Source organism: Rhinatrema bivittatum, chromosome 2 (genome assembly GCF_901001135.1).
Source record: "Rhinatrema bivittatum chromosome 2, aRhiBiv1.1, whole genome shotgun sequence".
Taxonomy (NCBI): domain Eukaryota; kingdom Metazoa; phylum Chordata; class Amphibia; order Gymnophiona; family Rhinatrematidae; genus Rhinatrema; species Rhinatrema bivittatum.
Window position 1 is genome coordinate 684,520,340 of NC_042616.1, and position 72,089 is coordinate 684,592,428.

Below are 72,089 nucleotides of genomic sequence, written 5' to 3' on the forward strand. Positions count from 1 at the left end.
GTGTGTGTGTATGTGTGTGTGTGTGTGTGTGTGTGTGTGTAAATGGGAGCTTGTCTCTGTGTGTGTGTGTGTGTACGTGTGTGAAAGAGAGCCGGAGAATGGGAGCCTGCTTAGGTTATGTGTGTGTGTGTGAAAGAGAATGGGAGCTGCCTGGTTTTTGTGTATGTGTGTGTATATGTGTGTGTGTGTGTGTGTGTGTGTGTGTGTGTGTGAAAGAAAGAGAGAGAGATAGAGAGTCAGAGAGAGAGAGAGAGAGCTGCAGGTGGATTCCAACCTGCCAGCAACTGAAATGAAGATGAGGGCCTGACACTGCTGGTAGATTCCAACCAAAGAAGAGCTGGAGATGCCTGTGGGTTTGTCTGAGCTTTTATGTGTGTGTGTGCAAATATAAGAAAGAGAGGAGAAATTTATGCACCCTCTCCCACTAATCCATGACAATCTCAGGGTGACTGGAAATCAAAGTTCCCAGGTATGGAGAACATGAATTTTTAAAATACTTTTTAGTTTTATTTTTCAGGTGTTATTTGATGTATCTGCTGTTTCGAAATATTTTATTGGTGTTTGGGACATTTTTTTTAAAAAATTGTTTATGAGTGTTTAATTATTTGATCTTTTATTCATCAGCTTTTAAAAAAATATTATTAGTATGTTTTTAGTATTATGATTATGTATTTATTTCTTGATTTTATTGTTTGATGTTTGAGGAATGGTGATGGTTCTGTTTTTTCATTGTTGCACTGCACAGAGTGCTGGCTTCTTGCACTTTCCAGTTCAGTTTTTGTCTGTGCGTTTGTATTTCTACTTTATGGTTGCTCTATTCTGTATTTGTTGAGGGTCTATTTATGTTCTGCATGAGTGACTGAGGTGAGGCACTTTGATAATAGGAAGTGTATTAGTGTTTTAGGGCTTTCAGAGGGTCAAGCCCACACCCAACACACATCACAATAGGCCTAAGACCATATGGGTTCCAAGTGTCTTTTTTGCAGGGGTTTCTGGTTGGCATCACAGCAGTGCATGCCAATATAATGTAAGTGATATTTTTACCTCAGAATATTGTACTTTGATTTTGTTCATGCAAAATTTAAACACATAACTCTGTGTGTGTATGGAATGGGATGGGGAGGCATTGTGCAAAGCTATAAGTGTTACTTCCTCGGTCGCAGATGGCTGCGACCTCTCATGCTCACCTCCTTTTTCCCTGCACCGTCAATCCTAGGAAGAATGGTGGCCTCCGCCAACCAACGCCGACCTCCCCGGCGTCCCCGGGACGGCTGGGCGCTGCCGACTGCCATCTTGTCTCCGGAATCACCTTAAGGCGCGCACGCAAGGGCCTCCTTTGTACACATCATGGCAGGAACCTCGGGGGCGTCCCCTCGCGATGACGTCAACTAGCTGCTGTACTTAAGCTGACCGGCCCTCTGCTACTACGAGTTAGCAAGGAGTTCCCTAGTTGCTGAATCCACTCCATTCTTGAACTTCCAGTTCCATATTCCTCTCGTGGCATGTGGACGCTCTGGGTACCCGCTCCTCGGGAGGCCTTTCCGCATTCCTCGCTATCCGCTCCTCAGAGGGACTACTACCTGATCCGCTTCTCGGGTCACTCTCCTGGAACTACCACTTGTGAGTACTTTCTACAGACTTCAACGATACTAGCTTTACTGAAGCTTCTCTGCGGTGTACCCTGTGCCTCGGGCCACTACCGCTCCTATTCAGTACAACTTGCTCCAGTATATCCTGTGCTGCAGGTATTGCCCTACCAGCTCCAAAATCCACTTCCGGGTTCCTGCACCTCAGACTATACCATCATCTTTATCTCCCATACAGTCATCCTCGGCGTACCCTGTGCTGCGGGCCACTACCGGATCTTCACACCACTGGTATCACCCTGGGTATACCCCACTGCTCAGAACTGTACTTATTTGCACCTCCCGCTCCGCGGGCTCTGCTTTTCCTTCCCTCATAATAAAGTCTCTATCATACAGCCATGTCCTACGCCACTGAGACCGCGCCTACCGACGGTGAGGCCCACAGGGCTCCTGCCTGTGGGCGGAGACATCTCTCATCTTGGCCCAGGGTTCACATCCTTACAAAAACATAACAATAAGGTTCGCCTGGAGCACCTAATACCCTTGCACCAGCCGTAGGTTCGGGGGGAAATATTATCAGTTTTTAAAGTTTGTATCACTAAAGGGAGCTGGGCCTGGGGCAGAGAATGAATGAAAAGTGTTGGGGGGGGGGGGGCAGCAAAAAAGCTTGCACAGGCCCTGAGGTCCAGAAGAAAGCATCAAGCATAAGAGCCATACAGGCCGATTCAGTAAAGTCCATGGATGGTGGTGCGGTAGAAACGGGCAAAAGGAGGCGCTAGGGACACTAGCGCGTCCCTAGCGCCTCCTTTTAGCCCAGAGCAGCGGCTGTCAGTGGGTTTGACAGCCGACGCTCAATTTTGACGGTGTCGATTCTCGAGCCCAATGACAGCCATGGGCTCGGAAACCGGACGCCGGCAAAATTGAGCACCCGGTTTTCGACCCGACAGCCGCTGGCCCATTAAAAAACTTTTGTTCTTTTCTTTTTACTTTTTTTACACTTCAGGACCTCCGACTTAATATCGCCATGATATTAAGTCGGAGGGTGCACAGAAAAGCAGTTTTTACTGCTTTTCTGTGCACTTTTCCGGTGCCGGCAGAAACTAGTGCTTACCTTTGGGTAGGCGCTAATTTCTTAAAGTAACATGTGCGGCTTGGCTGCACATTTTACTTACTGATTCGCGCGGGAATACCTAATAGGGCCATCAACATGCCTTTGCATGTTGAGGGCGCTATTAGGTGCCGCAGGTTGGATGCGCGTTTTCCGCCCCTTACCGAATAAGGGGTAAGGGAAAATGCGCGTCCAATGGCAGGCTAACAGTGCGCTCCGTCGGAGCACACTGTACTGTTTCGGCCTGTTAGAAATGTACTAAAATAAATAAACTGTATGTAAATATAAACAAACGTACTTCGCAGAGGCAAACCCTCAGACCATGTAGGCTAAGATAAGGAAATAAAACAGATTAATAAGCCAAACTTCAAAATAACAGCCTCCTTTCAAAGCAAGGTTAACAGTAAACCAACGTTGTGCAACAGGAAGCAGGTGCAGAACTGGCTCCAAAACTCAGCAGAGGTTTTTTGCCTTCCGCATCCACACGCCCAGCCTGCGGCATGCAGGAGTTATGACTACATTTTACACTACAGCCATAACAGCGAAGGTAAATCCTGGCCGTAAGTGGGCACTTTGCATGGATTCTTTATTACTGTGGCTGTTTGCCTTATTTTTAAATTCAAGAATTGTCAGGTTGGTTGGGCAGTAATCATGTCTAGTTGGAATTAAAAAAAAAAAAAGATTGAGCCCTAAGGAGTTTCTGGAAAACAACCTTTGTGTTATAAAAGAAAAGCAATTTGTACAATGAATTCTGCTGGAAGAATCTTTTTTTTTTTTTTACAGTAATACATTTCAAATATCAAACACCTGGCCCAACTGGCACTGATGAGTACATCCAGATTTTATAGGTACTTAACTTATAGTACCATTAGAAAAAGTGATTTTTAATTTCAGAACATGAACTTTCTGTAAAGTGAATCCAATCTCATCTGCTTAATATATGATTTTGTCTCGCATACGTGTGCACTTTTTAGAAGGATTGCAAGGGAGGACTGAAATACCAGAGAGCTGGAAACAAGTCCTCCCAAGTATCAGCAGCTGCTTTGTCAACCATCTGCAAAGAAAGTTGGTCTGAAGGATTAAGCAATCACATGAGATTAGATTGAGTATTTATGCTAATATTGTGGCCAGAAGGGAATTTTGAAACCGCAATAATTTTTAATTTTCTACAAGTGAACTGAACTCAGATTTAGGGCAGAGTTACTGGTTTTCTGTTACAATTTCAAAAAGAGCAAGTTTTCTTACTACTGAAGGCTAATAAATCCTACTTTGACAACAATGCTATGTGCTTCTGTTTCTTATAGAGTACAATAAGGATCCAGATGTGTTCCATAAATGTGTTTGCATGATTTTGTTTATATTACTTGTTATAATAACATTGCTTGTTTATTTTATTTTATGCTATTTTTACTTTCTGCTCCAGTCTTTCCTTCCCATCCTTAGAAGAACCTTTAGTTGTCTGGGCATGCTACACATGCTAATTCTAAATCATATAGATGTGAAGCAGAGTTCATTATGTGGCCTATGCCATAGGTGGAGTTTACATAAATAAATTCAAATTGAAGGCTGCACGTCAGTGTGATAAAGCGGTGAGGAGAGCCAACAGTATGCTCAGGTACATGAAAAGAGGTATCCCCAGCAGATGAAAAGAAGTAATACAAGATGATGATGAGATCTGTCTTTGAGTATAGTATTCAGTTCTAGAGGCATACAATTATAAGAATATTGAGGATACAGAGGCAGCTTAGGGCTTCCAAAATGATCAAGGCCTGAAACACAAACCCTACAGAGGAAGCTTAAGAACCTCAAAATGCACTATCTGTAGGAAACAAGGGAAAGAGAGGATATGATATTTGAATATTTCTATCCTGCAGACTTCAATAAAGTTCAAGAATGTAGCATTTTCCATTGAAAAGGAAGCTCAAGAGCCAGAAGTTATGATATGAATTTGGACAGCGTGAGGCTCAGAGGAAAATGAAGAAATACTTCTTTACTTAGAGGGTGGTAGATGCCTAGAATAGCTTACTAGTAGAGGGGGTAGTTACTAAAAGCCTTCCTAACACTGCATGAGCATTTCCTCCTGGTTCATCCCCCTTCTCTTCTGTGACTGCAGCCTCTGCTTCTCTGTTCCCCAACTCCACCTCCACCAACACCACAACTCCAGAGCATTCCCATTGGTGGAGGTGGAGGTGGGGAACAGAGAAGCAGAGGCTGCAGTCACAGAAGAGAGGGGGATGAACCAGGAGGAGATGCTCATGCAGTGTTAGGAAGGCTTCTGTCTGAGGCGGCTGGGAAGAGTTCTAAGAAGGGTACAGCTGGCTGTGGAATTGTGAGCCTCTTGGAGAGTGGGAGTGCCAAGAAGGATGGGAATAGGAAAGCGAGGGGATTGCTGCAGCCTAGGGAAGGACTGGCAGCAAGCAAAAACTTTGTATGACATTGCAATACTGGAGTGGGGGCACTCTCTGTTTGAGCACATGAGCAGCAGCACATCAGTGGAATATGCATGTCTGAGAGAGAGAGTGGGTGTGTGTTAAACAGAAACCTCCCCACACACACACATACACATTGTGATTGTGAATGTGTATGTATGTGGGTGTCTTTCTCACTGACACAAAGTGTGTGTGTGGGTGTTAGTCTGACACACATTCACAGTCTCTCTCTCTCTCTCTGTGACATAAAGTCACACCCACACATTAAGAGCCAGAATGTGCGTGTGTATCTCTTTGGGTGAAATAGACACTCACACACACACACACACACACACTCTCTCTCTCACTCTCAGATACTGTTGCATTTGGCTGGCCACGGGTCCATCCCATGACTGGCCGCTCTCACCTGCAGCCCCGAACTGGAAGGGGCATCTCTGGGTGCCAACCAATAAAATGCAGCCGACTGCCACGCAGGCCTGATGTGGCCTGCGAGGGACGCTTCCTAGGCATGCACACGCACATCTGAGCCGGCCTTAAAGGGCCTGCGGTAGGAAAAGTCCTGCGGTGCCTCCAGATGACATTGCAGGCCTGCCACTATTTAAGGCCTGCTCTGACCCCGTCAGATGCCTCAGTAATAGGTCAAACTCCTTGAGGAGCTCATTGCGAGGCTGTTCCTGGTTCCTGCTTTGTTCCTGCACCTTGTCTTTGATTCCTGGTTCCTGTCCCTGTTCCTTTGTCTTTGGTGGCCCTGTATCCAGATCTGGTGACTCCTTGTCCGTCTTCTCCCTCTGTTGTCCCGCCTTGCCTTCCTTCCTTCGGACTGACTCTTCGGCTTTTGAACCTTGGCTTGGACCCGGCTTCATCTTCATTTTGGATTCTCGGCTGACCTCGGACTCCTTTGATCTTGCTAGAGCGTTGCCCATCCTGACCTCAGTTTGTCTTTGTTTCTGCTGTCTGCTGCCTGCCTCGACCTCTGCCCGAACTGACTTGTCTTCTTCTTACTGGCCTTCTATGTCCACGATGAATCCTTCACCACCCAGAGGCCTGCGCCTGTCCAGCCGGCCCCAGCACCTAAGGGCTCAACCTGCAGGGAACTTGGGATGGTATTAGTGAAGCTCCTGTTGGGCCTCTGCTCCAGCCAGCTCTGCCTACCAATGGTGAGGACCTGCAGGGCTCCTCCCTGCGGGTAGCACTAACCTCACCTCGGTCCAAGAGTCCACACTTGCAACAGATACAGACAAAGTGGGTGTTTATATCTGAGAAACTGTGTATTTGTATATGTGTCTCTTTCACTGGCTACCAGTCTGGTTGTGTGATTAGTTGGCAATTAGCTCACAAGTTGATTGATTGGCAAGAGACTTTAAACCAGAGCATGAATCTAATATATATATACATATATATATATATGTATGTATATGAGATGTATATAACCAAATTTGTGGGGGACCCAACCGACTGCATGGGTGGAACGGTGACTGCAATTCTCTTTGCTCAACCCCGGTCTAGGGTGTGCTGTACTACTTAGTTGTTTAGGAGAAATGTGAAATTTAAGTTGGAGATTTATTTGATTCAGTTTTGTCAGGCTCTAGGTCACATGATGTACCTCTCAAAGATCAGGTTGGCTTGCTTTTGGGAGCTGTTGAAATATGCACTGCAGGGAACATGCACGAGAGAGTCAGTCAGATACCCCATGGGCTGGTTTTGAAAACATTCCCTGGGCTGATATTTTCCTGCAATCTACCGTTGGGTGGTTATATATGGGGAGGGGACAGGAAGGTGCATATTGGACAGACTGGGAGCTGGTATGCTCAATTGTCTAGGATGGCAGAGAACCAGTGAAGATGACAACAAAAACTGACTTGGATAAGAAATGATAGCCTACAAGCAGTCAAGGTTCCTTAGCTCACAGCTGGGTTATATCCTTAGTAATGTGGACAGAAATAACTGGATAGACTAGATAAGTCAATTGGTATTTTTTTGCTGATTTCTGCTATGTTAATGTTACTATTTTCCAAAAATGTTTTTAAAAATTCTGAAACAATTGGAACCTTTATTGCTCTCTATATTACAAATCTCGATGGTAAGAGGCTTTAAATTACAATCTGAAATATTTACGTACACGGCTGTTGCTGACGATATCATGCTTTTTCTAATGAGTCCACATCGTTCCTTACAGTCCCTCATGCAGCTTTTCTTAGCCTTTGGCCGTTTTTCCGGCCTCCGGCTCAACCTTGCTAAGTCAGAGGCCTTGGCGTTCCCAGACACTCTTCGTGAGCGTTGGTCAGGCTCCTTCCCATTACAGTGGGCGCAAGGATCACTTCATTACTTGGGAGTATTAATACCGTATTCTCCAAGTAATATATATGCGATTAATGTACATCCACTACTCCAGACTACTATAGATAAGCTTCAAACATGGAGGAATTTACCTCTTTCCTTAGGGGGCCGGCTTAACTTATTTAAGATGATCTTATTTCCTAAATGGCTATACCTCCTGCAAAATGTGCCATTATATCTTCGTTGTGTTGATTTAAGGCTCCTGGATACAAAATTACGGAAATTCCTTTGGAAGGGCGGTAAGCCCAGAATTCCCCTAGTCAGTCTCCGTGAGCGATGGGGGGAAGGAGGATTGGGGGCCCCAGATTTGAGATTATATAATATAGCGGGAAACCTCCGTCTCATTAGAGATTGGCTATTAGGACAATCTACTTATATCCACATTTCGGCCGAACAAGCCTTAGTAGCCCCTCTATCGCTATCCTATGTCATTCAGGCTCCCTCCACGGACCTTCCTTCATTCTTGGTCCACTCCCCATCTATTAAACCGTTGCACCTCACCTGGAGAGCATTAACTAAGATATTGCAGATACCTTGACTGTGTGCTTATTTGTTACCTATCTCTGGAAATAGTGCTATTAGTCCGGGCTCCCAATCGGCTGGATTCAAGCAATGGCGAGATAAAGGCATTACCCATTTGGGTCATGTACTCAATCATGAGGGTCAGTTGATTCCTTTTGCTGAACTATGTTCCTTATACCAATTGGGACTAATCCAGGTCTTTTGTTATAATCAGGTTAAGCACTACTTCCAATCCTTGCCCTTGGAGGCAAGGTCTTCGCAGATCTTGGAGGCAAGGTCTTCGCAGATCTTGGAGGCAAGATCTTCGCAGATCGGGGAACAGCCCCGATTGGCCTTTAAATTCTTCACGGCTCCCGGACAGAGCCTCTTTCCTGATTGACGCTGCAGGAGGAAACGGAGCCTTTGGAGTAGTGCAGGGCCTGCGCAATCGGCGCCGGAGACCCGCCGAGATAAGGCCTGTTTATTTTCACTTACCCACAACTGCCTCCAACGTCGACCACGAGGCAGTCCCTGCATCCTGCCGCTGACGCTTCCGAGCCGGGCTTCCTCCTCCCTTCGTTGGCAGCCAATCCAGCGCTCCCATCTTCAGCAGCCAACCCAGCGATCAGGCGCCCACGCCAACCAGCCAATCGGGGGACAGCCCCGATTGGCCTTTAAATTCTTCACGGCTCCCGGACAGAGCCCCTTTCCTGATTGACGCTGCAGGAGGAAACGGAGCCTTCGGAGTAGTGCAGGGCCTGCGCAATCGGCGCCGGAGACCCACCGGGGTAAGGCCTGTTTATTTTCACTTACCCACGACCGCCTCCAACGCCGACCACGAGGCAGCCCCTGCCTCCCGCCGCTGACGCTTCTGAGCCGGGCTTCCTCCTCTCTTCATTGGCAGCCAATCCAGCGCTCCCATCTTCAGCAGCCAACCCAGCGATCAGACGCCCACGCCAACCAGCCAATCGGGGGACTGACCCGATTGGCCTTTAAATTCTTCGCGGCTCCTAGGCATTGCGTGCCAAGTGTCGCGTGCTGAAGGAGCACGACAAAGGAGCAGGCCCCTTTGTGCGCCCCTTAGTGCAGCACTGTAGTGCTGCCCTCAATTCCTTCCCTCCCTTGACCTAGTCTCGACAGCCACCAGGCATCCCTTACAAATCACAATTCCTTCCGCTACTTCCCCTCACCTACGGCCTCAGCGAATACCTAGACCTTGGAACCAGGAGAATGTACCCACTCGCTATTCCTATTATCAGGACCAATTTCAGAATCCATTTGAAAGTCAAGTCCCCACCTGTTACTCATCCTCAAAGGCTAATCCCTATAATGATCGCTCCTATCACCCAATTTCTGGGTCTCTCTCTCTTCACGCTAACCCTTTTCAATGCACAATCGCTCTCCAAAAAACCCACATTCTTCACGACTACCTGATTGATGCTCACCCTGACATCTGTGCAATCACGGAAACGTGGCTTAAACCCACCGACACAGTGCTACTGAATCAACTTCCCACTCAATCCTACGACTTCTTCTCAGCCCCGAGACCTAAAAAAAGAGGCAGAGGCCTCCTTTTAGCTGCTAAAAAAGGATTAGGGCTAACCCTACAAACTATAATCTCAACAACAAAGCTCGAATTCTCCATTTTCAAATCTGTACATCTTCAAATCAGCCTTATATACTCCCCTCCAGGAACCCTAGAATCAGACCCCCTCGCCGTTGATCGAACTCATAACCAAACATATTAACACCAACAAACCAACCATAATCTTGGGAGACTTTAATTTACATGTTGACGCCTCTCCTCTATCCCATAATTGTGAAACCTTCCTCTCCTCACTTAGTCACATGGGCTTCTCACAAATCATAAACAGCCCTACGCATAAAGCAGGCCACACTTTGGACCTCATTTTCATCAATGACAGCATCACCATTATCTCCAATCCCACCTGCTCCCCAGTCCCTTGGTCAGACCACAGAATCATAACAACAGCATTAGAAATCATTGAGCAACCGCCTATTACCTACCCTAAAACCACCATCCAATATAGAAAACTCTGCCCGCCAGAACTACTCAGCGAGCATCTCTCGAAGGAATTATCGCACCTGGACCTTTCAGATGCAAGCACAGCTACCTCTTCCTGGTTCAATATCACCAGCAAGATTGCGGACCAAATTTGCCCATCCACCACCAAAGTTCTTCAACCCGCCCTAGAAAACAGGAAACCTTGGTTCACACCAGAGCTGAAAGCGCTCAAACAAGAACTAAGAAAAAAAGAACAAAGATGGAGAAAAAACCCCTCCACCACGACACAAGCTACCTACAAATCCCTCCTCAACACCTACAGAAACACCATCCTCAGAGCAAAGAAAGACTTCTATTCTAAAAAAAAATCCACAACTTCATCTTTGATTCCAAGGCTCTTTTTCCCTATGTCTCAACACTCACCAAACCATCCCCCCCTATCATCCCAGACAACCAAGCTCTCAACAAAGCAAGCGAACTGGCTAATTACTTCAAGAAAAAAATCACCACCTTGACCGATCCTCTCTCCACACTCAGTCTCCCGCCTTTTTCGGCGCTTGTGACCCTGCCTCATCCAACCACAAGTCTGGAAGCATTCGAGCCCACTTCCTCTCTCGAGGTAGAAAATTTCCTCAAGAACCTCAAACCGTCCTCCCACCCCTCGGACCCCTTACCTACGAACCTCCTCATCTCCGTCACGAACACTATTTCCAAACCTATCGCAGATATCATAAATATCTCCCTAACACAGGGCCTAGTACCAAACCAGCTAAAGCTTTCAATTCTTAAACCTCTATTAAAAAAACCAAACCTGCCACCCACGGACCCAGTCAATTTCCATCCCATAGCCAATTTACCATTGATTGCCAAACTGATGGAGAAAATAGTGAACAAACAGCTCTCGGAATACCTGGAAGAAAACAACATACTTGCCCCGACGCAATACGGATTCCGTAAAACTCTGAACACTGAATCCCTCCTCCTATCACTCACTGACACCATCCTCCTGAACCTTGAAAATAGTCAATCCTACCTACTTGTTCTATTAGATCTATCCGCAGCTTTTGATACGGTTAAACACACAATTCTCTTGGAACGTCTAGCAAACATAGGCATCAAGGGTCCTGCCCTCAGCTGGTTTAGGTCCTTCTTAGACAACAGGTTCTTCAAAGTGAGAATAAACAATAAAGACTCTCCACCTGTCCTCTCTGACCAAGGAGTCCCCCAAGGTTCCTCCCTCTCTCCAACTCTGTTCAATATATACCTTCTCCCGCTCTGTCAGCTACTCACCAATCTTAAGCTAACTCACTACGTATACGCGGATGATGTTCAAATTCTCATCCCAATCACAGAGTCCCTTCATAAAACCCTGTCTCATTGGAATGTGTGTCTACAATCAATCAAGGACCTACTCTCCAGTCTTAACCTAGTTCTCAACTCCAATAAAACAGAGATACTCATCATATCGCAGGACGACACCACTATCCGGCTCAACCCTCCAAGCTCCTCTCAACCTGCAACCACTAACTTCAACCCTTCATCTGCCGTCAAGGACCTAGGAACCTGGCTAGACAACCAACTTAACCTAAAAAATTTATAAATAACACCACAAAGGAATGTTTTCATAAATTGCAAGTCCTCAGAAACCTTAAACCTCTACTTCATTTCAACGATTTCCGCCTTGTGCTACAATCTATCATTCTATCTAAGATAGATTACTGTAACTCCCTCCTGCTTGGTATCCCAGCTAACTCCATCAAACCACTTCAGATGGTACAGAATGCTGCTGCTAGAATCCTCACCAACTCCAATAAAAGAGACCACATCACCCTGATCTTCCATTCCCTTCACTGGCTGCCTGTCAAATTCAGAATTCTTTTCAAAGTTCTCACAATTATTCACAAAGCAACGCACAACCTCGCTCCACTCTCGCTAAGCATCCAATTGAGACCTCACACATCAGCCAGACCCATCAGATCCGCATACAAAGGCACACTGTATGCCCCACCAGCGAAAACTTCAAGAAGAAAATGAGCTCTATCTATAGCAGGCCCTCACCAATGGAATGCTCTCCCTCCAGACCTTCGACTGGAACCATGCCACCCAACTTTCAAAAAATAAACTGAAAACTTGGCTCTTCACCCAAGCCTTCCCTGACACCTAATCTCTGCCCCGGACTGTTTTAACAGCCGTGCCCCTCCCCATTCTTCCCTCATCATCTGGGTGTCTGCGATGATTATCCCATCAGTCTCCATGAAGCTTCTCTACTTCACCTTCATCTGTCTTCTGTTGCCTTTCTCTTGTAGTATCCCCTCCTCCATTTCCTCATTGCGATTCCCCAGTCTGGTCTCACATTTGTTTTTTGTACTTTACATCCAACTCTAATACCTGCCCCGATGCTAATACCTACCCCCTGCTACATATATTTCCTCTCATTTTTAGATACTAACTGGACCAGTTCTTGTATTCCTCCCTAGCAGTTGCACCAATTGTACCCGTTGTACCAGCTTGTATCAATTCTTGTTTCTTCTGTTATTTGCTCTGCCTGCGAGCGGAGTTTTCTACTGTTTTGTTTTCTATTGCTCTATGTACAGACCATGAGCAAAGTTAATGTACCCATTGTACCAGTTTGTGCCAATTCCTGTTATCTTCTGTATTGGTACCACCAATGAGCTAGTTTTCTACTGTTCTTGTTTTCCATTGTTCTATGTACAGCCCATGAGCGAAGTTAATGTTTACTGAAAACCGAGGTGATCTGTATTCCATACAGGAACCCCGGTATATAAAATCTAATAAATAAATAAAATAAATCTTTTGCGACCTAGACAAGGTGCTCAGATTTGAAAAGCAGCAATCCCTATCTCTGTCTCAATTGTATAAAATGCTTAAAACCCTCACAAGGAAGGAGCCATATGCAACTCTTGTAGATCGATGGAACAGGGATGGGGTGTTTGTGATCACTGTACCTACCCTCAGGGCATGCTTTGGACTAATCTCCCAACTCACCATAAATATGTATTATCGAGAAATGCAGTTTAAGTTTTTAAGGCAGGCCTATATGTCCACACAGACTGCATTTCGCTCTGGAATTTCGTCATCAGCCCTCTGTGGCAAATACTGTAAAGTGATTGGTACTCTGTCTCATTCCTTCTGGGAATGTCCCTCCATACGACAATTTTGGGGTCGTATAGCCAGTTATTTGATGGCCCTCTTGGGAGTTACACTCCCTATAACCCCACTCTTTTTTCTTTTTGGCCAATTTCCCGTCTCTCATTGAGAAGAGGCCCTCGCCTTTTTATTCATAAAGCATGCCTAGTAGGGAAAAAGGTGATATTGATGAACTGGCGGTCATCTACGAGTCCATCCTTTTGGACCTGGCATAACCAACTCCACCCCGAAGACCTAGGCGCCCGAGCCACACCTCAACTTCGTCGATGCTTCTTACTCATTTGGGACTCTTATTTACAATCATTGTCACATCGTTCCCGAAGTTTGATTCTTAATGCCTGAAGATCCCTAGTTCTATGTGCGGTCTTCACATGGTTTTTTTTTTCTTTTTATTCTACAAAGGTTGGATTTGGACACTTGATGGTGGGCGTGGTTGCTTTACTTTTGATTTTGTATGGCATAGCTGGAAGTAGGGAGGGTGGGGTGGGGTGGGTGGGAGGGTTCCTGCGTAGGCTTTGCAACTGTTTCTGGTTATGCTCGGTTAGGGTTCAGAAACCCAAGCCTTCTGAGCCATTTTCAATGCCTTGTTTTGTTTCTTTTGCAAAAACTCAATAAAAATTGTTTCAAATAAAAATTCTGAAACAATTGATACATACACACAAAGGAACTGAATTGTATGCATGTTACCATGTGTCCAATAAATACACATATTTTTCTCTGTATTTATTGATGAAAATCACTTCATTTTGAGGGAGATTCTAGACATCTTACAAAACTCTACATAACCTGAGTTCTTTCATAAGTGGTATCAAAGATTGTGTTGCAATGATGGTGACACCATCAAACAGATGACGATTTTGGCTCATCAGGATGAGAGGGAGATAGATGAGGTTATCCTCTGCTTTAAAATACACCTCTAAAATGCACCACTTCAGAGGACAAGAACTCCTCTTAATGGCATTTATTAACTACTAGCTGGCACCTGTGGAGATTCCTTGGAGGCCTCTATGAATTGCCCACCCTGCACCTCATCCCCAGCACAGCCTTGCAGCCCCAGCCCTAACATAGCCTGTCTTCATCCCAGCAACCTCAGCACAGCCAAACCTCACCCCAGGCCAAGTCCTTTTCCCCAGCCTTAGCCTCGGCCATAGCATAGACTGCCCTCCACCAGTCTACCCTCCAGAGATAGGAATCATTCTCTGAGGGCTAGGAGCTCTTTGCACCGAGTGCACACATACAACCTCTCACCACCTGGTAGATGAACTCTGGACTACAGTCTGCATTTTAATTTTGTTCAGTAGCAATTTTAAATTTCTAAAGGAATAGGGATGTTCAAACTCATCTAAAGTATGTTTAATCTATTGGTTTATTTTATATTTGTCTGGCAGTGATCCTCCAGAGACTACATTTAATCTATTTATAACACACCTTATTGACTATTGGTTTTGAACTAATTCCCTAGTATTGTATCAGATAAATAAATCTGCTGTCGAAGGTTTATTAGACATGGTGTTTTAGTGCATACCTTTCAATTCTCTGCTGCTAGAAGGAGAAGGAAATATAGAAGCAGAAGCCTAGATGGCTCCTGGTCTCCTCTGCTGGGAGAAGCATGCACATGAGCCTTCTGGTTCTCTAGTGCTAAAAAAGAGCACTAGACTATGGGCTATGGAATCTGAAGCCTAATGGGCTCACGGGGTCCTCTGGAGTCCTCTGCAGGAGCTGCAGAGAGAAGTATGTAAATGAGCCTTCCAGTTTTAAGCTGCTGGAAAGATCAGAGTGGCTGTGGAAGCTGAAGTCTAGATGGCTCATGGTTTCCTCTGGATTCCTATGCTGGGGCTGCTGGAAGCATTATGCAGATGAGCCTTCAGATCCTCTGCTGCTACAAAGAATGCGGGGACTGGGAAAGCTGAAACCTAGATGGCTCACAGCGTCCTTTGGAGTCATTTGCTGGAGCTGCTAGGAGAAATATGCAAATGAGCCTGCCAGTTCTCTCCTGCAGACAGATACCACTTCCTCTTAAGAGCAATACATATATAGATAATGACTTACTTAAACTAAATTATGTAATTTCTTATGAACAATAATCAGTAGAAGGGATGGGAGCTCAGTGAGCATCAGTCATCTTTGCCCCTATGTGAAAAGATGCTCTTGTAGATACATAAAGCATCCCGACTCCCTCAAAAATTAATTATTTGCTGTTTGGAAATGGACATATATAGTAACATAGTAACATAGTAATGACAGCAGAAAAGGACTAAATGATCCATCCAGTCCACTGAGCAACCTTCTTATGGTAGTATCTGCCACGCCATGCAGATTACCCCATGTTTCTCTTAAGGATAGCAACTGCCGCTCTGTGCAGATATTTGGTGAGCCTTCCTGAAAATTCAGACAGTGCTGACGTGTTTTGCTTAAAAGCAGTCCTGTCCTTTTTCACTTATGTCTGCGTATCAGTACCCTAGACCGTAAAAGTCAGGGCCCATATTGGTTGTTGACTGAATCCATTTCCTCTTCCATTGCTCCCCATTGACGTCAAAGCGGAGAGTAATGTTGTAGCTGCATCAAGGCTTATTGGTTAAGGGTAGTAATCCCTTGCCTTCTGTTAAGGTTAGTAATTGCTGCTCTGTGCAGGTTACCCCCATGCTTATCAGTTCCACAGACCATAAAAGTCGGGGCCCTCATTGGATATTGTCTAAATCCAACTCCCCTTTTCCCCTGCCATTGAAGCAGAGAGCAAGGTTGCAGTTGCATCAAAAGTATCAAAGCTTATTGGTTAAGGTTAGTGAGCGCCACACCAGCAAGTTACCCCATGCGCCCTTTTCTTCATTTCCAGCCTCTAGCCCCTTTGAATTCTTTTACTGTTTTTGTTTTTATCACCTCCTCTGGAAGGGCATTCCAGGCATCCATCACCCTTCCTGTGAAGAAATATTTTCTAGTATTGATTCTGAGTTGTCCCCCCTGGAGTTTCATTTTGTGAACCCTTGTTCTACTGATTTCTTTCCAATGGAAAAGGGTTGAAGTTCGTGCAGCATTAAAACTTTTCAGGTATCTGAAGGTCTGTATCATATCTCAACTGCACCTCTTATCTTACAGGATATACATATTTAGATCCTTCAACCTCTCCTCATTTATTTTTATTTATTTAGACATTTTATACACTGTTATTCCATGTCAAGATCACAACGGTTTACAAAAGTAACATTCATAGCTATTAATCAACAAATAATGACTGGTTTCATAAGTATTTCAGTTCTGATCCTGCACCATTTTGATATCCTTCTCTGGACTGTCTCTATCCTTTTTGGGATATGGGTTCCAGAACTGAGCATAGTACTCCAGGTGAGGCTTCACCAAGGACCTGCACAAGGCATTATCTCCTCCTTTTTCTTGCTGGTTATTCCTCTCGCTATGCAGCCCAGCACTCTTTTGGCTTTAGCTATCACCTTGTCACATTGCTTTGCTGCCTTCAGTTGTCCAGTTTTCACCCACTCTTCAAGTTTTCTTAAATCACTTTTCATTCACTCTACTCCTTCAGGCGTGTCCAGAGCAGGGTCTGAAAACAGTCATGATCATTTTTACTGTATGTATAAGTGCAAATACATCACAAACAAAGGAGAGAGGAGATTCAACTCACTCAATAAATCTAACGAATCCAATATCAGTATCAAATATCAGTGAACTTGTTAATTACCCGGCAAATGACAATATCATCAAGATTAATGCTCTAGTGTTGTAATCTGCAGCCTCTCGCCACGCAATGGGCCGCAGGCTGTTATCAGCTTACAGAGCTTGATTTTGTGTAATCATTTACTGTCATTTGTCCACCCACCAAATACCTTTATTCAAAAACCAATCCTACAACCTTATTAATATTTTCCTAAAATTTAAATTTTAACTGAACGAAACGTTCTTTAGATATTAAATTCAACAAATTGAATACTTAGCCATAAATTTTTCATCGAGCAGCTCAGTGCTTTGCTGTTCAATTTAAATATCCCAACATGTTTCGACTGAAGTATCAGTCTTCTTCAGGGGAATTGTAATATCTCGAGTCAGGCCAACATATTCCATGTATCCTAAAAATTAAAAACCAAAAAATTAAAACCAATCAAAGCAGACCACACAGCCAAAGATCTAACATAAACCATAATCCATTATTTCAACGTCTAGGGATATGCTCCACTTACCCGGACCGAATTTAAAGGTCTCTCTAGGAATTTTGAAATGGCGCCTCAGCGTCCTAGTTGATCTCTACAGCCGTATTCACTCCGAATTTAAGCACATCCCACAAGTTCTATGCAAATACATACATGTATGACGAATCAGGATAAGAAATTAAATAAAATATGTGACAAAATACTTCTTGAGCCAAATATTTGTGATTAGCATTTATCATTATCAGATATTGCTGAAAATGTTAAACAAAGATTTGCACAAATGTTTTATATTAGTAATCTTAACTCTGCTGTAAAAGTTTTAGAGAGCTTGATGACTCTAGCCATATTTTGTTAATTATGGTCTTTAGAAACATTTTGTTTTGATGGCATTTAAGGAAAGGATAAAAGTTTGCGCTATACTAGGTGTATATTTGTTTTTATAGCAAAGCTATGCAACATTGTTGAATTTGTGATTTCAGGTGCGGACTCTTGCATTTAATGTATTTTGTGCTCTTGGCATCCTTCCATGGGAAAGGAACATTGTGCTAAGTACTTTCCCAAAGACACGCCAAATCTACATTTCCTTCTGCACAGTTACTGTTCATTTGCCAAACACTCAGAGGTCTCAAGGGAATTTCATTTTCCACTAAGTTTCTTCTGTTCCTTCTTTAAGAAAATGTCCTCAGCTGCACTTAAATAGTAGTAACAATAATAGATTCATTTCAAAAGCACTACTAGTAATGTTCAGATACTCTACTATTGATAGTGCTGTGCTCCATGGAGCTTACAATCTAGTCAAGACAAACATATATGACAAACAAGAGTCTATAGGGACTGTATATTAATTGTAGAGAAGCAGTTAGGATTTGAGAGCAGCCTTAAAAAGGTGGATTTTTAGACTAGATTTGAATAGAGCTAGAGAGGAAGCATGATACACTAACTCCGGGAATTTATTCCAAGAATACCAGTGAAGCAAGGTAGAAAGCGTAGAGTCAGGACTTAGCACTGGAGGAAAAGGGCACCGAAAACAGTGATTTGTCTAATACACAAGGAAGAGTTTAGGGAAAGACGATAGGTAATGAGGAGCTGCAGAGTGAATGCATTTGTAGTAAGTAAAAGAAGCTTGAACTTATGCGGAAGCAGATAGGGAGCAAATATAATGACCTGAGCAGACGGATTACATGGTTGCAATGACATAGAAGCAAGATAAGTTGTGCAGCCAAATTTTGAATAGATTGCAGTGGTTCAGATGGTTCAGGGAAGATGGTTCAGGGAAGACTCACAAAGAGTAAATTGCAGTAGTCTAAGCAGGAAGATGTTAGTAATGTTATAGAGTGAGAAATAACACAGTATTTTGGGTATATTTAGAGAAGGATAGAGAGACATCAAAGATGACCTCAAGGTTACAGGCCAAGGGAACTGGGAGAATGAGAGTGCCATCCACAGAGACACAAAAAGAGGGAAGAAGGGAAAAGATTTGTGGGGAAAACATGAAGTTCTGTCTTGTTCATGTTAAGTTTAAGGTGGTGGCAGGACATCCAGGAGCAATGTTAGACAAGCAGGTTGAAATCTGGGGCTGGATTCTAGATGAAATTTCTGGTGCAGGGAGATAGGTCTGAGAGTCATCAGCATAAAAGTGGTACTGAAAGCCATGGGAAGATATCAGAGCACCAAGGGAAGAATTGTAAACATAGAAACATAGAAACATAGAAATAACGGCAGAAGAAGACCAAACGGCCCATCCAGTCTGCCCAGCAAGCTACGCACTTTATCCATTTTTTTCCCCCTTTTTTCTCTCCCACCTGTCACTATTGGCTTCCAGTACCCTCCAGCCCTAATTCCCCTCCACCCCACCACCAATCCAGAGAGCAGCGCCGTATCTGCATCCAAGTGAACGTCCAGCTCAATTAGGGGTAGCAACCGCTGTAACAAGCAGGCCACACCCTTACCCCATACTCTTACCCACCCCCTGTTTTTATTTTTTTGTTTTTTTTGGAGATAGCAGCCCTCCATCCTTCCGCTCCATGAAGGTGGAACACCAACTACTGGCCACTGGCCACTGGCATCCCACTCCGTGAATGCCTCTGTGGCTACTGCCGGTCCATGCAGTGTTTGAATGCCTCTGTGGCTACTGCCACTCCATGCAGTGTTTTGCTGCCTCCACTTTATTCACGCCCTCTAGACTTGATGGATCCACAGTGTTTATCCCACGCCCCTTTGAAGTCGTTCACAGTTTTAGACTTCACCACTTCCTCCGGAAGGGCATTCCAGGCATCCACCACCCTTTCCGTGAAGAAATACTTCCTGACATTGGTTCTTAGTCTTCCTCCCTGGAGCCTCAGCTCGTGACCTCTGGTTCTGCTGATTTTTTTCTGACGGAAAAGGTTTGTCGTTGTCTTTGGATCATTAAAGTTTTTCAAGTATCTGAAAGTCTGAATCATATCACCCCTGCTCCTCCTTTCCTCCAGGGAGTACATATTTAGATTGTTCAATCTCTCCTCATATGTCATCCGATGAAGACCCTCCACCTTCCTGGTCTCCCTTCTCTGTACCGCTTCCATCTTCTCCTTGTCTCTTTGTAGATATGGTCTCCAGAACTGAACACAGTACTCCAGGTGAGGCCTCACCAAGGACCTGTTCAAGGGGATAATCACTTCCCTTTTCTTACTCAATATTCCTCTCTCTATGCAGCCCAGCATTCTTCTGGCTTTTGTTATCGCCTTGTCGCATTGTCTCGCAGACTTCATTTCATTAGACACTATCACCCCAAGGTCTCTCTCCTGCTCCGTGCACATCAGCCCTTCTCCCCCCATCAAATACAGTTCATTCGGATTTCCACTCCCCATATGCATGACTCTGCACTTCTTGGCATTGAATCTCAGCTGCCATATCTTCGACCACTCTTCCAGCTTCCTTAAATCCCGTCTCATTCTCTCCACTCCTTCCGGCGTGTCCACTCTGTTGCAGATCTTAGTGTCATCCGCAAAAAGACAAACCTTACCTTCTATCCTGTCCGCAATGTCGCTCACAAATATATTGAACAGGACCAGTCCCAACACCAATCCTTGTGGTACACCACTTAAAACCTCTCTTCAGAGAGAGCTCCATTTACCATCACACATTGTCTTCTGTCCGTCAACCAGTTTGCAATCCAGGTCACCACCTCGGCACTCACTCCTAAGCTTCTCATTTTATTCACCAGTCTCCTGTGCGGGACCGTATCAAAAGCTTTGCTGAAATCCAGGTAGATGACATCGAGTGCTCTTCCTTGATCCAATTCCTTGGTTACCCAGTCAAAAAAGTCAATCAGATTTGTCTGACAGGATCTTCCCCTGGTGAATCCATGCTGCCTCTGGTCCAGCAATTCTCCCGTCTGTAGATAGTTCACTATTCTCTCTTTCAACAGTGACTCCATTACTTTTCCCACCACCGAAGTGAGGCTAACCGGTCTGTAGTTACCAGCCTCCTCTCTGTTCCCACTCTTGTGAAGCGGAACCACCACAGCTCTTCTCCACTGCAAGGCCATGCTTCTGTTATTCTACTGTTTCAGCACCAATAACGAGAAAAGAGAAAAGGACCTAGGACAGAGCATTGAGGCACACTGACTGATAGTGGAATAGTGGTGCAGTTGAAACCACCAGATGACACAGTAAAAGTGCAATGGGAAAGGCAAGAACAAAACCAAGATACAGCAGAGTCTCGAAATCCAATAGAGTGCAGTGTGTCAAAGAGTAGAAGTCGATCAGTGGTGTCAAGAGCCTTTACTCGATCCTTATGTTCCTTGCAGTAGATACTGCAAGGAACATAAGGATCGAGTAAAGGCTCTTGGCCTAGGCTACAAAAAGGTCACTGGAGACTTTGGCAAGAGAGGTTTCTGCGGAATATTAGATTTCATAAGCCAGATTGGAGAGAATCCAGAATGTCTGAGGTGAAAGAAAGTTAAGACACAGAGGTTAGCAGTAAGTTCAAATGAGAGGGAGGAGGGAGATGGGAGAATAGTTAGCAAGATAGAGTCCAGTGAATGTTTTTTGAGAAGCAGTGTGATCACAGCATGTTTGAAGGAAGAAAGGACAGTTGCAATAGCAAGTGAACAACTGAGGATGTGACAGATGGTGGGGATAATTGTAGAGGAAGTAGAAATGAGGAGCTGGGTAGGAATGGAGGAAGAAGAACAAGTGATGAGTTTGGAAGAGGAGAAAAGATGGGCAGTTTCTCCTCCATGGTGCCTTGAATTGTTTGTTCCACTATTCAGTTGCTTTGCCCCCCTCTTGGTGCTGTGAGATGTTCGTGCCAAGGTTCACCCATTTTGTTTCTCAGGTGCTAGGGCATATTTATGCCACTCTTTGTGCCATTTTGCCCCTCGCTTGGGGTCTTAGGGTGCTGCTATATTGTGTATTGCATGGGATGTGTGTAACCCCTAGACTAATGTTCCCTTACAGGACCCCAAAGGCCACACTTCAGTTATGTGCTTATGTTGTATAACTGTCCTGTCCTGATGTGAAGCCTCTCTGAAGTCCAAGATTCCCTGTTGTGAGGAAGAATATCTCCTAGGCCCTGAGCATTATTCAATAGCTACTTAAGTATCATTCTCTTGCATAGTGCAGTAATAAACATGTAGGAAACAATTTATGGTTTTCAACTTAACTTTTACTTATAGAATATGGAAAGTTGATGAAATCTGATTTCAAGCTCTTTTTCTCTGCAGTCCATTTACAGCTTTAGTTCTCTTATAAATCTGTGAGTTTATACTTCTGATTAATTTATTCAGTTAATGATGTTAACTGATTCTTCTTTTTCTTATTCTTTCCAATTAATGGGTAGTTTTAAAACTTGATATTATTTATTTATTTGTAGCTTTTATATACCGACATTTGTTTAGTAACATTACATCGGTTCACGTTCAACAAAATGTCTATAGCTCCTGTCTGAGTGCAGACACTGCAAAGCCATGCTTCTGTTATTCTACTGTTTCAGCACCAATAACGAACATAAGAAGTGCCATACAGGGTCATGGCAAGGTCCATCAAGCCCAGCCGTTGCACCTGTAATGATGCCAGGCGAGAGTGTGGACCCCTTGCCTGAGGTAAGGTTGACACAACCTGAAAGGGCGAACCCCTGCAGGTCCCTACCGTCGGAAGGTGAGGCTGATCTATGTGGCCTTTATGAAGAGAGAGAAGATGTCAGTGGAAATGTCCAAACTCGGTCCAAAATCAGAAGTCCACGAATCGCCAATAGTCAGTCCAAAGTCCAAAGCTAGAAGAATTGTAGAAACCAATCTGTGGTATGAAACCAGAAGTATTGCAGAAACAAGTCTGTGGTCTGAAGCCAGAAGAATCAGTGAAGACGGAAGGCAGGATCAAGAGCAGGAACCAGGAAGGAAAACTGGAACAGCCTGGAAAACAAGAAAACAGAAACAGACTCAAAAGTATCAAGAGCAAATTGCAGCACTACCAAGTAACAAGGCAAACTTGTTGCCAAAATGCCAGAGGAACGTTTGTTCTTTGTTTTAAAAGTAAAAGCTCTGACGTCAGCAGGGAGCCAGCCATTGCTTCCTGCCTCGAGCCCTTTAATTCCTCACAGCTGATGCGGAAGCAGCTGGGGGCGGAGTCGGCAGCGTCCTGCACACCGGCGGCCCTGCACTGGCGTCAGAAGGACACGCTGCCCCACATGCCGGTGGCCCCGCACCGATGCCGAAAGCAGAGAAGGCTCCCCGGCCTCAGTGACGCCGACGCACTGCAAGTACAGCACCAGCATTCTGCTTGGACAGTGGCCAGTTTGGGTCATAAGTACCCAGCACATCTCCAATATTGATTTGTTTCTTGTATCTCACTTCCAGGAATAAGGGCTGGCTTTTCCAAATCTTACTGGTTAATATCTGCTTTTGGACTTTCCTTCAGGAACTTGTCCAATCAATCCTCTTTTGAACACCACCATAAATGATTAAGATTTTTATGCATAGTTAAGTTTTAAGATTTTGAATTGTTGTTAACATTTTTATGCTTTTACTCCTGCCTCCTAACCTGCGTCTTGAACCATGTATGACTAAATTTAAAAAGTATCTAAAAACTTGGTTATTTAAACAAGCTTATCCAGAATAGATTCAAAAGAGCATTTCCAGAATAGACTCCCCCCCCCCCTCCGACAACCCATAAGCTCCTCACAATGTGATTATACTTGCCTATGTTTAAGGTTTTTTATCGTTTTCTCTTTTGTTTTTAAACTTTATTTTCCATACTGCTCTCCAGTTATCCCCCTCCCAGTTTCTTTCTCCCTGTTAATATGTATTTTCCAAGCTTAATGTTCAAAAGTAAACCGGTATAACGTTCCTCACTAATACCGGTATATAAATCCTTAAATAAATAAACAAACAAATAAATAAATAGCCGGATGTAATATGATGGCACTTTTAACTTCCATATTGTAATTTAGTTTGTGCCTTGATGTAAACCGTTGTAATTGTTAAACACTTAACGACAGTCTGTAAAAGCTATTAAACTTAAACTTAATCCACTATATTAGTTGCCTTGACCATCTCATCTGCCAGAGATTTCATAGCTTTATAATGCACCCAGTGAAAATATACTTCCTACAATTTGTTTTAAATTTGCTGGTTGCTAGTTTCCTGGAGTGTCCCACTAGTCCTAGTGCTATTTGAAAGGGTAAATAAGCATTCCCTATTTACCCATTCCACCCCACACATGATTTTATAAGTCTTAATCATCTGAGTTGTCGCTTTTCTAAACTAAGGAGCTCTAATCTAATCAGTGTTTAAGGGAGCTTGTCTAGCCCCTTTATCATTTTTGTTGCCCTTCTCTGTACTTTTTCTATGTCCACCCCATCTCAAAAATGTCATTTTTGAGATGGGGTGACCAGAACTGCACACAGTACTCAAGGTGCAGTAGCATTATGGATCTATACTAAGGCATTATTATATTCTCAGTTTTGTTCTCTATTCCTTTCCAAATAATTCCTAATATTCTATTTGCCTTTTTGACTGCTGCCACACACTAAGCCTAAGATTTCAAGGTATTGTCGACAAGGACTCTGAAGTCCTTTTCCTGGGAGGAGACTCCTAACATGGAACCCGCATTGTGTATCTGTAGATGGGATTATTTTTCCCTACATGCACTACTTTGCACTAGACCACATTAAATTGCATCTGCCATTTAGTAGCCCAGTATTCTAGTTTCACAAGGTGCTTCTGCAGTTCCTTACAATCCACTGCTATTTTAATGTTGGAGCCAATATTTAAAAGCCATTTTGAAGAATAACTGAAAAGTTATCTGTCCAGATTGCTTAACCACTATTTTAGATTACTTCTCCAGCTAAATTCTAGCCGGATAACTCTTTATCCGGCTAGAATTTAGCTAGATAGGTTAGGGATGTTCCTGGGGCAGGCAGTAGATGTTTCGGGAAGGAGCGGAGTTAGTCTGTCATCTTATTGGATATCACAAAGAAGGGCGGAGTAAACGACACATACATGTAGAGAAAATACAACAAAAATAAATGTGTGGCAAATAGTATACACTGGTTGACAAAACAGAACTTTAATTATAAATACACACACATCAGTGCTACAAATTCAAAAAGCAAAATCATCACATATATTCAGAAAACAGGGACCCTGACACGGGGGTGATGATTTTGCTTTTTGAATTTGTAGCACCGATGTGTGTGTATTTACAATTAAAATTCTGTTTTGCCAATGTGTATTGACCAGTGTATACTATTTGTCACACGTTTATTTTTGTTGTATCTTATTGGATATACCTATCGAGCTAATTTTTAAGATAGTTGGGTAGATTCAGTGGTGCTACTGCCAGATAGGTATATCCAGCTAACTTAACTAGCCGCTCAGCAGCTGAATATCGGTCCCTTTGAATAATTTTATATCACTGCAAACTCCAACACCTCACTTGTTCCCTTTTCCAGATCATTTATGAATATGTTAAATAGCCCAGGTCCCAGTACAGACTCCTGGGGCCACTGATGGCTTTTCTCCATTAGTTCTATCCTCTGTTTCCTGTTATCTATCCAGTTACCAATCCACAATAGTATACTGCTTCTGATCCCATGGCCTTCCAATTTCCTGTGGAGTCTCTCATAAGGGACTTTGTCAAATGTTTTCTGAAACTTCAAATACACTATATTATCCAGCTTACTTTTATCTGCATGTTCATTTACCCCTTTAAAAAAAATCTAGTAAATTAAAAAGGCAAGACTTCACTTTTCGAAAAACATGTTGACTCTCCCCGTTAAATCATATTTACCTATGTGGTCAGTAATTTTGTTTTCAAGAATAGTTTTTTATCATTTTATTCAGCACAGACATCAGGCTCAATGGTCTATAGTTTCCCAGAATATCCCTGGAGCCCTTTTTAAAATTGGCATCACATTGCCCACCCTCCAGTCTTCTGATACTGTGCCTGTTTTAAATGATAGACTGTAAATCACCAGAAACAGGTCTGTAATTTCATGTTTGAATTCTGGGGTAGATGCCATCTAGACCTGGTGATTTGTTCTTTAGTTAGTCATCTTATTTATTACATCCTCTAGTTTCACAGTGTTTTCATTTAGTCACTCAGAGTCATCACCATCAAAAAATGTTTCCAATATGGTTTTGACCCTGCATCATCTTCAGTAAAAAAAAAAAAAGAGACAAATAATTCCTTTTGTTTTTCTGCTATTTTCCTCCCTAAGCACTCCTTTTATTCCTCAGTTATCTAGCTACCCAATTGACTTTCTCATAGGCTTTTTGTTTCAAATGTAGTTTTAAAAATATTATTGCTTCTTTTTACTTTTATGGCAAGCTTCTTTTCAAATTCTATGTTTTCCTGTTTAATTACTTTTTTACATCAGTTTTTATGTGCTTCCCTATTTTCCTCATTTGGGTCTGCTTTCCATTTTTTGAATGATACCCTTTTGGCTTTAATTGCCTCTTTCATCTCACAATGAAACCACACATACAGTCGTTTCACTTTTCTTTGATCTTTTTTAATGCACAGAATACATTTTGTCTGGGCCTCAAGGATAGTAATTTTAAACCATGTCCAAGCCTCTTCAAGTTTGTAATCTTGTAAATTGCTCCTTTTAGTTTTTTTTCTAACAAATTTCCTCTTTTTATCATAGTTTCCCTTTTTATAGTTAAATGCAACTGCAGTTGTTTTCCTTAGTATTTGCCCTCCAATGATTGTCAAATTCAATTGCATTCTGATCACTTTTGCCAAATGGATTCAGCACCTTTATCTCTTGCACCAGGTCCTGTGTTCCACTGAGTTATATCTAATACAGTTTCCCTTCTCATTGGTTCAATGGCCAACTGCTGCATGAAGCAGTCATTGATGGCATCTAGGAACCTTACCTGCTTTGCATGTCCTGATGTTATATTTAGCCAATGAATAGTTGGATAATTGAAGTCTCCCATTATTATTGTGTTGCCCATTTTACTCTCCACTCTAATCTCTGTTATCATTTTACAGCCTGTTTCCTTATCCTAGCCAGGAAGGCTGAATTATATCACCAATACTATACTCTTCCATTTTACCTGTTGTATCTGTGGACCCTTGGACCAAGATGGGATTGGCTCTACCTTCAGGGAGGAACATTGCAGGTTCTCACCATCAGTAGGTGGACCCAGGTGAGGCAGAGATCCATCAGGAACTTCACCTATACCAGCCCTCATTCCCCTTGGGTTGATCCTGTAGTTTCAATGGCTGGCAGGACTAGGTGGTGTCTCTGTTGGTGACTGAAGCAGAGGTCCATAGGCAGGTGGCAGTCAGGCAGGTGCAAGGTCCATGCAGGAGTCAAGGGCAGGCAACAGTCAGAGGTGTTCAAGGTCCAGGAAGTGGTCAGAGGCAGGCAACATTCAGTCAATTCCAATATTCAAGCCAAGGTCAATACCGGGTATCCATCTGAGGAAGGAGACAAGGGATGGATAGGCAGGCAGGAAGTCAAGGAGAAGAATAGCAGGAACAAGGCTAAAGACAACCTGATGAAGCCAAGTCAGACAATGAACCAAAGATAAGGGTGGACGAGGAACTGAAGGCAAGGCAGGAATGAAGACAAGATGCTGGGAAGCAACACACACTACTAGGTAGTAGTTAGACCTGTTGATGAGGCAAGTTGTGTCTGGGAGCATTGCCCTTGTATAGGGCTCAGAAGCTGATATCATCAGTAGGGGCCAACGGGACTTTCCTGCCGCAGTCCCTTTACATGGGCAGTCATGTGCACGCATGCCTACAGAGAGGAGCTGCGCATGTTTGCTGGCAGTGACCTATCACATGGGTTCAGGAATGGTACTAGTGGTGTCCTGCCACTGTCAAGGTGCAGTGTGACCGGTCTGGCATCCTGCCGCATTGTGGGGCCTGGCCAGGAGGATGAGTGCCAAGCTTTGTAGAAGGAAACCATGGACCACCAATCACAGCAGTACCCTCCCTCTTAATCCCCCTCCCTGAGGTTTTGGGTTTCCTGGTGAAAGTCTTTCAAGTCTTTCAAGACTTTTTCCAGAATATTAGTTGATGACTCCCATGAATTTTCTTCTGGGCCATAATTCTTCAAAGAACACAAGAACATAAGAACATAAGAAATTGCCATGCTGGGTCAGACCAAGGGTCCATCAAGCCCAGCATCCTGTTTCCAACAGAGGCCAAGACCAGGCCACAAGAACCTGGCAATTACCCAAACACTAAGAACCCATGCTACTGATGCAATTAATAGCAGTGGCTATTCCCTAAGTATAATTGATTAATAGCCATTAATGGACTTCCCCTCCAAGAACTTATCCAAACCTTTTTTGAATCCAGCTACACTAACTGCACTAACCACATCCTCTGGCAACAAATTTCAGAGCTTTATTGTGCATTGAGTGAAAAATAATTTTCTCCGATTAGTCTTAAATGTGCTACTTGCTAACTTCATGGAATGCCCCCTAGTCCTTCTATTATTCGAAAGTGTAAATAACCAAGTCACATCTACTCATTCAAGACCTCTCATGATCTTAAAGACCTCTATCATATCCCCCCTGAGCCATCTCTTCTCCAAGCTGAACAGCCCTAACCTCTTTCCTCATAGGGGAGCTGTTCCATCCCCTTTATCATTTTGGTTGCCCTTCTCTGTACCCTCTCCATCGCAACTATATCTTTTTTGAGATGTGGCAACCAGAATTGTACACAGTATTCAAGGTGCGGTCTCACCATGGAATGATACAGAGGCATTATGACATTTTCCGTTCTATTAACCATTCCCTTCCTAATAATTCCTAACATTCTATTTGCTTTTTTGACTGCTGCAGCACACTGAGCCGACGATTTTAAAGTATTATCCACTATGATGCCTAGATCTTTTTCCTGGATGGTAGCTCCTAATATGGAACCTAACATCGTGTAACTACAGCAAGGGTTATTTTTCCCTATATGCAACACCTTGCACTTGTCCACATTAAATTTCATCTGCCATTTGGATGCCCAATCTTCCAGTCTTGCAAGGTCCTCCTGTAATGTATCACAGTCTGCTTGTGATTTAACTACTCTGAATAATTTTGTATCATCCGCAAATTTGATAACCTCACTCATCGTATTCCTTTCCAGATCATTTATATATATATTGAAAAGCACCGGTCCAAGTACAGAACCCTGAGGCACTCCACTGTTTACCCTTTTCCACTGAGAAATTAGGTATTCAACTTTTTTCCCTCTCCATTGGGAATCCAAAACCTCTTGAATGTTGTATACAGCTCTCATCATCATTGGTCATATCCTGTAGTTTGGGAGGCACTCTAGAGGGCCATGAAAGGACTATTGGCTTGAGTAGTGACACATGAAATACACTGTGGATCTTGAACGTGGGTGGTACCTTCAATTGGTATTTGACAGAACCCCATTGACGGAGCACTGAAAAAGGCCCGACATACCATAACTCAGTGCCAAATACATAGAGGGAAGCCATAGACATAAATGCTGGGTACTGAGTTAAATGTTTGTGACAGTGGACCCCTGAGCCGAGACAAGTATGGTCCTACCTGAGAAAGGACTTCCCAGGCTCTTGTCATCGGGAGGCAGATCTCAGTACCAGTGCGGATTCAAGGTTAGCAGCAGACAGCAAGATCGATTTATCGGTCCAAAGACAAGGCAGATGGCTAGCAGCGGAATCCAGCAGCAGGCCAAGAGTTGAGACAGGCAGTAGACAGGAGAATCCAGATATTGGTCCAAAGTCGAGGCAGGCGACTAGCAGCGGAATCCAACAAACAATCCAGGGGTCGAGACCAAGAATCAATCCAGAGGGCAAGGAGCAGGACAGTTCAAAGAGGGACAGGAACCAGGAACGAGGAGCAGAACCAACGCAACCAGCAGCTTCAGGAGACCTGTTGTAAGGCAAGGCTGGAGACCAAGGACTAGGCTGAAATAGTCCCTGCTCGATGACATCAGCTGGGAACCGCGGGAACTTTTCCTGCTGCGGTCCCTTTAAAGCCCTACGTGAGGCATGCACATGCTCCTATACAGCAGTTGGGTTCAGGGGACTGATGGCATTCCCAGCGGCTGTGAGGGATCGTGCCATCATCATCTTTTTGCCGCAGCGAGAGAGGGTGGCTCAGCACAGGGGTCCTGGCAGGTGAGGGAGGCTGGCTGTGCATTCCTGCGGACGGCAAGCATAAAATAAACCTTCTCCCTTATTTTAAACTGAGGAGCTGGTCTTCTATGTGTATCTGTAATCTTTTTAGCTCTAGCAGCTACCTTTTCAATCAGTTGATTGGTCTGATCCCATAGTTTATGCAATTCCTGAGTGGAGAGTTGAGCCACTGGTGACAGAACCATCATTAGCAGAGATTGTTTCACATAGAATATTTGGAAAAGAGAGGAGCCCATGGCACTGTTAACATAAGGTTTATGGGAGAATTCAGCCCAGTGCAAAAGAGTGGCCCAGTTGTCCTGGCACTCATTGAAGTATGAGTGGAGAAAGGTCTTGAGAGTACAGTTTGCCCGCTCTGTTTGCTCATTGCCTTGTGGGTGATAGGCCGTAGTGAAATTGAGCATGATTCCAAACTTCTTGCAAAGAGAGTGCCAGTATTTTGCAGTGAATTGACCTCCTCTGTCTGATAATATGTGCTTGGGCAAGCCGTGTGGGCTTCATCAAGAAAATGAAGCCCACATCGCACCCAATAGACCAAATTCCGACCAAACTCCTTCTTACAATTCCTAACATCATCGCCAAACCTTTGGCCGACATTATAAACTGTTCACTCACAAACGGAAGAGTCCCAGACGCTTTGAAAACAGCCTCACTGAAACCTTTACTAAAAAAACCCAACCTGGACCCATCTAATCCCACAAATTTTCGCCCTATCGCTAACTTACCTTTCATAGCCAAGCTAATGGAAAAACTGGTCAATACTAGACTCACAGACTACCTCGAATCCCACGACATCCTACATCCATCGCAATTCGGTTTCAGGAAATGCAGAAATACAGAAACTCTCCTACTCTCATTAACTGACAACATCCTGTTGGGTCTCGACAAAGGTCAATCATACCTTCTAGCTCTGCTAGACATCTCGGCAGCATTCGACACAGTGAACCACACAATCCTCATCGACCGTCTCATGGAAATAGGTATCTCAGGTGCTGCACTCCTCTGGTTAAAATCCTTTCTAAGCGACAGATACACGAAGTAAAAATAACCAACAAAGAGTCGCACCCTGTAGCTGCCAAACAAGGAGTTCCCCAGGGTTCCTCGCTCTCGCTGACCCTATTCAACATATATCTTCTCCCCCTATGCCAACTCCTCGATAACCTCAACCTCACATACTTCATCTATGTGGACGACGTGCAGATCCTAATCCCCATCAAGGAACCCGTCTCCGACACGCTAAACTACTGGAATAGCTGCCTTCACGCCATCAACCTCCTTCTCACAAGTCTCTGCCTCGTTCTCAATACTTCCAAGACCGAACTGCTAATCATTTCCCCTAATGATAACAACATACTAGCCATCAATACTAACATACCTCTAGTAAATCAAGTGAGAGACCTTGGAGCCTTCCTAGACTCCAGAATGAACTTTAAAAAATTCATCAACAACACCACCAAAGAAGGCTTTTACAAACTACAGGTATTAAAACAACTAAGACCTCTCCTTCACTTTCATGACTACCGTTCGGTCCTTCAAGCCATACTATTCTCAAAGATAGACTATTGTAATGCGCTGTTACTTGGTCTCCCGGCCTCTTCTACCAAACCTCTTCAAATGCTGCAAAACGCCGCAGCCAGGATCCTCACAAACTCCCGCCGCATGGACCACATCACCCCGATTCTAAAAATACTTCACTGGCTACCCATTCGCTACAGAATTCTCTTCAAGACACTTACTATTATCCACAAAACCTTATTTCAAGAATCCTCGCTCCAACTCACCATACCCCTCAAACCACACTCCTCTGCAAGACCCACCAGATCTGCATATAGAGATTCCCTCCAAGTTCCCCCCAAAAAATCCGTTTTTCACAACTCTATTGAAAAACGGGCACTATCAATTGCTGGTCCGCATCACTGGAACTCCCTCCCGCCAGATCTCCACCAGGAACATTGCCATATCACATTCAGAAAAAAATTAAAAACTTGGCTGTTTGCCCAAGCTTACCCCTGAAAAAGCCTCAGGGTCACCCACACAGTCTCTTACCCCACGGATGCGTCCATTTCCGCAACTCAAAGGAACTGTTGTCCAACCAATTGCACTATCTTATAATTTGCTTAACTTCATATACACTATGTAAATTTGTACATAATTCTTATCCTGTAAGCACCCTCTCCTCCTTTTGCCCTTCTCTCCAGTTAGAATTTGTTTAACCTATCTTTTCTCTAACAGCCTAGTTCCACATTCCCTGTTATAATGTAACTTTTTGTTTTTGTTCGCTCTGTTAACTGGTTCCCCCTAGTTTTACTGTAAACCGGTACGATAAGACCTGGTGAGCATCGGTATATTAAAAGAATTTAAATAAATAAATAAATAAAATCTCTCGAGGCTCTTATAGCCCTATTGGACAAAATAGATCACCCATTGCAGCAAAGGGCTTCAGAGAGTCATCCAGTAAGAAGAAACATCTCAGTGGCACCCCGGTTTCATCATCTGCTGTCATCTCCAGCCACCATGCCCTCAGCTTCTCCTCCTCCAGACGAGCCAATACAGCTGGGATGCTGCCACTTGATCCCAGAAGAGAGGCTCCGGCACAGACAGCAGGGCCTCTGACAATACTGCACCTCTGAGGCCACTTCATGGTCCAATGTCTACAGAAGCTGAGAAACTTCAATGCCTAGGATCTGCTGGGGAGATGACCCTAGGCTATACGATTTCAGCTCCCCAACTACTACTGCCTGTCATGCTGGAGTTAGACTCCACTTATTTCTCAATCAAGGCCTTCATGGATTCTGGTTCTGGAGGAAATTTTATTGTAAAGGAACTAGTTGACCAATTACAGATTCCCAAACTCGTGATGATATCTCTGTTGATACTGTCTTCCACTTCCATGGTAGGTCATGATGACTACAGTGTCTTTGACCATATGCACCAGTTTGCTAAATTTGGAAAAGATCAGCATCCACATAATCTCCAGAGCTATCCATTTGGTCATTTCAGGATTACCATAGCTTTGGCAACATCCAACACTTTGACTGGTCTGCCTTTCAGCTCACTTGATGGGGTCTTGGCTGCACAGTTTCCTGTCTGGTATCAGTAGAATCTCCTCATTCCAGGACTGTGGCTTTCCTACTTTCAGGACTTCCTTCTCAGTATGCAGACTACAAGGAGGTCTTCTCAAAAAAGAGTGTGGAGATATTGTCACAGCATCATCCATATGATTGTGGCAATAAGTTCCTTCCAGGGGCCATGCCCCCACGTGGAAAGGTGTACCCCCCTCCCAACTCTACCAAAGGCTCAGGCCATGTCTAACTATATTTGAGAGAACTTGGTTTATCCATCCTTCCTCCTTCCCAGCAGGAGCTGGGGTCTTCTTTATCATGAAGAAAGATGGATCCCTAAGGCCATGCATAGACTATCGTGATTTGAATGCCATCACATGAATGACCACAATCCTTTACCAATAAAGACAGAGCTCTTTGACTGCCTACAAGGTGCCTGAATATTCACAAAATTGGATCTCAGAGGTACATACAACCCTATCTGCATCAAGGCTGGTGATGAAAGGAAAACTGAATTTAATACTCACAATGGTCACTACAAGTATCTGGTTATGCCTTTTTGGGTTTGCAATACTCCAGTGGTTTTCCAGAAAATGGTCAATGAGTTCTTTCCTGATCTACTATACACCTGTGTGGTTGTAGTCTTAGATGACCTATTAATCTTCTCTCAAGATCTGAGTTCCACCGAAGAGATGTTCATATCATCCTTCAGCATCTGCATTAGAATAGAAAGAAGTCACTTTGAGCAAGAGGAGCTTCCCTTCCTTGAGTATATTGTCTCACAAGACAGCTTGTGGATGGACCCTGCCAAGATAAAAGCTGTCATGGATTGGCCTCACCCAGTGGGGATCAGGCCATACCAAAATGTTTAGAATTTGCTAATTATTACCGTCAGTTTATATTGAATTACTTCACTCTGGCAGTACCCCTTACTGCCTTTACCTGCAAGGACACTAACACCAAAGACTGGCCACTTAAAGCTATTAAAGCATTCCAGAAATTAAAGAACACTTTTTATAGCAAGCCTATGTCATCCAGATTGAACACAACACTTCATTCTTGAGGTAGATGACCCCACCCTTGGGGTAGGGGCTGTCCTCGGCCAATATTCTACTGAAGGGGTCCTTTGCCCATGTTCCTTCTTTTCTAAGAAGTACTCCCCGGCTAAATGCAATAACATTATTGGAGATCGAGAACTCTTGGCCATTAAGCTAGCTCTCAAAGAATGGCTTCATCTACTTGAAGGAGCCCAATACTGTGTCACAATGTACATGGATCACAAGAACCTTGAGAATCTACATCAAGCTCAATAGTGTAATGCACTGTTCTTTGCCTGATTTGATTTTGAATTACGGTATCACCTGGCACTCAAAAACCAACAAGCAGACACTCTATCTCTCCCTTCCAGATTGAGGATGTCCTAGAGCCTCCCAGGCACATCATTAATCCTGTTAAGATACTCCTAGCAGCTACAGTATCCATCTCTCCAGAGAAGACAGTCAAACCTTCCAGACTACATGAAAAGGTGTTGAAATGGGCCCATGACTCCCATATCACAGGTCATCCTGAGCAGGCACAAACCCTTGAATTTCTGGTAGCCCCAAATGAAACAAGATGTGAAAGCTTATGTTGACTCGTGCCCCACCTGTGCACAGCAAAAAGCATTGCATGGCAGACTCTGGGGGTGTTACAGCTGTTGCCAGCCTCCAGGGAACTCTAGACCCACTTGTCCACAGACATTATCATGAACCACTCCATCTCTAAAGGCACCACCATGATTTGGGTGGTGATTGATTGCTTTTCTAAGATGGTGCACTTTGTCCCACTACCGGGCCTTCCTTTCACTCCAAAACTGGCATGTCTCGTCACACTGCATGTCTTTCACCTGCACGGCTTGCCCAAGCACATATTTTCTTGATGATAGATTCTATTTCCAGGGATGATGTGGTATCAAAAGATTCTAGGGACCGTTTGTGTGTCGATGGGGCGTGGTTTTGGTCCGGTGGAGGCTGGGAGTTGTGAAATGGGTTAGGAATGGGGTTGGAGGATGTTAGCGGGATAAGTAGATTTTTTATTTTGTTGTCGAAGAAGACTGCCAGCTCGGTGGATTTGTTTTGTGCTTCTTCTTCCGGGATGATAGGAGGAATAGGGGTGGTGAGTGTGGCAACATATGAGAAGAGTGTTTTTGGGTCGTATAAGAAGCCGTGTATTTTCTTGGCGTAGAAGTGTCTTTTGGTACGAAGAATAGTGGCCCTATAGTAGCTCATAGTGGTTTTGTAGGAGGCCCATGCAGTATTAGTGGGGTTCTTCCGCCATTGTTGTTCTTTATGTTGAAGGTTTTGTTTAAGTGTTCTTAATTCTGATGAGAACCAGGGTTTTTTGTTAGTGCAGGCAGGATTAATATTTTTGGATGTCAAAGGGCATATTTTATCAGCTGCTGCGTGGGTGATGGTTAGCCAGGAGTTCATGGCGGTGTCCGCATTTGTGAGGTCCAGGTTAGTTAGTTCCTTGGTGAGCGTGTTGCTGAGAGTTTCCATGGAGAATGTTTTTCTAAATTGGATCGTGGATTTGGAGATGTTGTTGGTGGGTTTATTCTTTATGGATATTTCCGTTTCTATAATTGAGTGATCTGACCAAGGGATGGGGGTGCAGGTAGGAAGAGCAGTGGTCGAGATCAGATCATTCGTAAATATTAAATCTAGTGTGTGTCCTGCTTTGTGCGTGGGTTTGTTAATAATTTGTTTGAAGCCCATGGCCATGAAGGATGAGAGGAGGGCTTCGCAGTTGGCTGAGGGAGATGGGGAGTCCACATGAATGTTGAGGTCTCCTAGCAGGATCGCTGGTGAGTTGGTATTGATGTGTTTGGCTATAAGTTCTATGAGGGGCGATGGGTCGGAGTCTAGGAGCTGTTGGAAGGACCTAGGCAGGTAGCTCATCTTTGATCTTCCTGGAGAGACCTTCTAGGAAGTTGGCGATTAAACTGTCCTCATGTCAGTTTAGCCCAGACATCAAGGTCTGAAATTCCACTGCATACTCAGCTAGGGTTTGGACCCCTTATGGAGGTGAAGTAAATTGGATGCCATAGCTGCTGTATGACCTGGCTCCTCAAAGACTGTTCCAAGAACTATTGCAGGTCAAGTAAACAGGGATCACTTTGCTTCCAGAGGGGAGAAGCCCAGGCCAGAACTGTACTGTCAAGCAGTTTGGGAATATATGTACTTTTAGCCTGATCATCAGGAAATAGAGGCGCTTGTAAGTGGAAGCGCATTCTTCACAGGTTAAAGAATCCCCGACATTGCTTGGGTTTCCCGGCATACTGGGGTGCAGCTGGCAACTATCCAATTGGGTGCTACCAGGGGTGGAGTTATGGTATGAGTGGAGGCAGTACTACAGGAGTAGTGAGTGTATCCAGTTGAATGGAGAGCTGATCCATTGCAGTGGCCAGGAATTCCAGGCTCCTTGCTGATCTTGCAGCTTGCAGGCTATCATTAGGTAAGAAAATAGAAGGTAGCAGAAACAATCCTTCAATGGATACAATAGTAACAAAATAGCAACATTGAAGGGAACAAATATTATCTCAAAGAATTTTTATTATAAATGTTTACAAAATACAATTTATTTGACATGCCTTGTAAGACTTATCTTCAATCTACAAAATACAATTTGTTAGACATGCCGTGTGAGACTTAATTAATTATTTTAGGAGTTTCCCAGTGGAGTCCCTTGTTGGTGGTAATAGTATTTTCTACCCGCTCTTGATTTCAAATAATAGTAGTTTTTTTCAATATAAGACACTTATTTATAAAGTATAAAAGTATAACACTTATTGGTAGTCCCATGTGTTTAATGCTTGTTTAATACTTTTTGATATTTTTTGGTAACTTTTTTAGCATAAAGAAATACTGTATCCTTTTGGGACCAGCTTATGTTGCAAGTTTGGGTTACTGTACAACATCTTAATTATTCCCTGAAGTCTGTCAGACATCTATTTTGAGCCATGGGACATCATTGAAATTACGTCCTCTTTCAAGGATAAAGCTAACATTGATTGGAAATTAAGAAAACGTCTTTGAAAGATATATTTGTGGATGTTCTAATTATTAATAAAAATCCCCCTGAGGAAGCTAAGGGGCGGATTTTAAAAGGAGCGCGAATAGCCTACTTTTGTTTGCGCTCCAGGCGCAAACAAAAGTACGCTGGATTTTAGTAGATACGCGTGGAGCCGCGCGTATCTGCTAAAAACCTGGATCGGCGCGCGCAAGGCTATCCCCGCGCGCCAGCGGGCCTCTTGCGCGCCGGGCCGCGACCTGGGGGCGGGTACGGAGGGCGCGGCCACGCCCCCGGACCGCCCCGGGCCGTAGCCACGCCCCCGTACCCGCCCCCAAAACGCTGCCGACACGCCCCCGAAACGCCCCCCTCGGAGAACCCCGGGACTTACGCGAGTCCCGGGGCTCTGCGCGCGCCGGTAGGCCTATGTAAAATAGGCTTCCCGGCGAGCAGGGCTCTGAAAATCCGCCCCTCAGTGTGTTAGCGAAACGGGGGCCTCTGTTGGGGTCATATATATGTTTTATTATATGGGTAATGATTGCAGTTGTGTGTTTTGTTGGTATGAGTGTTTTTTATATTGTCTCAGTGATATTTTTGGTTGGTAAAGTAAATGTTTTTGGGAAGCTTTTTAAGACTGAAGATAAGTCTCACATGGCATGTCTAATAAATTGTATTTTGTAAGCATTTATAATGAAATTATTTGAGATAATATTTGTTCCCTTCATTTTTGTTTGTGGGCTATGCCAGGTATGGCCTGCAGTGAAATTAAGTCCACTAAGTCCATGGCCTCAGCAACCTGTTGCATCTGTGGACACTTGGATCTGGTGGAACTGCCGCTACCTGCAGGAAGGAGCCCTGCAAGTTCTCACCATTAGCAGGTGGACCTAAGCAAGACAGAGTCTTGTCAGGACCTTCACCTGTACCAGCCCACATTCCCTTTGGGTTGAGGCTTTGGGTGCTGAGGCCTGCAGGACATAAGTGGGATCTCTGCTGGTGACTGAAGTGGAGGTCCATGTTTAGTTAGGGTCATGGGCAGGCGGCATTCAGACGGGTGCAAGGTTCAAGCAGTGGTTAAGGGCAAGCATCAGTCAGAGATGTCTAAGCTCCAGGCAGTCATCAGAGGCAGGCAGCAGTCAGTTGTATCCAATATCCAAACTGAGGTCAATGCCGGGTATCCATCCAAGGAGTAAGACAAGTGATGGATAGGCAGGCAGGAAGGCAAGGAGAAGAATAGCAGGAACAAGCCTGGAGACAACCCGGTGAAGACAAGCTAGATAATAGGGATGTGAATCGTTTTTTGACGATTTAAAATATCGTCCGATATATTTTAAATCGTCAAAAATCGTTAGAAGCGCGATACAATAGGAATTCCCCCGATTTATCGTCAAAAATCGTAAATCGGGGGAAGGGGGAGGGGAAGGGGGAGGGCGGAAAAACCGGCACACTAAAACAACCCTAAAACCCACCCGACCCTTTAAAATAAATCCCCCACCCTCCCGAACCCCCCCAAAATGCCTTAAATTACCTGGGGTCCAGAGCGGGGGTCCCGGTGTGATCTTTTACTCTCGGGCCTGCGATGCGTTGTAGAAATGGCGCCAGCGCTACCTTTGCCCTGTCATATGATGTTCCCAGGGGCTTCCTTGTAATTACTGCTACTCTTTTCTTGAGTACCCCGCTCTGCGGACTACTTCCTGTTCTACCGAGGACCTCATCGGTGTTCCCCGCTCTGCAGACTGCTATCATCTTCTCGGAGGACCTTCACTGGTGTACCCCACTCCACGGACCATTACCATCTCTACTAAGGACCTCATCAGGCGTACCCCGCTCTGCAGACCGCTATCATCTCTAATGAAGACCCTCTCCGGTGTACTCCACTCCACGGACCTTTACCATCTCTACTAAGGACCTCATTGACATACCTCGCTCTGCAGACCACTACCATCTCTGCTGAGGATCCTCTTCAGTGTACTGTGCTCCGTGGGCCACTGCCAACTCTACTGAGGACCTCATCGGCATACCCCACTCTGCGGACCACTACTGACTCTGCTGAGAACCTTCTTCAGTGTACCCCATTCCATGGGCCACTAACATCTCTACTGAAGACCTCATCAGTGTACCCCGCTCTGCGGACCATTACCAACTCTACAGAGGTATCCTCTCTGGGTATCCCCCGTTCCACCAACCCTGTGTCTCTGGGTCTGTGAGACTTCTTCTCTGGCACCACCCGCTCTGCTGGTAGTGCCACTCTATCTCTTTAATAAAGACTCTAGACTGTGTCTGACATCAGCTGAGACCTCGCCTCCCAACGGTGAGGCTCACGGGGCTCCTCCCTGTGGGCAGTACCATCTCGCACCTCGGCTCAGGGCCCTCAAACTAACTAACCCTAACAGATTGCCAAGTCCATGGACCCGGCACAGGTTTCAGCCATTCAGGCCATCCTTGGCCTGGCCCAACGAATCACAGAACAGCAGAAGATCCTAGAGACTTTGGCTAGCACCATCAACCAACTGAATAATCGGCTGGACTCTGTTCCGACACCTGCCAAGCCTAACTCAGCTCCGCATGCGCCACCCTTCTGGCCTCCAGTGCCCTTGCCGGCATCTCCTCGCTTTGCAGGTGACCCCTTACTATGTAAGGGCTTCTTGAACCAGTGCAACATGCGCTTTTCCTTATAACCTGCATATATTCCTGATGTAGTTTCCAAGACTACATATATCTTATCCCTTCTGGATGGGAAAGCATTGGCCTGGGCATCGCCTCTTTGGGAACGTACGGATCCAATCCTTAATGACCTACTGGGCTTCCTCGCCCTTTTTTGCACTATGTTCGACGACCCAGGTCAAAAGGCCATCTCCGGATCAACGCTATTACACCTGCAACAAGGTTCCAGATCACTGACTGACTACGTCAACGAGTTTAGGACTCTCTCATCTGAACTACACTGGGACTTGGGCTGCCTGCGTGCCATATTCCTCGAGGGCCTGAGTCCATGTATCAAGGACGAGTTGGCAGCATGAGAACTCCCTGAGGACTTGGACTCCCTTATAGACCTCGCTGGTCACATGAACTGTCATCTGCGTGAACGTTCCCAAGAGGTCAGAGGAACCAATAGAACAGCTTCTAATGCTCCACGCATTCACCCAACATCAGCTACTCAGGATGTCACTACACCAAGCACCAAGGATGAGGAACCAATGCAAATGGGTCGTAGTCACCTATCCTCTAAGGAGAAACATCATCGCTTGAAGACTGGCCTTTGCATATATTGTGGCCAATTGGGTCATGTGGTACCCTCCTGCCCACTCTGTCCAGGAAACTCCCAGGCCTAGAAACTGCCAGAGGACTCTTCCTAGGCTTGACCGCACCCTCTCCTCTGTTAACCCTGCCTGTCACCATTAATTTGGACATCCAAGAGTTTCACACCCTGGCATTAGTCGACTCCGGAGCCGGTGGAAACCTTATCCTCCGGCAACTCGTAGATCTGCGGATTCCCACCGTCCATATGCTGACACCATTGTTACTCTCTTCTATCCATGGTGAACCATTACCTGGTGAAGTTACCTTCTCCACGATCCCCATTCGACTTCGCATAGGATCTCTACACACAGAGACTATTTCCTTTCTGATTTTGGACAAGGCTATACATCCTGTGGTCCTAGGATTGCCATGGCTCAAAATACATACTCCACAATTTGATTGGCGTACTCTTCAATTGTCTCATTGGGGTGACTACTGCCATAAAAAATGTTTGGAGACCGTGTCCCCGATGCCCTGCCTAGCTGCACTGCCATCCATTCCGGGGCTTCCACCACAGTATTCCTCCTTCCAGGATGTGTTCTCAAAGAAAGCCACAGACATCTTACCTCCGCATCGCTCCTTTGATTGCGTTATAAATTTGTTGCCCAACACTGAGTCTCCTCGAGGAAGACTCTAACCACTTTCTCTGACTGAGACAAAAGCCATGTCTGAATATATACAAGAAAATTTGGCTAAAGGCTTCATTCGGCCTTCCAAGTCTCCCGCTGGAGCAGGGTTCTTTTTTTGTGGGGAAAAAGAACGGCTTCCTCTGGCCGTGCATAGATTACTGCGGCTTAAATGAAATTACTCTAAAGGATCTCTGCCCCCTGCCATTAATCTCTGAACTGTTTGACAGGCTCCAGGGGGCCAAGATATTTACCAAATTGGACATCAGAGGAGCTTATAATTTGATCAGGATACGCCAGGGCAATGAATGGAAAACGGCATTTAACACCCGCGATGGCCATTTTGAATATCTGGTCATGCCATTTGGCCTCTGCAATGCTCCAGCGGTGTTCCAGAATATGATGAATGGAATCTTCAGAGACATGCTCTACACTTGTGTCGTGGTCTATTTGGATGACATTCTTGTATTTTCTCAAGACCTCAAGAGCCATCTCCAGGATGTCACCAACGTTCTGCAACACTTAACGGATAACCAGTTGTACGCCAAGTTGGAAAAATGCTCTTTCCACAAGGAGTCTGTCCCTTTTCTGGGCTATGTGGTCTCTAGCCAGGGGTTTCAGATGGATCCATAGACGACTCTTCTGTGTATCCTGCTCCGCGGGCCATTACCATCTCTACTGAGGACCTCTTTGGCGTACCCTGTTCTGCGGACCACTACTGACTCTGCTGAGAACCTTCTTCGGTGTACCCCATTCCATGGGCCATTACCATCTCTTTTGAAGACCTCATCTGTGTACCCCGATCTGAGGACCAATACCAGTTCTACGGAGGTATCCTCTCTGGGTATCCCCGATTCCACTGACCCTGTGTCTCTGGGTCTGTGAGACCTCCTCTCTGGCACCCCCTGCTCCACGGGTAGTGCCACTTATCTCTTTAATAAAGGCTCTAGACTGATACTGTGTCTGACGTCAGCTGAGGCCTTGCCTCCTGATGATGAGGCTCGTGGGGCTCCTCCCTGTGGGCAGTACCACCTCTCACCTTGGCCCAGGGCCCACATACTAACTAACCCTAACAGAAATATTTATTGTTTTTTGTGAAATTTTTATGAATTTTTAATTGTTGAATATTCTCTTAATTTGTTTTTTGGGAATGTTTGCTTTTTTAATTAGTATGTATTCCTTGATTTTATTGCTTGATGTTTTTTGAGGAATGGTAATATTTCTGTTTTCCATTGCTTCACTGTATAAAGAGTCTGGCTTGTTTCAGTTTCCAGTTCATTTTTGTCTGCACATTTCTATTTCTATTTTATGCTCTCTTAGTCTCTTTATTCTGTATTTGGTGAGGATCTGTCCATGTTCTGCGTATGTGACTGAGGTAAGGTATTCTGATACCATATAGGTTCTGTGTAAGAATCTATAGCAGCCTTAAGGGCATCATTTGTCACTGAAAATTATTCTGCTATGTGAACAAAAATTGTCCATGCAGTCAAAAGAAGTTGAACTTGTTTTTCATTAAAACAGTTAAATAAAACTGTCCAATAATATTTGCGTTGTTCTTGCTCAGGTACAATTGGCTCACAGCGCACGCATTTGAACTCAGCCTATAAAAATTTGCATAAAAGTTGCACATAGCCTGCCAAAAGTTATAGCGAACATTGGAGGGCGGTGTACAAACAGAAAAAGGGGGGGACCCCCCCTCCTCCCCTGCTCACTTGGAAAACTTATGTGCACAATGGGCAGTGGATGGAGGACGAGAAAGCCGGCGATGGTGGAATATCGGATACATGATGGGGGTGGAGAGAGAGAAAGGGTTATGCAGCTGGGCATGGGGAGAGAGAAAAAAACTGGGGCATGGGGGAAAGAGAGGGGTGATGCTTTGCCAGCGTCACCTCTTCCAAAGGAGACAGCATTCTACCAGAACCATCGCCACCACTGGTAGTAGGAAAGGCTGTGCTGGAGCTGTTGCCAGTAGGAAAGACGGTGGGGGCGGGGAGATAGAGGGAGGCACAGAGAACAGGGTTAAACATTTGCCTTGGTACCTAACACGTTTGTACCAGCCCTGGTAGTGCAACATGACAGTGTAAACCACTGAAGTGAAGTGAATTCAAAAAGTATTAAGAAAATCTTAAAAAAAGAAAAATAAGGGCCTGATTCAGCAAGATCTTTTCTCATGGTCCCAGAATGGAAGGACAACCTTAGTGAATCAGATCCTAAGTAATATTCTGCCAACAAAAATGAAGACATCTGGAATATGTGCTTTTAAATGCATGTCACTGGCCCTACCTAGCGAAAAGGTGCCTTACTATCTATCTGCAGTTTGGATCTTCTGATAGATTACCAGAGTTCATCATGGTCTGTTTTTCCACATTTCAGCGCTCAATTTCCTATTCTGTCTGGAAGCACAGATGCCTGACAGTCTGACCTAGAGTAACCTCTACCATGGTTTCGCCTGCTAATGCTTCAAGCTTATGCTAGCATCCTGACCCCACTCAGCCTGAACCTAAATCAAAGCATGACATGCTGCTATTAAAGAAAACTGGCCTGCTGTTTCATTCCTTTTGTTCTTTTTCTTTCAGTCTTTTTATGTCAAATCAGCTGAACAGACAGCAGTTTATGTCTGTGTTTAATCATGTTTTAGATCAAGCCACAGCATGCCTTACATTGCAAAATCCTTGAGAAACAGTTCTCTCTTAGTCAGCTTCTGCTAGGTTTAAAAAACTTCAAAGGAAATTAAGTATGCAGTGCCCTGATCTTGTTTTGTGGAATTTGCTGAGTAAAGTATAACTGAAGAGAAAGGTTACACCTTAAAGATTACATTTTACAAGGTAAATAGGATATTGAATTCTCTTTCTTCCCCAGAATCCGTATACTGCTCGCAATTATTTGCACGGAAACAGTGGCACTGCAGCAAACTTGCAAACAGCTTCTGTTCCAGGTGCTGTTCTTACAAAGTATCAGTCTTTTATGGGAGTCACAGCTCCAGATACATACAGGCTGATACAGTAAAAATCGCGGGAGAGCGGGCGAGCGCCCGCTCTCCTGGCGCATGCACAGGCCACTCTCCTGTGCGCACAATTCACTAAAACAAAATATTCAAATTAGGGCCCACGGTAAAAAGGCGCTAGGGGCACTAGCGCGTCCCTAGTGCCTCTTTTTTGACAGGAGCAGCGGCTGTCAGCAAGTTTGACAGCCGACGCTCAATTTTGCGGCGTCGGTTCTCAAACCTGCTGACAGCCACGGGTTCGGAAACCGGACGCTGGCAAAATTGAGCATCCGGTTTTCAACCCACGAGCCGCGGGCCGATTTCAATTTTTTTTTTTTTAATTATTTTTTACTTTGGGACCTCCGACTTAATATCATGGTGATATTAAGTCGGAGGTCCCAAAGTAAAAAATAATTTAAAAAAAAAAAATTAAAATCGGCCCGCGGCTCGTGGGTTGAAAACCCACGAGCCGCGGGTCGTGTTTTATCGTCTCGGGGTCGTGTTTATCGGCTCGGGCGCAGCCGATAAACAAAACCGTGATCGGGCCGGACGAAAAAAAACCACGATGTGAATCGGAACCAGAATCAGAACCGAGTCCGGTTCCAATTCACATCTCTATGCAAGAGACACCCCTCAAAGAGGCAGAGCTTCTGAATCCTGCATTCTTGATACTATATGTAATATCAAAAGATGGAATAGTTCAGGTTTTACTGTTTCTTGAGGCCAAGAGAGGAATATTCCAGTAATGATCATGTACTGTGCCCATGTGGACAGAGTTCCTACATTTTCTCTACTGGTATTTCTGTTTCAATGTAATTTTAGCCCACATGAACTGTAATTTATAACTGTTGAGATCCAAGTTACTGATGTACTCAATATTTATTATAAAGTCAAAACTTGTTGTAACATGCTTTGAACTCCTCTGTTGGAAAAGTGTGATATGAATAAATGATGATGATAATAATTAGCAAAACTTAAATTTAAGCACAGGCTTTGATACCCACATGTAAGACATCAAAAAGTGTTGCATGTTAGCTCTCAAGACCATTGTGGCCCTTGCCTTCAGATGTCTGCAAAAGGGGTCTAACATGGTCAAGAAAGCTCATATCTAGCACCCTTGGATTATGCTGGTCTAATAAAAGGTTTTGTAATCCACAAATAATCCATTTGTTTTTATTCTCCAAGGCTAGAGCTCAGATTTGTTTTCTCACATATTCTGCATTAGATAATTTTTCCAAGCTCCAATTTGAAAATTGGCACTACTTAATTCCAGTTCCAAGTGAGCTCTGTGCCCTGCATCATTTCCTATTAAATTTCAGGTCCTTGGAACCTCCTGCCCATATGCAAGAATGATGAGAAATACAAAGCACAAGAAAAACTGAAAGAACACTTAATTCAAAATGATAAATGACCCTGTGAGTTAACAGTTATGTAAAATGCACAAGAGCCCATTATTTCATTTTGATTGGCATTTTATTCCTGATATTTATAACTTGATGGCTCCTCCTATTTAGTTACTCCCATAGGTATAAATCTAAGTAAATTGACGTCCTGAAGCACTTACCTTCTTCAGAACATCATACAGGCACCTTATACTAATATGTATAAAGTACAATTTTAGTCACACACATTAAGAATGTACTCAAGGTAGGAAATTTCTAAAAATGAGGTAGGGCCATAATAAAAAGTACAAACCTTTTAGTCTTAAAAAATAAATAAATAGATATATAAGAAAAAAAATCTATAAAGTCAGAAAAGAAGGAAATAACAGGGGACCCATCACAAGTCCTGGTTGCTAGAATTTTGTTTTGGAGAATTTCCAAAGCAGGTCACTTAACCTTTATTAGTGGGTTATGGTGATGTGCCATTTTGACAGAGGAGAGGTTTTGGGATATTTCTTTAAGGAAGTATTATAGGGAAGAACTTCCTTGGTGTCAATATAATGGGGTGTTCAGAGCAGGAAAGTGTCTTTTTCCTTTTCACGCTGGTCTTTTGGGTTGTAGAGTAGGGAGGCTGCTGGGTTGCTTCATGCAGCAGAGCCAGGCATGGGAGATCAGTGAAACACAGCTGGGCTTTTATGTCTGGAGGTGGTCTGGGAGAATTATGGCACATAAACGTCTCGTTGAGATCCTCTTGAAAATGAAAAGCTATACTAAAGAGTCTAACTCTGAGCTGATGTTGGTGTGGGGGTCCAGTGAGTACCGAATTTGGTCTGCCTTGGGGAAGGATAGGAGGCAATTTTGGTGCCTTTCTATTGAAGTAAATATTTGGAAGATGAATGTTTTGTTGGTGTTGGTGATTTTACTACAGATTATATGCTGCATAGAATCCTATGCACCCTGAGAAATCACCGATTTTAAGGAGTTTTACTCTGACTGCTGGAAATACTTGGATTGTGGAAAAATAAAATATTTTGTTGAAGATAACGTTTTTGTAGGACAATGCTTTATCCCAAAGTATGGGTTTGAGAGAGGCATCTGTCAGCATGTAGAAGAAGTTGGGGTGAAGTCAGAGGGATCACAGAGGAGAAAGAAGTATCATTTGGTGTTTTCCCTGTCCAGCAGAGGAGATACAGCCCTTGCTTTTGTGCCCAAGTCCATTGATGCTCAGCTCGCAGACATCAGACACCTCTCTCATTTTATGTGCCCCAAGAGTGGGATTACACCAGCCAGTACTATTGCTTTAAAATCATAACGTTTTGAGAAACGAAGGAGGCATTTGTCACACAAAGTAGATGTAGGCAGCATATGTATTATTTCTGCAGAAGACTGTTAAACTTCAAATACTCTTAATCAAGCCAGGATATGTATTAGTCATAATTAGCTGTATAACATCCTCCTGACTCGCCAGTGACCATAGGCTAGATCTTCCTCTTCTGCCTGTTGCCTTTAAAAGGGGGTTCTGAGGACAAGCAGCTAGGTCTTCTCACTTGAGATGGTGCTTGGTTAAGGAAAGATGATGCCTCGTGATATCTCCTCCTGGGAAGGCAGTGTAGAGCGATGCCCCAGTAATTCTCCCTGAAATAATTAGTTAATTGAAATTAATTGAATTAGACAAGGGAGGAGCCGCTTTTGTGGTTTTATTAAGTATATCTCTAATGCCTTTGAGATGCAGAGCCTCCATATACATAAAGAGATTATTAACTATGGGTCTAGTACAGTGGTTATCAACCTTTTTCCTATCACGCCTGATGGACACACTGCTCCTTACAATCCATGCCAGAAATTTACTTTTATTTTTAAGAATGACACAAGGGAAAGATAAGGGTACTCGATCTGAACAGAAATTACATAAATAGTAAATATCCCATACCAGAACAGCACCAGCTTCCAGCACTCAAACAGTACCCACCTTACCTAAGAAAAGTCAACACTGAAAATATTTCACCAAGCCTTAAAACTCCAATACTCCTCCTATTAGGAAAATGGCACAAGCCAGGCTGCTATAGAGTCCTACACAGAAACTACATGCTAGCAGAATACCTCACGTCGGTCACATGTACAGAGTAGACCCTCAATTAGAAAAGATAAAGAGACCATAAAGCATAAATAGAAACATGCAGACAAAAACTGAACTGGAAAGCACAACAAGCCAGAGGCTCTGTATGCAGTACAACAAAGGAAAAAGAGAAACATCACCAGTCCTCATAAAACAAATCAAGAAATATAAAATCAGTAGCAGTAAAACCATAATAATAAAAAGAACAGATTATTTCAAGACAACTCATGAATGGAATACCCAATAATTAAAAATTTAGTTTAAAAATTTATAGACACCAATAAAATATTTTGAAGCAGCAGACACAAAGATCCAATAATTAAAAATAAGGATAAAAAATGCTCTGCTCTCCATACCTGGGAACACTGTTTACAGGTGCCCTGAGATTGTTGTAAATTAGCAGGAGGAGAGAGGGGTTTTGCTAGCAACTTTCTCCTCTCTCTGTCACACTCAAGAACTCTCTCTCATTTACATAGTCTCTCAATCACACATATATACACATGCTCTCTCTTACACACAGGCTCTCAATCGCACAGACATTCATGCACTCTCTTTCTCTCACTTACATACACAGGCTTTCAATCACATACACACATGCTCTCTCACACATATAGGTTCTCAAACACACACTTACATAAATGCTGTCTCTCAGACACAAAGGATCTCAAACACACACAAGCTCTCAATCACACACCCATGCTCTGTTTCACGCAAAGAGGTTCTCAATGACACCCTTATACTCATGTGTTCTCTCATACACACAGACTCTCAATCACACACATACATGTTGTCTCTCACACACACACAGGGTCTCAAACAAACATTCTCGCTCACTCACTCTCCCCCCCCCCCCCCCAGAAGAGTAACTAGCGGTAGCAGCAGCAAGACAAAGTGGCAGCAAAACCCCCAAGGTCTAACATAAAGGATATAGCAGAAAGGAAGAATGGCAGCAAGACCCCAAGGTGTAGAGTTTGGAGTATGGCAGGTAAGGCTCAGAGGCAGCAAGACATCCAAGGTGGCACATCAGGAGCCAGGCAGAGTGGCAGGAAGACCTCCAAGGGGCATGGCAGCTAGGTAAAGTGGCAACAAGATCCCCAATAATGTACATTGGAGCATGGCTAGGTAGAGTAGCAGTAAGAACCTCCCCCCACCATGGTGGTGTATTAGAGGCATGGAGTGGCAGAAAGACCTCCAGGGTGCTACATCAGGAGCATGGCTGCTAGGCAGACTAGCAGTAAGATCCACAAAGTATAGTACCATGGAAAAGGTAGCTAGGCAGAGTGGTAGCAAGACCCACAAAGTTGAAAATCAGGGGCATGGCAGCTAGAGTGGTAAAAAAAGCCCCAAGATTGTACATCAGGGGCATGGCAGTTTGGCAGAGTGGCAGCAAGACCCCCCCCCCCCCCCCAGGATGGTACATCGGGACTTGGAAGCTAGGCAGATGATCAGAAAGACCTCGAAGATGCTGTCAGTCACATTGCCACTTGCATGGAAATTCTGGAAAGCTCAAAGGCAGATTGATTTTTAGAAAAACCAACTTTTGCATCAACTCTTGCACCAGCCTTGAATAATGAGGGCTTACAATGTTTCCTGCCATTGACAAGACATGTTCACTGGACATGCTGGTTGCTGGGTAGAAAAGATAATGCTGAGCCACCTTGGTCAGGTTTGGCCCGCTTATGGGCTTATGTGTCCAATATTCCAGCAGATCTGTGTCCATGTCCTCAATGGGCTCTGTTAGATAGAATGTTGCAGACATTTCTGCTGGGGTAGGGTCAAGTTCTCTCTTACCAGCTGCTTTATCTATGGCAGGAGAAATAGTCCTGTAAGGGCATGACTTTGGTGTATTGAGATGGAGAGGAATTGGTAGGTGACAGGGTGCTACTCATGCCTGTACTATTGGGGTGGCCACTCTTTCCTAAGCAATATCCCTACTGTGCCTATGCCTCTGGTGCTCTTATTCATGTACTATTGCTGCCACTTTGTCCTTCATGTATGTGAGATGCCGAGACTGGTGGGCAAGACTCCCTTTCACCTGTGGACCACAAACTATGGCAAGCATGTAAGTATGGTTTTCTATCAAAGGTTTCAATCTCACTTGCAACTGCTGCTGAATTGAGTCCACAAACTATAACACATCTCCTTCCATTCCCTCTTGCTCATAGAAACCCTTAAACTTCTCTGCTAGAATATTTATTATGGGGATGATCCTGCTCAGGGTGATGCTTCTGGAACTTAGATCCTCCATGGCATCCTTGAAGGGCTTCAGGATTTGAATCAGTTGCCTCATCAAAACCCAATCATGATGCCTCAAAGTGAATACATATCTATCTTGTTTCTAGAAACAGATCATGAAGGGGTATCTGATGCTCCACTAACCTCTGCAGAATCAGATAGGTGGAATTCCAGTAGGTGGCAACATCTTAAACCAGGCACTTTTGAAACATCCCGGATTCTTCCTGCTTCTCATGAGAAGCTGCTTACCCTTCACACTTTAATAAATATACCCACTATCTTCCTGCTCATTTGTATCAGGTCCTCCATGATTGGAATCCCATGTTCCTTGGGCCCTAGCCCCAGGGCATCCTTTACTGTCAAGTGCTGTAGGAACCCGACGTGAACCATGGACCCTTAGCCTGAGTTGGTGTTGACGCTACCTGAGGGGGAAACCCCTTGCAGGTCACCAACGTCAGGAGACGAGGCCGGAGGAAGACAGGGGCCAGCTGAAGCTTTGCCAATACCAGCCCACATCCCCCGCAGGTTGAGCCCTTGGGTTCCGGGGATGGCTGGTCTTAGGTGGGCCCCTGTGGAGATACATTGGCGTAAGGTCAGAGGGCCTGAGGGTGTAGCCGGAGAGAGGTTTGAAGGCAGATGGTTGGCTGGCAAGGTAAGGGCCAGATCAGGGTCCAGGTACCGGCGGCTAGCAGATGAGGTGAAGGCCAGACCAAAGGTCAATGGCTGGTGGCTAGCAGGCAAGGTGAAGACCAGACCGAGGGCCAATGGCTGGTGGCTAGCAGGCAAGGTGAAGTCTGATCCGAGGTCCAAGGGAAGACAGCAAACAAGCAAGGTGAAGTCTGATCTGAGGTCCAGAAGCCAGAGAGATCCATACAAGGGGAAAAGGTACTAGGAGTAAGGAGCAGGAACCAGGAATTGGAACAGGAGTCAAGTACTGGAATCGAAGCCATTCCAGGAGTAGTGCAGGATCCTGAGAGGAAGCAACGCAGGAGACTCATTGCCAAGTCGTCTGGGTATGGCCCGAAGGAGCCTTAAATAGGCCCGAGATGATGATGTCATCCTCCGGGACGGGCACAGGTTTCCCACCATTGGCCCTTTAAATTGCAGCCGGTGCCATACGCGCCTAGGGGAACCCTGGGTGGGGCTGGAAGCTGGCGGCGAGGCCAAGGTCCCTGCGTCCGAGAGTGCGAGCGAAGTCAAATATGGAAGGCAGACCGCTGAAGCCAAATACCCGGGCACGGCAGGGAGGTGTCACCGGGCAGATGGGGCTGGCCTAGGAGTTCTGTGGATGGTGAGTGCAACATGTGCAAAGCAATGGATCTCACAACAGTCCCCATCTTCCACTGCCCTTATCATATTTGCACCACTATCTGTCACAAAAAGTCTGCATGAAGAGTCCTGCCACTCTCATCTAGCTGCAAACATTCCAGCATATTTCTTATGGCTAATAGGATACCACCTGGGTGTGTAGCACAGCCCACCTGCATCATGATACTCGGTGCCTGCTAGAGCTGCTATCTGCCCCATCTTGGCCAGCTTCCACCATTGTGCCATCAGGGAGAGGTAGGCACGTGTAGCATTTTCATTGGTTCAGATGTTGCTGGTGAAATGCATGATACTGCCTTCTGCTTTAGCCAGCTGCACTGGCAAGTTACTACAGCACTGGTTGTATAGGGTAGGATTAACATGCCTACTGAATGTAGTCCTGTAGGACAATTTGTAATTCTGGACTACTGAGTGCAGCAAAGCCCAGATTTTCCACTATCTGCAGGGCTGGTCATGCAGAATAATCATTTTCCTGATGCACCTTGTTACTACTTTCAATGCTGCCTATTTCTTGTCCTACTACAGTGATACAGAACACCACCCCATTTCTTCTATGGTGGTTTGCCACTGCAGAGACTTGGCAGAGGCTGCTGGCCTGCCACTTGACTGGTGGAAGGAGCTATGGGATCAGCTTGGGAAAAGGTCTTCTCCTTTTTCACCCCTTTCCTATGGCTTTTGCTTTGAGTGGCAGATGTCTGCAGGCTAGTACTGCCGCCCTTTTCTGATGCCAATGCTAGTAGATGCTGCTTCTACAAGGGATGCTGCAAACCAGCATTTGTCAGATGTCACTATCTTCCCTCGACTTATGGCCTTACTGCAGTGAATACAGTGAGCAAAATGCAGGATCTCCCTCATTTTAAAGTGATTCCAGACCAGGGATGTATTCCATGATTTCTTGTCTCTATCCTTGGGGGCTGATGCTGGCTCTGGAGTTGAGATTAAGGGTGAACCATGCGGATAAAGGCCAGGAGCATCACTTACACTCATTACCTGTACTGCCTTCTCTTCCTGGGGATTGCTCTCAACATCATCAATATCATCTATCTCCCACATCACCTCACTGGAGACTACTGCCTAGACTTCCAAAATTGTCTTCATCTACAAGCTCTTCAATATCTTCTGATTCAGAGAATCACAGACAAGTTTTTTCCTGAGAATTAGTTGTTGAAAATACTTCCTCCTTTAACTCAGAAGCAGTAATCATGGAGGCGTGTGCTGCTGGCTTTGGGAATTGCACTTCTGCTTCTCTTTTCTTTACCTTCGCTTTACTAATACCAGCCTACTATGGTTTCTTCCACCTTTTGCACCTGCTTCAAAATGTAAGTCCAATTCAGGGTATGACTTGAATTCTAATGGGCCATAAAAACCCTGGGGCTGAGTTCCAATGTCACAATCACTAGTCCTTTTGTCCCGTGGTGTGGGTTCTTTATCTTTTGGGGAAAGGATATCCTTGTTGAAATGTGTGAGCCCTTGCACTGTGGTGAGATTGGTGCTGTCCCACTGGTGACCCAGCTGGGCCCTCACCAGCAATAGGTAGACTTGTCAGATAGGGACAAGATCTGTTTCACCTATACCAGCCCCTTCCTCCACAGGTTAAGTCTTTGGATTCGAGATCCAGCAGAACTTATGTGAGGTCCTATAGAGAACAGTCAGTGGCTGAGGTCCATCAATAGTCATGGCAGGCGGCAGACATGCACAGTCAAGTTCCAGTAAATGGTCATGGCAGGAGGCGAACAGGTATGGTTGAGGTCCAGACAATGGTCATGGCAGGTGACAGACAGCTACAGTTGAGATCATGGCAAATGTTGTGGCAGGCAGCAGATAGGCACAGTCAAGGTCCAGGCAGAGGTCATACATGAGAGATCAATCCAAGGGGGAGAAGACAGGACTGGGATGAGGCAAAGGGGAGCAAGGCAAAGCAACAGCAAAAGCAAGGCTAAGCAAAGGCAAGGACCAGACCAAGGCAGGAACATACAAGGCAGAACTGAGATGAAGAAGGAGCTAGGAACACGCACTGCAGAGTAGGGGGACCTGTTACTGAGGCATTTGTTGGCTCCATGGCTGAGGTTTAGATAGGCAGGGGCTAGTGACATCATCCAAAGGTGCACTGTGTGCCCACATCTAAGGGAGACCTGGGAAGAGGAAGCATGGTGTGTCCCTGCCATGAAGAGTTGTCTGCATCAGGGTGAGTGAGGCTGGCTGGGAAATGGCCCTGCAGTCAGACAAAATTGACAATCCTTTCAAGGCCCGGGATATGGGTGAAATCCCTTCATTGTATGTTACTATGGCTCTTCATGGAAGGTTCAAGGACAGAACAAGCTGGACTGTTGGGTATTCAAATAAAAGTTTACTGTGATTTGATGCAAACAGATTAGGTGCATCAACAAGATGAATTTCAGTTACTTCCAGGTTTAACTATTCTCATGGGAATACAGATGTGAAGTTCCTCCATCTCTGTGGAAGGGTCCCTTAGTACTGAATCCTGAGACTGCTCACCCTCCAGAGAGTGGAATGATATGTGTCCCATGGTGAAGACTCCTTTGGGGGTCTCCAAATGTCAACAATTCCTCTTCTTCCCTCAATCTCTCTAAAACAGATGGCAATAGAGCTTCCTTCAGGAAAGGCCTCTCACTGAGAAGTCTAACTACCTCTCAATTGTAGGGTAAGGAAGGGTGGGAGGAAAAACCTCCTTTCCTAAACTCAGGTAGACAAACGCAAACAAGCTTATTCCATTTCCTTGAGTTCACTGCAATTCCCTCTTGATCTAGACAAAGGGGTATAGAGACACCTTCTGGCCTCCTTAAGAGAGGAAATAAATCTCCCAGCAACGCATAGGTCCTAGACTGAAAAAACGCAAAACTCTGAAAAAGGGGGAGAAGCTCTCACTCTATCCATTCTCCCTTCCAGCCCTATGAAGGCACCGGCCAGGCAGCGCTGCCTCCTCTTTCTTCCTGATCTAGGCTGGAGCCTAAAATAGAAGAGAACACCCAGAACTAAAACTCCAGACTGCCACACTATTACCAAATTCCTTCTCCCTTATGATACAGGAGCTCACCATTTCAGGCAGCCTCAGGGGAAATGCTGTTACAAATGATTTGCCCCTTCTCCTAAGCTCTCTATCCCAGAGTAGAATTAGGGCTGTCCGTCTAATGAAGACCCAAAGGGACTCTACAAAAACAAGAGAAAGAGGATCAGATGACAGTGGTGCAGTTTCACTCAATTTCAATGTTTTATGGCTTAGCTGGCTTTGTACAGGTAATAACTGCCTCTTTTAGGTTTAGAGCCAGGACACCCCCCTTTTTCGTGCTTCTACTAGTCTTGCTTGTAATTGTCACAGGCTGGACTGACTCTGCAGCAACACCCAGTCCTCTCCCCCTTCCATTCCCTCCTATGCCCTTTCCTCACAGTGGCATGATGGAATTTGAAGTGACTAATAGGGATTTTGATATCACAATATAATTTATCGATATGGTACCAGCACTCACAGAACCACTCCAGTACTGAATGAGTGTGTCTGTCACACACACTCAATCAAGTTCATAGACTGAGTTCATGCCAGTGCTTAGCAAGCACTGGCAACTTGTCAAACAGTTTTCCCATAGATACAGGATGGGAGAAATAAATGCCTTAGTAAATCAGACCCAGAGTTAGCAGCTTGCTAGTGCACAGACTGTCTTTTTATTTCTAGGGCTATCCCTCACAATGTATGCAAAAATGTCTCTGACACACTCATACACACACATACATAGTATATGTGTGTGCACTGCTGACTGACTCCTTTAGCCCACACATAAAAACTGTTCAAAAGAGAACCAAGAAAGCTGACAAGACTGTATTTCTCTTCATGTCAATCTGTCTGCATTGTGATGCATCAAAGAGACACACTAGATCAGTCTTCACTGGCATTGCTTCAATCCTACTCCAGTCCTACCCTGCCTCAGTGAACAGACATAAAACAGTACCTGTCTTTCTGTCACAGAGAGTGAGTGTACTGACTGTAACTGCAACACTGAAGATCAGAAAAATCTCTGTGCCAATAGCCAATGGTACTTTTTAAAGCTTTTCTAAATTCTTAAAGAGCTTCTGAACAAATGGAGCGTCTTTGCACATGCTCAGACTTTCAGTGGAAAGACATCAGCATCACTAACAGGTCAATCCAGTACCGAGCGGTAGGAAGAGCTGCGTTAGTGCCCGGCGCACCCGCGGTTGCCGCACACACAGTGCAGCTCACCTACCGCTCGATCCTGTATGTAAATAGCTTGCAAAAGCAAGCTGCTTCTTAGAAGCGTCCGTGAAGCGTTAGGCCCGCGAAACCCGTTTTACTGTATAGAGCGCTCTATACAGCTCTATACAGTAAAACGGGTTGCGCGGGCCTAACGCTTCACGGATGCGCTGGTATCTGTCATTTCAAATGTCATTTGAAATGACATTTGAAATGACAGGTACCAGGAAGTGGACAGTTCTCCAACGCTCAGGATTGTCAGCCCTCTCTCTCCTCCTCCCGAAGCAACAAAAGCGAAAAAAGCGAAAAAAAAAAAAAAAAGTTGCGAGAGAGAGAGGGGGGAGAGAGGACGGGCAATCCTAAGCTCGGGATGGCCAGTCCCTCTCCCCTCCTCCCGAGGCAAGGCGCGAAAAGCAGCCTTGCTCCGGGAGGAGGGGAGAGAGGATTGGCAGTGTGAAGCGACCAAGCTACTTACTTTTTTTTGCAGCCCTCCGGAGGAGACGGCCATCAGCAGAAACGGATCGCAGCTCCCCTGCCTCCCGGCTAAGATGGACGCCTGCACGGGGGAAAGCGGCCCCTGTGCGTGCAATTGGCCGCTCAAGACGTGACGTCACGACGTTTGGCGTCACGGCATGTGACGTCACGTCTTGAGCGGCCAATTGCACGCACAGGGGCCGCTTTTCCCCGTGCAGGCGTCCATCTTTGCCGGGAGGCAGGGGAGGGGAGCCGCGATCCATTTCTGCTGATGGCCGCTCAAGACGTGACGTCCATCTTCCTGAGCAGCTGGAGGCAGGAGAGGGGAGCCGCGGTCGCATTCGCTGATGTCCGGATGGGGGGGCTGCAAAAGTAAGTCGCTTTATACTGCCAGTCCCCTCCCCCCTCCTCCCGGAGCAAGGCTGCTTTTCATGCCTGCCTCGGGAGGAGGGGAGGGAGGACTGGCAATCCCGAAGGTAGGGTTGCCCGTCCTCTCCCCTCTCTCTCTTGCAACTTTTTTTTGGGTTTTTTTTTTTTTGGCTTCAGGAGGAGGAGAGGACTGGGGCTGCCCCGGGGACTGGCACCCATGGACGCGGCCAGGGCAGGAGAGCGGGAGCTGGAGGAAAGTTTGCCGCCTACCCTTACCCCTGCCTCTAATGCAGGGGTAGGCGGTAAGTTAGCAGGTTAAACGCGGGGCAAAACGACAGGGTACAATAGCGATAGTCGGGGCGCGCGTTACTGGATGGTAGGGAATAGCTAATTCGCTCGTTTGCATGCAATATACATGCCGCGTGCGGAAGGGGTTGCCCGGGGATTTTAGGACGTGGTAGGAGTAGGTTAAAGGGGGTTGTGGATTGCAGGAAGGGCTAACGCGGCCGGGAAGTGAGTAGAACGTGGGTTAGGAGCGGGGTAAACGCGGCCGCACTTTACTGGATAGACCTGTTAGCTATAAGCTAACTAAAAAGATGCTTCACCATGATTTGTCCTCGATCTGGTCTTCTTACCTACTTCTCCCACCTTGGTTCTAACAAGAGTACTATGTCACATAGGCAAGAGTTGGTTGCTATAGTTATCCGTTAGTTCCTGCTGGCACCTGCTGCTTGCTCAATACAGTCATAGACTAGAATGTGCCATAGACCTGAATGGAAAACAAATGAATGAAACAAAAATGTTTGTTTAAATTTGTGAGCACATTCTATTTGTTTCAGGGGTCCAATAATGAAACAAAAATCGTCTCCTTTCATGCATTTTACCCATTCATTTCAAACAAATGCACATCCCTAGCTGACGATATTAAACTGATTGAGCCTATACATACAACACTGGATGTGGTAACAGATTCAATGGCATCTTGCCTTAATATTGTATGTGATATAAGGGATTCAGGATCCTGTCTACTACTGTGCACCTCATGTCCCCCTCAGGTGGCAGTGCTATAGACAGTTCTCTCTATTCTCCTATATCTGCCCAAACTGAATAGTTCAGGAATGACCTCATGATTTATCCATAGAAATAGACTTTTATTTGTCAGACTTTTCAGATTTACACTGAGAATAAAATAACATCTTATGCTAGACAAGATACTTATAAGAAATCCTTAGCATAGAATACACTTCTGATAATTAGCCTAGCAGATAAGAATAAATAAGAAGACAAATAACACTTTACCTTAGCTACAATTTGCTCATAGACCATATACCAGGAATTAACCCCTTCCCCCCACGTTGAAGTTCCCTGGTTTCTGAGCTGTGAGGGAAGTGATTGTCTTTGCTGAGCATGGCCTCTCTGATTCTGAAGCAGCTATGGGTCTCACCACTGAAGGAGAGCAGAAGGCTTGCCTAGTTCATGGGGAACACCCTGGCAAGTGTGACTCTGGATACAATAGCAGTGCTGGAGAGCTCTTCCATATAGCTTTTAAATCTAGTTGGTCAGTGCAGTTGCAGGGTGGGGCAGGGTGCAGTATCTCGGACTTCTTCTCATTGGTGAGTGGAATCTGGTGAGTCACTGCCCTAAGTCCTTTTCCCCCCAAGGATTTTAAAAGCCAGTGTATGCACATTGAGAGGCTTAATGCATACTAATTTAATGGCATGAGTCCAATTCTGATTAGGTCCTTCTTCATGTAGATTTCTTGACCCCCCCTGCCCCCTCCCAGCTTGACCAGCAGGCAGGCGTGTCAGAGAGCTGACCAGCTTTTATGACAGGGCTGACCTGTCTGAAAAAACCTTTTTGTAATTGGAAGGTCCCATCTCCAGGCAGAACTGAGCTATGTCAACTGGTTTGGATCTGTTTTTAACACATATGCACCTGGCCTGTAAATTGTCTTTCAGAGCTCCCTTTTGAAGGACTCGGCATATAGGCACAGACTTACTTGTGCTCTCTGCAATGTTTGCTAAGACAAGATTCCTGTTATCAGTGGCCTGTGTAAATTCTTAGTCCCTGCTTGGCAAGCAGATACTTCAGAAATTTAGCACCTCTGTGTCTCTTTAACCTCTCCACTGAAGTCACAGTACACATTTTGCAGCAAGCACAGCAGTAAACTTAGGGTTTTTATTCCTACATGATTGAGCCTATGCATACAACACTGGATGTGGTAGCAGATTCAATGGCATCCTGCCTTAATATTGTAAAAAGCATAGATGACCAACAATAACTTGATGCTAAATCTATCTAAAATGGACATTATGTGGATTAGTCAGAAGCCAAAACCCTGCAATTTGCACAAACAACAGCTTAATGGGAAATCTTATCCAGCTGTGTCAAAGGTTCGTGACTGAGGTGTAATTTTTTATTCAGGCCTTAGTTTTAAATTACAAATCAAGGTTGTTCTAATAGTGCCTTTTACAAGTTGCAACCAGTAAGACGCTTAAGGTTTTATTTACGCCAACAGGGTTTTTCAAATATTAGCACAGGCATTAGTCTTATCAGCCTTTGCTTTATGTAATTCATTGTACTTGGAGCTGCCCAAGAAATCTTTGAAAGCATTCCAAAGTATACAAAATCTGGCAGCCCACTTACTCATGGAAAGAAAGAAGACCAATCATGTAACCCAGTCTGATTGCCCTGAACTGGCTACCAGTTGAAATGAGAATAAAATTTAAATTTACAATCTTAGTGCTGAATTTTCAAAACATTTGCACATGTAAAATTAGCATATTATGCACAGAAGTAGTTTGTACTCGCATACATGCTAACTAACAAAGTATGTGCATATTTTCGATTTCATGCACACATTTCCACATGGAAAAAAAGGGTGGTCTGGGGCATTCTGGGGTAGAGCCAAGCGGTACTTGCATAATTTGCTCTTTTATAAGAGACGTACTGTGTATGTTTGGCAACTTATTTGTGTGATTTTACACCTGCTAATTATGTGGTGCATTTGATATAAAACTCATCTATTGTCTAATATTGATTGGGTACAGGGCCGGTGGGAGGCATTAGGCAAACTAGGCAGCCACCTAGGGTGCCAGAAGCGGGCAGGGCGATGTGAAGGCATCACGTGGTGCTATGCATACATTGCCAATATCGCCGGAGAGAGGAGATCATGTCGTAGGGTGACATCACTGTTTAGAGCAGCTGAACATCTTGCACTGGCACTGGTTGGGTAGAAGGTCTGGGTGAACTGGGGGGAGTTCAGAGTGAAGAACTAGGAGGCTCTCGATGATTTGGAGAAGGCCTAGGTGAAGTGATGGAGGTTTTGGCAAACTGGTGATTTCAATTAAGCGCACATTTTAAAATATACCGACTTCTGAGCAAAAAACAGGGCTTTATGTGAGAAAGTCACAATTTGTTTCACACATAAAACACAAGTGCTTTATTTATGGATTTTACTGGTTCCAAGGGCACACTAAAGAATTTATCTCTAGGGCTTTCAATACCAGTCTTCCCCTATTGCTTGTCCCCAAGTTGTGGGTTCTTTCTGTGAGGGTGAAGGCAGATCTTCTTGGCCCAGGCAGTGAAGTGAATCCTTCCTAATCTGTGTATATCTCTGATGTCTTTTGTGATCCAGTGCTGTAGGGACAGACAGAATAGACACAGATGTGAGTGTTCAAAATACAGTTCCTGATTCTTAAAAATGAATTAAATGTCTAATAATCAATCCAAAATGTACGATTTACAGCTGTCTTTCTTACAGGTGTTTCTCTTTTTCTGAATATTTGTTCTGTCTCCTAGGGACTTGGGAGGTGGCTTATCACTCCTTTACTGAGTCCATAAGTTGTCTCAGTGGACAAGGGAAATCCTACTGGTGGGGAAAACCCTAAATTCCAGAAAAATCCTACCTGAGTCCAAATGTTCAGTCTCTTGCACTAAGCCTGTGTCCTGGTCCCCTGGGGTGGAGATTTTGTTGAGAGTCCCCAAATCTTGCTCCTACATCCTGAATTTCAAATGAATGTGATTTCTCTGAAGGAAAAGTCTGATGTGCACAGGAAACTGGCTATCCCAGCCCAGCTTCCCCAGTGAGAAGGGGGTGGATCAAAAACATTCTCACAACCAAAAAGTAGAGGAATCTCTTAAATCCCAAAACTCTCAGTCTGGGGTGATGCTGTCACTCATCTTGCTCCTTCTTTGGACTAGAAAGATTGCTCAGAGGTCTTCAACTCCCTGGCCTCTGGATCTGGGAGATGATCCTCACCAAAAGGGTGCAGGGTTCACACCAGACAACTCTCACTAAAATAGCTAAAAAATCTTTAACACAGTCCCCATCAAAGGAGGCAGATCCTCACAGGCAGGGAGTGTGCGGTTTGGAATCTCCTCTATGACAAAGTATTGAGTAAGATGAGTAGGCCTCACTCATAACAAAGGAAATCAAAAACAGCTCTTCACTCCCTGAATGCTTAACCAAAATGACCACGCTACCCCTACTATTAGACCCTTCCCAAGTGGACTAAATACTACCAATCACAGGCAACCTCATGGGAAGGTGCTGCATATGAATAGTGTATCTCTTTCTAAGCTGGAAAACATATGGAAGGGATCTATTTATTTATTTATTTTATTTATTTATTTAGAGTTTTTCTATACCGGCATTCGTGATTAAGAATCACATCATGCCGGTTTACATATAACAAGGGGGTGTGAACACAGAACGGAACATTAACAAGTACAAAGAGTTCATAAAGTTACATTACAACAAGGTTAATATAACTGGGGAGAGAATTAGAGTAAGATAACCGAGCAGTTAGGATTTAACTATTTACATTATATTGTGAAGTCTCTTATAAGATGTTGCTGTCATTCAATTAGGATCTGGGAAGGCTTGCTTAAATAGCCAAGTCTTAAGCCTTTTTCTGATCTAGGGCCATCTAGTGGGTCACTAGAGAGTCCCCACATTCCCCCCAACATTCCCCCCCACATTCCCCCCACATTTTTCTGATCTAGGGCCATCTAGTGGGTCACTAGAGAGTCCCCACATTCCCCCCTTCCCCACAAAAAAAAATTGTTTGAGTGGATGGACACATTCACAGATAACAATTTTTTTTAACTTGCTAGACATGATAACATGCAACATAGTAAGAAGTTGCTAATGCATAATCTAACCACAAGGATGGGCTATGGCATGACCAATGTAGACTATAGATTCAGTGTCATATTCCAAACATTTAACAGTTAACCACATAGTACATTACATATATACCACAAATGTCATAATCAGTTCTCCAAGGGGGAGAACCTTGTCCTAGTCACTCTACTTCACCCACCATTACCCAAAAAACCTGTATGCCAGTGGGAACCACCATAAAATTGACATCACTTAAATACATTTACCTAAGTGAGTTTCCGGGGGAAAACTCAAAAAAGTCCCAATGGTGATACCAAAACATTTTCAGTCTTAAAACAGTGCATTAGATCTCCTGGTGGAAAAATCTCTCCAACTGCTACCTTTCCTCTCTGCTCCTTACACATGGCCTTTGAAAATAAAATACCATTATCTTCAAGGACCACAGGAATACCGCAGCTGTGGATACAAAACTGCAAAGGAAAAATAAGTTAGTAGAATAGGTTAAGCCAAGGAATCCTATGGAGAGGATACCACTTATAGAGAAAATAATGACTAAGCAATTAATTCAGCATTAAATAAATCAAAAACACTTTTTTTTAGTAGATTTTGTATTTTATGTTTTTTTAGAAGGTATTTTCAATAAAATAATTTTCAGCAACAAAATAGTTAATGCAACAATTTAGCATTTAACATGAATTAAGGCAAAAACAATTTAGCTCAAAATGAAGGCATTAATAAGCTCCCTTCCTTTAAGGGCAAATTAAATGTCTATTAAGTACATAAGGCTCTTCAGATCTTCTTGGCTTCAGGTCCACGCCAGGTCATCTTTTTGAAAGAAGAGTCTTCAACAGCAACCAAAGACCACCGTCCCTAGGAGAGAAAACAACAGTTCTTTAAACAGAAATTTTGACTCAATAGGCTAACTGGAACTTTCTGCAATAAAGCACACACAACATATAGAGAGAAATATGGAGTCCTGCTTGCTTCTGAGATAGGACAGTCGTCAGTTCTCTCTGGCCCACACCTCACAGGTCAATCAAGTCTTCTAGCTCTTCCTTAACCACAGGCTTTGCCAGCTCATAATGGTCTAGGCTCAAGTTCTTGATTGTCACCCTATTAAGCAGGAAGCATTTCACTAAGTGGGGCCTGTTCACCACTCCTAAGGTAATATATAACCTCTTGCTTATAGATCTTGTGGCCCAGTTTCATCTCAGCTACTCTGCAGTCCAACACCTGGCAGTAGTCCAGGTGTTCCCTCACTCCTTGAGGGACTGTTGAATCTTTTACGGTGATACGGTCAACGTATTCCATCAACCAGGCTGGAGGCCAAAGATTCCTTGCATTCTTTTTGATACAATACACTACTTATCCAGATAAGTTCAATTATATCCGTCTAAGTCTAAAAAATAAAACTGGCAGAATTGATGGGAATATTATTATAAATATATAGAGAAAAATAGACAAATAAATAAATGATTTCTAGACATCTGAGGTCTCTCTCAATCTGGCCCGGTGTGCATAACCCCCTATGTATGTAGGGCTTTTAAAATCTGCCCCAAAGTACCTGGGAAGCTACGTAGGCAAGGCCAAAGCCGTTGAACTACACGACTATGACTAAATGGGAAGGCCATAATTAATCTTGGTTTGGTAGAATAGCAACAATTAAAATGAACATTTTACCATGTTTATGCTATCTCTTCCAGACTATGCCCACACATATACCTAACAAGACATTCAAGTTATGGCAGAAATAGAATTTAATTTTATTTGGAAATGTAGACCTCCTAGGGTGGCCTGTCAGTAATTTATCTACCTAAGCTTAGCAGGGATTGGGTGCGTCTAATCTGCGTTGGTACTGCACAGCTTCCCAGTTGAGAGCCATTGTAGATTGGCATAGATTGGAAGAGTCGAAACTGTGAGTGGATATAGATCAAAAGATTGTGGGTTCCGGACCCTTAGAAACCTTAAAGGTGAATTTAAAAGCCTGGCACACACCAAATTCGGGAGATGTGTGTGCAGGGAGGGCTTACACACATCTGCTATATTTTAAAAGGCGCCTACATGTGCATGTATCTCCTGCTGCACGCATATCTCTTTCAGAATAAAAAAGGGGAATTCTGTGGGCATGGTGTGGGTGGGGCATAGCATTCCAGGGCAGGGTCAAGAGATGTGTGTGCAAACACTTACCTGGGTGCAGCCCTGGTCTAGTGCCACATAACTTTACTTCTGCTAAGGAGAAGGTGTAAGTTTAAAAAATAAAAATAAAAAAAACACCTGTGAGGGGTTTAAAGGATCTGGGGTAAATGGGTGGAATGCAGTGGGGTTTGGAGGACCTAGCTCTTTACTGGGTGAACTGGTGAACCTGGTCTTGGTGTGGACACATGCTGGTCATACAATTCACTGACTTCCATGGCCGAAACCCAATTTGCATGATTAGGCATGCCTGCGTGCAAAATTAGGCTCACACTTAAGCCGTCAAGGTCATTTTATAACGCATGCATGTATGTTATAAAACTGCTGCACCCCTGGCTGCGCGCTAATGCACACGTATCAATGTGCGCCTGCGCACCCCTCTGAAAGTCATTGTCCCTGTGTGGCAGCTAAAATGCACTTGGAGGCCTAATCATGAGATGTCTCCTTGTAGAATCAATACACAGACAGGTCAATTTTAAAAGCTTTGCTCACACAAAAATACCCACATACATGCCTCAAAATACACACTTATGTACCCATGCAAGGGTGAGGAATAAGGGGGTGGGACATGTGCGGGACATGGGCATTCCGGGGCAGGGTCAGACTTATGTGCAAAACTCTGAATTTTAAAACTGAAAACCACAGTGCACGTACGCTAGTTATCCGTGTAACTTTACTGCTGATCCTGATGAGGAAGCTGGTAGATTTCGAGTTTTAGGGCTCATAGAGAGTGTGAGTGTGAGAGTGTGGACATAAAGGAAAGTTAGAGTGGTTGGACAACAATATTACTTTTTTCAGTCCACCTTATTCCATAATTCAGAATTCTTTCCAGGAACGACATCTGGTATGATAATTAGAGGAGGAGAGAAAGGTGTTCTGAGGATGGACCATATTTGGGATGGTGGGGAAATTCTCACCTTTGATATCTTAATGGAGAAATCTGGTCTTTCAATTAGGTACTGCTTCTCCTATTTGCAAGTAAAACATTTTGTGCAGAAGAAAGGGGAACTTAAAGAGTTTCAAAAGGGCAAAACATTCTTTGAAATTATCTGTGAAAAGGCGGGGTGATCTCCAAAATATATTCATTACTCAGTCAAGATCTTCCAGGAAAGCCTACACACATTAAAGCTTGGGAGATAGATTTAGAGGCTGATCTTCCTGAATGTGGGAGTGGGACTATTTCAAACTAACAGTAAGACCTTGATATCAACGGTATTTATTTTATTTATTTATTTAGATTTTTAAATTCTGCAATGGTAATTATAGATAATGGGTACAAGGTACTTATGCGATGGTATCTCACACCAGATAGAATACACAAAACATTTCTGCAGGTGCCTGAGAGTAATGGGATACCTTTTACTATATTTGGTGGAAGTGTCCACATATTGTTCAGTTTTGGGAGGAAATCTTTTCTTTGATTAATTCCATCATTGAAGTGACAATAGACCAATTACCCAAACTAGCCTTGCTGGGCATCTTTGACTCACATCTCTTAGCTTTGCAACAGCAATTTTGTCTTGTAGTTGGAGGTGGGATAGCTTTTAATTAGAAAAAGAAGGCGATTTCTCGGTTGGAGGTCATAGAAGACTAAATAAGGCTCATTATTTGAATAAGTTGACAGCTTTGAGAAGAAAGGCTTTGAGCAAATTCAAGACGATTTGGCTCCCTTTTGTTCCTTGGAAACAAAGTAATGTAACTGATTTTCAGTGAGGTAGATGTCAAGTCTTCTGATAATCGCCTGCATTCTGTTATACACTGCTGCACTTTATCCTCTCTTTTTTTCAGATGTGTTTGTTGAAGCTTGGGGAGGGGGAAAAGGGGGAATTATCTAAACATAACTGTTACTATGCTTGTGTAGAACTGTTGATTTAAGAGTGTTGTTTGTTTGCGGACTTGAGCATAATAAACAACAATTTCAATGATAATCCCAATTTTCAGTGTTATCTGGATAAGATAGCTGGCTAACTTTCAGGCCGATACAGAAAAAGTCGTGGGAGAGCAGGCGAGCGTCCGCTCTCCCGGCGCGCGCGAACAGACCACTCTCCTGGGTGTGCAATTCAGGAGGGTGGCCTATGCAAATTAGGGCCCGCGGTAAAAAGTGGCGCTAGGGACACTAGTGCGTCCCTAGCGCCTCTTTTTGGACAGGAGCAGCGGCTGTCAGCGGGTTTGACAGCCAACGAGCAATTTTGCCAGCGTCGGTTCTCAAACCCGCTGACAGCCACGGATTCGGAAACCAGACGCCGGCAAAATTGAGCGTCTGGTTTTCAACCCACGAGCTGCGGGCCGATTTTAATTTTTTAATTTTTTTGACTATTTTTAACTTTTGGGACCTCCAACTTAATATCGCCATGATATTAAGTCGGAGGGTACACAGAAAAGCAGTTTTTACTGCTTTTCTGTGCACTTTCCCGGTGCCGGCAGAAATTAGCGCCTACATTTGGCTGCACATTTTACTTTCTGTATCGCGCGGGAATGACTAATAGTGCCCGCAACATGCATTTGCATGTTGCGGGCACTATTAGTCTCGGGAGGGTTGGGGTAAAGCTAGCGCGTCGAAAACGCGCGTCCAAATGCAGGTTAACAATGCGCTCCACCGGAGCGCACTGTACTGTATCGGCCTGTTTAGGATAGATGGGTATATTCAGTGGTATCTATCTGGCTAACCTTGCTAATCGCCCAACAGCTGAATATGGATCACTTTGTTCCTGAGCAATGACAGAAAAATTTGAAAAATATCAAAAGAAATAGTGAAATATTCATAATGCTCTATATTATAGTTATATCTTAAGTGGTAGTACTACTACTTTATTACCTGGTTTATTATTAATAACTGTCCAAAATATTGGCAAAGCAGTTTGGATTACAATACTATTTAAAAACTACATTTAGAAGCTACAATTTATCAAATAAAAAGGTCTCAAAACACCTTTCATTTTATTGTAAAAACCTGATTAGCCACATTCCTGAATTTTTTTTTCAGTTATCTAATTAGGGTGCCTTGAATTCTGCATTCCAAAAGGAATTAATGTAGCAGATGGATTGATGTACACAGCTGGGGTTATCGGATTAAAGCAACGGGGCATTTTTGGGAAACCAAAATGTTCTTTGTCTGTTGTGCAGCATTAACATCCTCCAAGCCCCTCAAAAATAATCATGCTGCCTATGTTCACATGTCAAGTTTAGTTGTATGGTATAACCAAAGGTCATTTGTTCAAATACTAGTTTTTCCTTGATGTTTAGGTAATGCACAAGAAATTATGCCCACCATTTCAGAATAGAAGGAGCTAAAATAATTTGACCAGATAGGGATTACAGCCATGCTGAGACAAGTAGTACGGTTGGGAACTTCACAGAGAAACTGACAAGGAATAAGAAAACAAATCCACAAGGAGGGTGAGGCTGCTAGATATCCTTAAAGATAATAACTTGTATTTTTTTAAGCACACAAGCAACTGGGTCAGATTTGGCGTATTTTTCTGTCTGGTTCTTAGAAACCAGAAGGGAACCATCAAGGACAGGCAGGGCATAAAATATCTGGGGAATGATTAACACAATATGATATCCTTCATATTCAGGCCAAAGGGAAAACCAATGTAATAATTAATGTATTTATTTTATTTATTTTTAATTTTTATATACCGAGGTTAGTGTATGAAATACAAATCACTCCGGTTTACATAAAACTGTGAAACGCCAAAAAAAGGGGGGGGAGGGGCTTTACATAGAACAATAGAACAAAGTACAAACTGAACGTAGTATAGTTACAGGGAACATTCGAACTCGGTATAGTGGTACAGTTACAGAGAACATTTTGACTCTGTAATGAGAACGCCCAAGAAAAGGGGGGGGGGGGGGTTTACATTGAACAATATAACAAAGTACAAATTGAACATAGCATAGTTACAGGGAACTTTTGAACTCGGTGTAATAGTAAAGATTGCAAAGAACATTTGAACTCGGAATAATGGTACAGATTACAAAAAACAATTGAGCAAAGTATCTTAAAAAGGGGAACAAGGGAAAAGACAACGTGAAAGACTATGGAATATAGGGAGTGCGAGTACACGAACTTGAGTAAATCGCTCTGTGCTGAAATTTGTTATAGGCATTAGACCCAGGAAATGCCTAATAATGCAAAAGGATCAACTTTAAGAATATGTACAACTTGCCTGCCAATGTAAGCAGGGATTCAAAACTCATTAAAAATAGCAACAAAGAAATATGAAGACCCAGCAAATGCCTAATAATAACAGCAACAAAGAAATAAATGCCTAATAATAACAGCAACAATAAATGCAAAGAAAATAAATGCCTAATAATAACAGCAACAAAGAAATATGAAGTATCGAAAAACATTTTTGCAACTGTCAAAAATTCTATATATATAGGGGGAAATATATTGTATAAGAATAGAAAGGTAAATTCCATAAGGCTCAAAGCAGTCGTAATGAAAACCATATCTGAAGTAAGAGAACTAGGGATGTGAATCGTTTTAGGACGATTAAAATTATCGTCCGATAATTTTAATATCGTCTTAAACCGTTATGGAACACAATACAATAGAGATTCTAAAGATTTATCGTTATAAATCGTTAGAATCGTGAGCCGGCACACTAAAACCCCCTAAAACCCACCCCCGACCCTTTAAATTAAATCCCCCACCCTCCCGAACCCCCCCCAAATGAGTTAAATAACCTGCGGGTCCAGCGGCGGTCCGGAACGGCAGCGGTCCGGAACGGGCTCCTGCTCCTGAATCTTGTTGTCTTCAGCCGGCGCCATTTTCCAAAATGGCGCCGAAAAATGGCGGCGGCCATAGACAAACACGATTGGACGGCAGGAGGTCCTTCCGGACCCCCGCTGGACTTTTGGCAAGTCTCGTGGGGGTCAGGAGGCCCCCCACAAGCTGGCCAAAAGTTCCTGGAGGTCCAGCGGGGGTCAGGGAGCGATTTCCCGCCGCGAATCGTTTTCGTACGGAAAATGGCGCCGGCAGGAGATCGACTGCAGGAGGTCGTTCAGCGAGGCGCCGGAACCCTCGCTGAACGACCTCCTGCAGTCGATCTCCTGCCGGCGCCATTTTCCGTACGAAAACGATTCGCGGCGGGAAATCGCTCCCTGACCCCCGCTGGACCTCCAGGAACTTTTGGCCAGCTTGTGGGGGGCCTCCTGACCCCCACGAGACTTGCCAAAAGTCCAGCGGGGGTCCGGAAGGACCTCCTGCCGTCCAATCGTGTTCGTCTATGGCCGCCGCCATTTTTCGGCGCCATTTTGGAAAATGGCGCCGGCTGAAGACAACAAGATTCAGGAGCAGGAGCCCGTTCCGGACCGCTGCCGTTCCGGACCGCCGCTGGACCCGCAGGTTATTTAACTCATTTGGGGGGGGTTCGGGAGGGTGGGGGATTTAATTTAAAGGGTCGGGGGTGGGTTTTAGGGGGTTTTAATGTGCCGGTTTTGCGATTTTTAGATTTTTAGATTTTTCACGATTTTTCACGATTTTTCACGATATTTTACCCCCCCAAACGGCAACAATACGATTCCCTCCCCCTCCCAGCCGAAATCGATCGTTAAGACGATCGAGGACACGATTCACATCCCTAAAGAGAACTGTAATGGAGTGATTCCATTTTCCTGCTTGTTGTTTGTGCAGGATCAGGCAGGAGGCATGATCCACCTTAAATCCCTCAGAGGGAGAGAGCTCTTTGGGCAGGACCCTGCAGGTCAGGGAGAGGCCTGAGGGTGGGACCAGCTGGGAAGCATAAGACTGTAAGCTGGGGTGAGCTCAGGAAGCCCCTACGTCTCCAGGTAGGCAGACATTCTTTTGTAACTTGAATAAAGTTTTATCTGCATTAGAAAAGGCTGGAGTCCCTTTGGCTTTGTGCCTCCAGCCTGGGAAACATCGCTCAGTTTCCTACATATGGGATCAGGCAGAGTCGTAGTCAGGCAATTTGGCTCCTATGGCCAAGTTAAAAAGTGCACCCTTCCCCTGTGCACAACATGAGTTTGGAGATTCTCAAGTTTTTTAACTTAATACATAACATCATTAGTTTATAATCTATAAGTAACCATAAGTGTGACCCATATGTTTTTATGGATGTGACCTTTACCCTCTACTTAAAAGATTAATTAATTAATTAATTAATTAATTAATTATTTATTTATTTATTTATATATATATTCAATTTGATTTACTGCTTGTTATAAAAAAAAAAATCTCTAAGTGGTGCGCAATGGTATTCTAGGGCCTGAAGTACTATTTGTAGTGTGGTCTTGTCCTAGGTAAGGCTGTGTGAGTCATAGTGTTGGTATGGCAGGTTTGCTATAAAGGGTCTGAGTGCGTTTTTGGCAGGTTTTATGGTGCATCAGAATGTGCCTGCTGGCAGAGAGAGGTTTTGTTGTCAATCAAATCTAGAGCCCAATTAGTTAAATATAATCAAATCCAATAATTCAATAGAAAAGAAAAAGGCATGGCATTATTGTTGTGGGCGGATTGTGGATTTTATAATTATTAATACTGCTATAGATCCCTACACAAACATTTCAATTTGTCAAACAAGCAGAACACAGATGAATCTTTTACCTAATACAGAATAAAGGAACCACAAATTAGAAACAGAAACATGCCAACAAAAACTGAAATTGAAACCCAAGAAGTCAGAATCTATGAGCAGTGCAACACAAGAGAAAGAAAAACAGAAATACATTTCCACATATACTGAGAAAAATACAAAGATATAAGAAATGCATATTCCCAAAGCTGACATATTCATCTCTAAAAAAAATGAAAACAAAGTGGGGGGTTTTCTACTTTTTGTTGTGGGGCATTTTATTTGGTCCTGGTCGCACTTTTCCGCCTTCTCTTAAATTCTTTTCCAGGATCTACTTTCCATTTTCTGTATCTCTTCCTCCTTTTCCTTTCCTACATCTATCTCTGATGCTGATCTTTCCCTTTCATCTTTTTTCTCTATTTCTCATTTCTCAATTTCTATTCTCCTTCTCTATTCTCCTTTCTATTCTCCTTCTTTTAATCTACTTACCAGCTTTTAATTCCTACTCTCACCGCATCCCATTCCCCTCTCTGTCTCATGCCTTCGTCAGCATCCTATTCTCCATTTGATTTTCACTCACACCCTAGTCCCCCCATGTCCACCCTCTGCACTTGCACCCTCCCCAACCCTCATCCATTTTCCTCAGCCTCTAATCCCCTCACCAGCACCAGCTCCTTCCTTGTCACTCATTCCCTCCCTTTCTTCTGATTCTTACCTCCTACCAAGTTTCCTATTGCTCCTTTTGCACTGCCTTCTTAGCTCCATTCCCACTCACTCTCACCTTCACAGCACCCAATTCCCTTTCCAGTAATACTCCAGGTCATTCCCACCCTCACTCATACCTTCCCTAGCTCATCTAATACACCCCCACTCACACCCCATTGCAGATTCTGTACTGTCTGCCCCAAATCCCTGCTCTCTGCATCCCCCATTCTGAGTCCCACATTCCCTGCCCTGAGTACCCATTTATCCTTCACCGCTAAGTCCCTGTTCTCCCATTCTTTCCTTGTTCTCCCCAGGTCTCCATTTTTCCCTTGATCTCCCACTCTATTACCCAAGTTCCCCTGCTCTCCCCCATCTCCAAGTGACACACGTCATTCTTTCCCTGTTCTCCTACTGCCAGTCCCCATTCTTCTCCTGATCTCCCCCTGCCAGTCACCGTTCTTCCACTGCTGTCCCCTTCCCCCATTCTTTCCCTGCTCTCTCCACCCAAACTAATGGGCCCGCTTTTCCCCTGTCAGTTCCTGTTCTTTCCCTGCGCTCCCCATCCCCAAGTGACAGTTCCATTCTTCTCCTGCTCTCCCTCCATCAGTCCTGTTCTTCCCCTGTTTTCCCCAGGTCTCATTTTTCCCTTGCTCTACCCATCCCCAAGTAACAGATCTGTTCTTCTCCTGCTCTATCCCTACTCATTCTACATCTGATCTCCTCTCACCCTAAGCCCACATTCTTCCCCTGCTCTCCCACCTAGCCCCTGTTGTTCCTTTTCTCACCTCCCCTTCCCCCAAATCCCTTGTCTTGCTCCCACCTCTCTAAGAAGTTTTCTGGCTGGTTGCTTCTGCTCCCTGTACGGTGCCTCTTTTCTCTTTGAGCCTCACGTCTTGTGCAGCCGACATCTAGATGTTTCGGAGCTGCACAAGATTGACCACAGAGCAGCACAAGATAAGTGATTTTGGCTGCACAAGATTGACCATAAGAGCAGCACAAGATAAGTGACTTCATCGGACATAAAAGCCTTTATTATTTTGGCCAGATTCGATGCAAAAATATTAATTCTTTCAGCATTTAAGAGCGAAAGTGGACATTTATCAATACAGAGATAAAAGAGATCCGGGTACCTAATGATTTATGAAGCCCAAAGGTATGGCTCACAGACACGATAACTATATTTATTAGTAGCATCGTATGAAGGTACATTCGGTCTCACATAGACATACCTAGCATAACAGGTGATTCTTATTCTATGACTGGCATTTGACCCGTCCAACAGACTCCATGCATCAGGAAGTAGCCTAAGAGGGGCGTTGCAGGAAGACCTGAGGTTGGCACTACAGGAGGTCCCGAGGAAGGCCCTGTAGGGTGCCCAAACACTGAAAAGAGCCCTAGAGAGGCAACATAGACTGCCCAGGAAGGGGTAGTACCAAGGAGCTT

At 44.3% G+C, this 72,089-nt stretch overlaps 1 long non-coding RNA gene across 2 annotated transcripts; it reads right to left on the bottom strand.

The window, feature by feature from the left end:
- Positions 1-16,287: 16,287 nt before the first annotated feature.
- LOC115085481 lies at positions 16,288-57,716 on the bottom strand. 2 transcript variants are annotated; one of them, XR_003854860.1, is made up of 4 exons: positions 57,375-57,716; positions 22,442-22,704; positions 17,343-17,449; positions 16,288-17,231 (listed from the first exon to the last, which is right to left on the bottom strand). It is a non-coding gene; the product is annotated as an uncharacterized LOC115085481 (long non-coding RNA). The 2 variants fall into 2 exon arrangements; XR_003854859.1 differs by lacking the exon at positions 57,375-57,716 and having other exon boundaries at positions 22,442-23,164.
- Between the last annotated feature and the right edge of the window lie 14,373 nt (positions 57,717-72,089).